The sequence below is a fragment of the Pygocentrus nattereri genome, chromosome 8 (genome assembly GCF_015220715.1).
Source record: "Pygocentrus nattereri isolate fPygNat1 chromosome 8, fPygNat1.pri, whole genome shotgun sequence".
NCBI classification, from domain to species: Eukaryota; Metazoa; Chordata; class Actinopteri; order Characiformes; family Serrasalmidae; genus Pygocentrus; species Pygocentrus nattereri.
This window is the reverse complement of record NC_051218.1, coordinates 2,408,598-2,480,686: the sequence shown is the minus strand read 5'-3', so window position 1 is coordinate 2,480,686 and position 72,089 is coordinate 2,408,598. Positions and strand designations below refer to the sequence as shown.

Sequence of the window (72,089 nt, the reverse complement as noted above, 5' to 3'; positions counted from 1 at the left end):
GGTTAGGGTTAAGACCAGGGTGAGGGTGATGTTTTGGGTTGAGGTTAAGGTCAGGATTAGGACCAGGGTAAGGGTGAGGTTTTGGGTTGAGATTAAGGTTAGGGTTAGGGTTAAGACCAGGGTGAGGGTGATGTTTTGGGTTGAGGTTAAGGTTAGGATTAGGACCAGGGTGAGGATGAGGTTTTGGGTTGAGGTTAAGGTTAGGATTAAGACCAGGGTGAGAGTGAGGTTTTGGGTTGAGATTACGGTTAGGGTTAGGGTTAAGACCAGGGTGAGGGTGAGGTTTTGGGTTGAGGTTAAGGTCAGGATTAGGACCAGGGTGAGGGTGAGGTTTTGGGTTGAGATTAAGGTTAGGGTTAGGGTTAAGACCAGGGTGAGGGTGAGGTTTTGGGTTGAGGTTAAGGTCAGGATTAGGACCAGGGTGAGGGTGAGGTTTTGGGTTGAGATTAAGGTTAGGGTTAGGGTTAAGACCAGGGTGAGGGTGATGTTTTGGGTTGAGGTTAAAGTTAGGATTAGGACCAGGGTGAGGGTGAGGTTTTAGGTTGAGATTAAGGTTAGGGTTAGGGTTAAGACCAGGGTGAGGGTGAGGTTTTGGGCAAGGTTATATATATATATATATATATATATATATATATATATATATATATATATATATATATAAAACATACAGATGTATATATTGTCAGAGCACAGGAGCATCTGCATGGTTAACACACACATGCACACACACACACACACACACACACACACGTGTGTGTGTGTGTTAAACATACGGATGTTCCTGTGCCCTGACAACTGTGTGTGTGTGTGTGTGTGTGTGTTGGGTGGGGTGTGTTGGGGGGAGCAGAAGCTGTAGCAGTTTGCCCTGTCTGATAGAGGCCATAAATCAGCGCTCCTGAAGGGAGCAGATGTGCAGGGTTAGGGACTAATCCCACAATTTAGCTGTAATTAAAACTCACCTTAGCTCATCACTGCAACTAATCAAACCATTATTTCCCTCTGACTCACTACTGGCTCTTCTCCTCTCTTCACGACTGACGCCTCGTCTTCATGTTTATGAAGACATCAAATCAGTACTGGAGTAAAGCAAGTTCTGCAGATGGTGCAAGATCTGGAGATGATACATCTCTATATAACACTCCTGTCTGAGTCATGTCCTTTCATTCTGCTTCCTGTTAAGTGAAGATGTCTGAACACTTCCACACTGGACATAGGAATATTTTTGCTTTATAAAGCCTTTGTAAAGCAGTGTTTATAATGATGTAATGCATGTACAACATAGTGGAATTATTCCATTGTCTGCTTGCTGGTTTAGGCCTAATCCGTCACTCTTTTTCAAGAAAATAGAAAATATGCGTAATTGAGTATTTACTCAATTACTTACTCAGACTTAAATCTAACATCTCCCTGGCAGAGTGTGTAGTACACTCTCTGTGAGAGCTTATGACAGCTTATGATATTGTGGGTATTAAGATCATTTTACATGAGCCAGAGGGAAAAAAAAATTATATTGAATAAACTCAAACTTTTCAAACTTTTGTTATCAGAGTAATCAAAAGCGATAACAACGTACTTTTTAAAAATTGATATGACATTTCTCACTCATCGTGAAGAAAGTGGAGAAATGGCACACAAATGCAATATCACTCCATTATAAACAGACGAGATTGTTTTATGATTTAAATTTTATGAAAACGTACGTTTGTGTGTCTTATTTTGCAGAGCAAGAACATCCTTTACATTGTTACCATGTTATTGTCGTCTCATTTACATTTACAGCATTTGGCTGACGCTCTTATCCAGAGCAACTTACAATTTGATCATTTTTACACAGGGAGGCCAAGGTGGTGTTGGGAGTCTTGCCCAAGGACTCTTATTGGTATAGTGTAGGGTGTTTGCCCAGGTGGGGACCGAACCCCAGTCTACAGTGTAGAAGGCAGAGGTGTTACCCACTACACTAACCAACCACCTCTTGCTGGTAAAACAAATGGAAAAGCCTTCAACCTGTCGACCGACACAGAAAGTAAATCAAATATAAGTGTAACCGATGCTGTAAATACGCCCGTAAAAGGTGGTTCTTTAAGGATCCGTGAGTAAAAGCAATGGTAATGTATAAAACAAAGGTTATATATAGACCCTAATCCAGCTGTTGTGTATATTAATGCTTGGATTGTTCTTTGCATGCTTAAATGGTTCCTCTCCATGAAGGAAAACCTGTTGTGTATGGGCCTTTAAATCTTTGAAATGGATCTCTCTGGAACCAAAAAAGGGCTCCACTGTTGTTAAAATCATACACTCTGCAAAAAAGGTTCTAGATAGTACTGAAAAGATTCTTTCTTTCTGATAATGATGGAACCCTTTCAGTGCTATATCTTTAAAAAGGCTCTTTAAAGAGCTTAAATCATAGAAAAGAACCGTTTAAATGTTCAAATGAGTTGCCATGGATCTACATATGACAACTGGCTTTAGAAAAAAAGCTTAATATATTACTTTTTAATGGGTACTGTATTACAGAACCTTTTTTCCTAGGAATGTGTGTAATTGATTATGCAGTGGAGTAGGTGTAAATAGAATAGCAAAGCCAGTAACAACTCAATGTTTATATGGATTAATACCAAATTACTATTATTATTATTATTATTATACATACTACTACTAATACTAGTACTGCTACTTCTACTACTAATACTTTCGATTTATATGGTGGTTTTCCAAGGATACATTAAGTTGGGCATCAGAATAAAAACACCTGGACTGGAAAAGCAGAATAACATGCTGCATAGATGAAGGCTGAAGGTCTGAACTAGCAGAAGGGAGGAGTGGAGTAACTTGGCATGGACGTCATGTGACAGACAGTGCCCTCAGACCCACATTATGAGAGGCCCATTAACCGTGCCAGTCAGACTGTCATACACACGCACACGCACGCGTGCGCGCCCACACACACGCACACACAAGCACACACACTCACACACATTTTTCCCTGGTGATTTGGAGCTGCTCTATGTGAGACAGGTGTGAGTTCTAGACCTGCTCTATCTCTCTCTCTCTCTCTGTCTCACGCACTCACACACACACACACACACACACACACACACACACATACACACCTGTCACTGCATACACAAAGATCACGCACACAGCAGTTCACACTTCTAAATGAACTGCAGTTCAACATTATAATGGGCCGTGTACATTATACACACAGCACGACAGACATCACTGCTGCCGGGGCAAAACCTCGTATCTCTGTTTATGTTGTTTTTAGTTTTTCATGTGATCTGAAAACGCCTGTTGCCCTTTATATTGTGTGTACATTTCAAAAGAAATGGCCCAAAATTTAATGGCCCAAAATCGAAACATTTAAATGTATAAATATATACATTTTTGAATACGCCTGTTGGAGTTTACATTGTGTGTAAATTCCATGATGAATGGACCGAAAGAAATGGCCCAAAATGTTTTATATATCGCCGCTCTAGTATCTCCAAAACGGTAAGATGGGAAGAAACCTACTTCATTTTTAATGTAAGTCAGTGGAACCTGAATTTTTCCCACGTCATTTTTGGTCGTTTCTTTTGGCCCGTTCATCATGAAATTTACACGCAATGTAAAGGGTAACAGGATATTTTCAGATTATGTCAAAAACTAAAAATGTGAGGATTTCTTCTGACAACAGCTTGTCCACAAATGCCAGTTCAGCCCCCTAACAAACGTCTTCAAGAGTGGCAGCATCAGCAAAGACTCCTGAAGAACCTCTCAGAGGAACCAAGAATTAATAGGGCAACCCGTGCTCCTCCTGGGGACCGTGCAGTTAGGACACAATAGTGCTGTTGGTTCCTGAGGTGAGGGTTGGGTTAGGTGGTGCATACAGAGTCCTACAGAGGGCCATGGAAACACCACACAGACAGGAATGTGCAGTAGCTTTTGTTTAGGTGACTAGGTGAGGTTCACCTGCTTTACTACGCCTACACGTCACATACAGGAGCAATACATTTTTTTGCCCTGCCCCTTTTCCTCCTTGCTTCATTTAACCAAGCCTGGACTTTTCCAGAAGTTTACCCAGTGTGACAGAGCAATTAAGACTTTTTTGGTTTTTTTTACTTATTTCTTTTTTTGTAGCTCTCACACCTCCTCCGTGTCAATCACAGCCCGTCAGCACGCATCAGCCTCGCGAGGCAAACGGTGGAAAACACGGACAGACAGCTCGCACTTTCTCACACACACACACACACACACACACACACACACACACACACACACACACACACACCTCACACCTGTGGCAGCATTCATATTGTTTTTTCCTTTTTTTTTTACCTGAGCACGATCGTGTGAGAAAGTATAAGCACGCGCTTCTCTTTCTCCTCGCAATGAACTCTGACAGCAGTGAGCTTCCTGATTGGCATGCATTGTTCAGAAAAATGTGTAATCATAACAGGCTAATGATTTTCACACAATGTGAACTGACTGGCTTTGAGTGGCTGGAATGAAGGGCTGAATCCCAAACGTCTTCCATTTAATTAGGAGTAATCATTATTTTATGACCTTAATACTGTCTTAAAATCTCATTGGCCAATTAGAAACACCTCCACTCACTGGCCACTTTATTAGAAACACCTCCACTCACTGGCCACTTTATTAGAAACACCTCCACTCACTGGCCACTTTATTAGAAATAGCTACCTTTTTCTTCCACTCACTGGCCACTTTATTAGAAACACCTCCACTCACTGGCCACTTTATTAGAAATAGCTACCTTTTTCTTCCACTCACTGGCCACTTTATTAGAAACACCTCCACTCACTGGCCACTTTATTAGAAATAGCTACCTTTTTCTTCCACTCACTGGCCACTTTATAAAAAACACCTACCATCTACTTCCACTCACTGGCCACTTTATTAGAAACACCTAGCTTCTACTTCCACTCACTGGCCACTTTATTAGAAACACCTAGCTTCTACTTCCACTCACTGGCCACTTTATTAGAAACACCTAGCTTCTACTTCCACTCACTGGCCACCTTATAGCTACTACTCTACTATGTGAGTGTACAACTACAGACTGCAGTCTATCTTCTGCTACATAGTTTATCCGCCCCCTTCTACCCCATTCATCATTGGTCAGTTTCTGATTACAGGACGGCTGTTGTCCAGGCATTATTTATGTGGTGGTTCATTCTCAGCACAGCAGTGACACTGACACTGTAGTGTGTGTGGTGTTAATATGAGTGTATCAGAAGCAGCAATGTTGATGGAGATTTTACACAAGTCAGTGTCACTGGTAGTTTGAAAGTGGATCACCATGCCAAACTATAGTCCTTATGCATTCTTCCAGTGATAGTCTCTCTTACATTTGGTCAGCAACAATGGACATGTTTCTTCCAAAAGTTTTGAGTGTCCATCAGACTTGGACTCAAACAAAGTCATTTAAAGTGCTTTGGTGTGAAATTGTTCATTGTAGCGAAACTTATAATCATACTTATAATAACTCATATATACAGTAGTGGTGATAAGAACCAGAGATTGTGATGATGCATTAAAATCTTCAGACATCTGGTTAATTTCACCATGTCAAGTTTCTCTAGAATGGAGCAACTTTGCTTAAATTTTAATACTTTAATTATAGAGGAAAAAGTGGAGAAGCAATGTACTGGTCCCCATTTTTAAGAACAAGGGTGATGTGCAGAGCTGCAGTAACTACAGAGGTATAAAGTTGATGAGCCACACCATGAAGGTATGGGAGAGTTGTTGAAGCAAGGCTAAGGCGAGAGGACCAGATCAGTGAGCAGCAGTTTGGTTTCATGCCCAGAAAGAGCACCACAGATGCAATGTTTGCTTTGAGAGTGTTGGTAGAGAAGTACAGAGAAGGTCAGAAGGAGCTGCATTGTGTCTTTGTGGATCTAGAGAAGGCAGATGATAGGGTGCCAAGAGAGGAACTGTGGTACTGTATGAGGAAGTCAGGTGTAGCTGAAAAGTATGATAGGGTGGTGCAGGACATGTATGAGGATAGTGAGACAGTGGTGAGGTGTGCAGTTGGAGTGACAAATGGTTTCAAGGTGAAGGTGGGGTTACATCAGGGATCAGCTTTGAGCCCCTTCTTGTTTGCAATGGTGATGGAAAGGTTGACAGATGAGGTCAGGCAGGAGGCTCCATGGACCATGATGTTTGCAGATGACATTGTAATCTGTGGTGAGAGTAGAGAGCAGGTGGAAGAGAATCTGGAGAGGTGGAGGTTTGCACTGGAGAGGAGAGGAATGAAGGTCAGTAGAGACAAGATGGAATACATGTGTGTGAATGAGAGGGAGGCAGGTGGAAAGGTGAAGATGCAAGGAGTAGAGGTCGTAAAGGTGGATGACTTCAAATATCTTGGGTCAACCATCCAGAGCAATGGACAGTGTAGAAAAGAGGTGAAGAAGAGGGTGCAGGCAGGATGGAGTGGGTGGAGACGGGTGTCAGGGCTGATGTGTGACAGAAGGATAGCAGCAAGAGTGAAAGGGAAGGTCTACAAGACAGCAGTGCGTCCTGCTATGATGTTTGGTTTGGAGACTGTGGCTCTGTCTAAAAGACAGGAGGCTGAGCTGGAGTTGGCGGAGATGAAGATGCTGAGATCTTCGTTGGGAGTGACGAGGCTGGACAAGATTAGAAATGAGCAGATCAGAGGGACGGTGAAGGTGGAGCAGTTTGGAGATAAAGCCAGAGAGGCCAGGTTGAGATGGTTTGGACATGTGTTGAGGAGGAATAGTGGATATATTGGGCAAAAAATGTTGGAGATGGAGCTGCCGGGCAGAAGGAGAAGAGGTAGACCTCAGAGAAGGTTTATGGATGTAGTGAAGGTGGACATGGAGATGGTTGGTGTAAAAGTAGAGGAGGCAAGATGGAGGCAGATGATCCGCTGTGGCGACCCCTAAAGGGAGCAGCCGAAAGAAGAAGAAGAAGAATTATAGAGGAAAAAGAAACAAAACAAAAGAACAGAAAATCGTACAATACATCCATTTCTACTGGAACGGTCAGGTCCGATTGAGGCCATTCAGAATACAGTTTCTATCCAACTGAGTGAGGTAATCCTGTAAATAATCCATCAAATAGAAGAATAACATCCATGTAAACGCCTGTATCTGATTACATTCCCAGTTGGAAAGTTTACATACATTCTGATCATATGCGCCACATCACGGTGAAAGTTTATACCATTCAACACGGCGATTAAGTTTATGCTCTGATCTTTGAAAGACGGCGGTGGGACGGCGGCCTCTCGGTCTTCTTTAATAAGGACACGTGAAGGACGTTTTCCTGAGTCTGACATCATTTCAAAGCAATTAAAAACACAATCACTGCTCACTGCTGCTCATCTCACTCTGACTGGACTCACGTGATGCTGGTTGTCATGGTAACCTCTACACTCAGTGGTTCTCTATGCATGTCTGTCATTTTGGCTCAGATTACTTGTAGTGAGCATGTAAATGGAGATTTTCCATCACATTGTTGAGTGGAGCGAGAATATAAACACCTCAGTCTGAATCTACAGTTGGAATGTATTAAATCGGATTGGCAACAATCTTTGCATGTAAGCACAGCCAGTGTCTCAGACAGAGGAGCAGAGCCCTGACAAAGAACTGAGCTGTGACTAAATTTGACTTCTTCTTGTGTTACGGGCCGACGTGGTTAGGTCACCCTCACTGGAGGCAGAATGACACATCAACAGGAACAGAGGACTCACTCACCTGCACATATATTACTATTTAAAAGTCAGAGTTTGCCTAATTTCCCAGAAAAACATTCATTAAGTACAAGTTATTCATTTTTTTATCATCGGGTTAAATACAGAAAAAAACATATTTAACAGACAAGTGCACAAAAGCCCCAACAGCTAAATATTACATTTTCAGCATGTTGCATGTCCACATTTTGCCTTTATTACAGCTTCCATTCCTTTTTGGAAGACTTGCTTGCAGCTTTTTCAGAGACGTCTGCAGGGAAATGTATCCAAAGCTCAGTCTTAGAAGCTGGTTGATGATTTTCTGAAGTACTCAAACACATTCAGTGGTGCTGAGGTCTGGACTCTGGGGTGGTCAGTCCACCGTTCAGCTTCTTTGTTCGATGTATCCGTCTCCTTTTCTCAGTGAGGTTCTTCTTGATCAGCCACACGTCCTTTCAGACCCACAGCGCTGGTCTTCTCACAGTGGAAGGATGGACAGAAACACCTGTGGACGTTTTCAGATCTGAAGCAGCTCGATCTTCTCCTTTCTCTCAGAGTTGAAAGCTTTATCTGATGGGGCAGGTTTGGGTGTCTATCAGGTCTTCCAGGTGGTTGTTAGGAGCCAAATTTTCTCCTGTTTTTTACTATGACTTTAATTATGCAAGTGTGTTAACTTGAATTGAACCTCCTCCTGTAAGACGAGTTGCTCATCCTGAACGGCTGTTTTGACCAATAATGCAATAAATGAGGGGTGGTCTCTGACTTTTGCACTGCACTGGAGGTTTGGAAACACCTTGAGGAAGAAACACACGTGGGCTCCTGTGCGTGGGGCAGGTCTGGGCTCTGTGTCTCACTGTCTCTCAGCAGACAGGCCCCATCTGCCACCTGCTCCACCCTCTCTTCCTCCTGTGTGCGCGTGCGTCCCAGTCCCAGTGACAACTGTCGAGCAGCCTCGCGCAAGATTGATTATCAGTCAAAGCCCATGGCACTCGTGGCAGATTTCACTGGGTTAAGCTTGCTGATCCAGCAAAGCAGGCGAGCGCACAGCTCGATGAGCCCGTGCCAACCGCGCGCGCCGCCGTGGCGCGCACAGAACAGCCGTGCGTGTCGCCGTGAAACACAGCCAAGGAAACACAGCTGCGGCACAGAAGTTCCGGCCTGCGAAACTTGGCGCCCAGCGCAGGGCTCATAAATAAACATGGCTGTTGGATGGCACCGTTTTCCAGCCTCTCCCGGGCCAGCATAAGTAGCACATGAACTCGTGAGCTGCCCTTTTTTCCGAGCTTCCCTTTTTTTCTCAGTACACACCACACGTGGAAACACGCGTGAAAGCATGCGCACTTACTATCTCCCAATCAAGCCTTTACAAACGACCGACTGATTATAACACCTCTTTTTAAAGGTGCAGTGTGTAAGATTTAGTGGCATCTAGTGGTGAGGTTGCACATTGCAACTAGCTGAATAACCCCCCCTCACCCAAGTGTGTACATTACATTACATTACATTACATTTAGCAGACGCTTTTATCCAAAGCGACTTACAAATAATGTGGTACATAGAACAAACATGGTCAGGTGTAGTAGAACCTGCAGTGGCTGTCAGGTTTTGTGCTTTAGCCTGTCCTGATTTCATGTTGCTTTTTCATGTTTCCGCTTTTTTGAACAAGGAGGATTCTCAAAATTAGGGTTCTAATTTTCGCACCTACAACAACCACTGATTCTTCCTCCCTCTACATCTTCCAGTTGGTGCTATAATGCCACCAAATTCAAGCTGCCAATTCAACATAAAATCACGGAAGGTGCCCTCTAGAACCAGCGTTTGGCTTGTCCATTTTGGGATACTGTAGAAACGTGGTGGCACAACATAGCGACCTCTGTTGTAGGAGGATCGGCTCCCTATGTGGACGGGATCATTCTAAGGCAACAGAAACACAATGATTCACAGTAACAGGTGATTATAAACTAATGAAGAGTAATATAAACTGGTTTTGTATACTACATAACATTTCTGCTAATACAGAAATCTTACATCCTGCACGTTTAAAGCAGTTTTACCTTTCAGCTTTTTGTAGACAGTAATGGTTTCTTATACACTCACCAGCCACTTTATTAGAAACACCTCCATTCACTGGCCAATTTATAAAAAACACCTACCTTCTACTTCCACTCACTGCTAGTGAAAGGTTGGACCCCCTTTTGCCTTCAGAACTGTCTTAATTCTTCGTGGCAGACTTTCAACAAGGTGTTGGAAACGTTCCTCAGAGGTTTTGGTTGGTTATTTGAGTTCCTGTTGTCTTTCTATCATCTGGAACCAGTCTGCCCATTCTTCTCTGACCTCTCACATCAACAAGGCATTTTCGTCCACACAACTGACCGCTCACTGGATATTTCCTCTTTTTCGGACCGTTCTCTGTAAACCCTAGAGATGGTTGAGCGTGAAAATCCCAGCAGATCAGCAGTTTCTGAAATACTCAGACCAGCCCGTCTGGCACCAACAACCACGCCACGTTCAAAGCCCCTTAAATCCCCTTTCTTCCCCGTTCTGATGCTTGGCCTGCACTTCAGCAAGTTGTCTTGACCACCTCTACATGCCTAAATGCAGTGAGCTGCGGCCGTGTGATTGGCTGATTAGCTATTTGTGTTAACAAGCAACTGAGCAGGTACCTAATAAAGTGGCCGGTGGGTGTATGAGGCTATGCTACATAGAACAAATACAGAGGAGAGCGGAGACGGTTAGCAGTTTCCACTCTATTGTATATCCCAGAGCTACCATACATTAGCATAACCCAACCAGCAGCAAATGAACAATTTAGTGTCAGAAAATATTTCCTGGATTTCACTCAATCAGGACTAAATTCATGTTGTGCACTTGGGCCAGACAGCCTAAACATGGGGTTGGTTGGCACATGTATTGGGGATGATTGACAGCCTGTAGTTTTAAAGAATGAAGCAACAAATGGAACTAATCAAAACATTGAATTAAATCAAACCATAAATCCAAACATTAAATGACAAACACATGGGGTGAATCAATTGAATGTTAGTACTCTTTAATGGATTTATTACTGGTATGTATTAAAGAAAAATAAGAGGAAGAATGAAAGCCACTTCTCCAATTTAGAGCTCTTTTTTTCATGAGCCTATATTGAAATATCACAGTTAGCATGTATGCAGTGAATAATGTATGTTAATGACAACAACGCTACACTTGGGTAGGCAGACACATGTGCCAACCAAGCCCAAAATCAATGTACCAACTAGCTCCACCCACTTTAGCATGCAAGTAGATACACTATATTGCCAAAAGTATTCGCTCGTCTGTCTTCACATGCATATGAAATTGAGAGACATCCTACTCTTAATCCACTGGGTTTAATATGATGTCGGCCCACCCTCTACAGCTATAACAGCTTCAAGTCTTCTGGGAAGGCTTTCCGCAAGGGTTAGGAGTGTTTATGGGAATTTTTGACTATTCTTCCAGAAGCACATTTGTGAGGTCAGACACTGATGTTGGACGAGAAGGCCTGGCTCACAGTCTCCGCTCTAATTCATCCCAAAGGTGTTCCTTTCACTGGAACTAAGGGGCGGAGCCCAACTCCTGAAAAACAGCCCCACACCATGATCCCCCCTCCACCAAACTTTACACTTGGCACAATGCAGTCAGACAAGTACCGTCTCCTGGCAACCGCCAAACCCAGACTCGTCTATCGGATTTCCAGATGGAGAAGCGTGATTGGTCACTCCAGAGAACACGTCTCCACTGCTCTAGAGTCCAGTGGCGGCGCTTTACACCACTGCATTCCACGCTTTGCATTGCGCTTGGTGATGTAAGGCTTGGATGCAGCTGCTCGGCCATGGAAACCCATTCCATGAAGCTCTCTACGCTGTTCTTGAGCTGATCTGAAGGCCACATGAAGTTTGGAGGTCTGTAGTGATTGACTCTGCAGAAAGTCGGTGACCTCTGTGCACTATGCCCCTCAGCATCCGCTGACCGCTCTGTCATTTTACGTGGCCGACCACTTCATGGCTGAGTTGCTGTCGTTCCCAATCGCTTCCACTTTGTTATAATCCCACTGACAGTGGACTGTGGAATATTTAGTTGTGAGGAAATTTCACGACTGGACTTGCTGCACAGGTGGCGTCCGATCACGGTACCACGCTGGAATTCACTGAGCTCCTGAGAGTGACCCATTCTTTCACTAATGTCTGTAGAAGCAGTCTGCAGGCCGAGGGGCTCGGCTTTAGACACCTGTGGCCACTGACGTGATTGGAGCACCTGAACTCAATGATTTGGATGGGTGAGTGAAAACTTTTGGTAATATAGTGTAATTAGCATTAAAAGGGTATCCCCACTTCACCAGACTGTAATGTTTAGAGCTTGATAAAATAGATGAGTGTTGGAATCTGCTATTTAGCTGCTGTCGCTGTGCTAACTAACCCCTCTGCCAACAAACCCCGACCTCCCCTACCTCAGATTTGAAGAAACACAAAGTAGTTTTTTTCATGAGTGGAGATTTTCATATAGACATTCACTCACAGACACTCAGTGAGGAGAGAGGTCACGCCAATATGTAGCACTCAATCGATATGTTTCATCTATAGGTTGTGTGGTCTGGGGAGTTGTACTTTCCTGTTTTTCTCCATGCCCTTCTATTTCTACCAATGAATCAATACTTTATGTTTCAGTGCATCTCTCCTCATTGACATCTGCCCCTTTGGGAGGACTGAGAGGTATATTTAAAAGGCAAGTTGTTTCTTTTCAGTCAAAGACAATCAACACAGTGTGACCCAAAATACACAGAAGCGCCGTAATCCAACCTTTTCCCACCATGTGAAATCCATTCAGTCCCAGTATAACCTTAGATGAAAGAGTTGTAAAAAACTGGACATGAATCAATGCCTCTATATATTGTCATAAATGCTCAGAATATTACAGGAAATGGTTTCAGAAAGGCCATGCTCCATGGATGTGGTGGCAATGTGTAGTTTTAAACTCAGAAACTAAGGCTCAATCCTATCTCACCCCTACCTTTTAGCCCCTAGACCTTCATTTTGCACATTCTGTCACGATTGGCCACTCCCAGTCATCCAGTGCTTTTGTTTTGGCTTTGATCTTTAATGTGCTTTTGTTTTGGCTTCTGTCTTCCATGTGCTTTTGTTTTGGCTTCAGTCATCCATGTGCTTTTGTTTTGGCTTCAGTCTTCCATGTGCTTTTGTTTACATGTGCTTTCTTTGTTTTGATGCTTCCCTGTCCTGCCCCCTTGTTTCTAGACCCTGATTGTAACCACCTGTTTTCCACCTGTGTCATGTTAACCGTTGTTATACCTGTTGAATTTGAGCCCGGTGTTTCCCTAGTCCCTTGCTGATCTTTGTTTGATGTGTAGATCTGTGTTTCTGTTTATAATGTCTATATCCCAATCTCTCTGTGTTGGTTCCTTGACCCTGGACTATTCTGACCCCGAATCTGGATTTGCCCCAAATAAATTTCGCTTATCTCCGCATTTGCATCCGCCTCCTCACTGCTCCAAAGCATTACACATTCAATCCGAGGAGTAGGGTGCCCCGATTTTTGTTGAGATAGAAGGGTGGGGTGAAGTGTAAGGGCTACATGGCCCATCAAATAGATTTTTAAGAGAGAAAAGAAAAACCTGCAAGATGGCTGTGCAGCGACCAAAGACACCCACATGTGTAAATAATACCTCTATTAAAAATGACAATAATCACTTTAATATTTTAGTTTAATGTTGTTTCAATGTTGTATTATGATCCTTTTCTCTATAACACGCAAAAAAATCACTAGTGCTTTGTTGATGTCTCAGTGGCTAGCTACCTAACTTTCCACTTCCACCTTAAATGGTGAAGCTCTTCTGATGAAGTGCCAGGATGCAACTCCTACTGCATTTAAGGTGGAACAAGAAAATTTAAACAAGAAGCTTGGCGAATATCTGATTTCATATCACTGAAGAATTAGGGGTGGGCGATAAATAATTGCCCCCCTCCTATGAAGGCATATGATGCCTCCTCTGCTGGCACTGCAGATTGGCATGGGCACCTACAGAGAAGCGCTAGTAGCCTGATAATGAAATAAATGAAGTAAAGATCTTTTTTATTATATTTCAACCACTATAACTTGTAACTCAGTTCCTGGGGGCAAAGTGACACTCAAAAACAAGGTTTAGGGGTCAAAATAAGAAATGGGATTGGGCCTAACAGTGGACAGTGACGAAGTACTGTCATTTGAGTTTCCCCCAGCCAGCTGGACTCTTAGAAGGACAGTGGGCTTCTGGCTAAGTTCACAGCTTTGGCTTTGAGGTCGAACTATAGAACCTAAAACCATCATCAAACTGTTCTAACAATTCTCAGCCTGGAGAAGAGGAGGCTTGGGTGCCTTGACCAAAGGTGCAATCGCGAGTACTCAATCAGTCCAGGGAGTTGAGCCCATGACCTTCTGGTTTCTGGCTCACTCTTCTACCACTAGGCTACCAGCCACTCCCAAGCACAGGCTGGGCATGACAAACAAAACAAGAAGGCATCAGTTAGAGCTTTGAGATCCACCCGATTCCTTCCTTTTCGTCCACACCTCATGTGGGTGTGATTAGAGAGAAAAAAATGACTAGCATTCCTCAAGAAGGAGGGCCGATTCCACAGCAGTGCTTCTGTGGATTCAGGCAATATTGTGTCACTTGGAATTTGAGGTTAGCCTCACGGGCACCTGTTAAACCTGAGTAAGGTGTCAGACTGAGTTCAGCTTGAGTTCATCTCCGAGTCACGCAGGCAGATTGGATGGACAGGTCCCAAGAACAGCGCTGCCAAAGAAGAGGCCATGACTACATACAGATGGAGTTAGCAAAAGTTTGTGCACCCCTGACTGAATAACATGTTTTGTTGATTTTCCAAGTGAAAATGAGGAAACACATCCTCTACACACTGCTGCGCACTTTACTGCACAGTTACAGTTCGTTTGCTTAATTTAATATAGTAAAAAAAAAATAACCATAAACTGTGCAAAGTTAGGGCACATTTATGTTTTGTTTTGTCTTGAAAAAACAAAAGAAAATTGTGAGAAATTTTGCACTAAAATTAACAAAAAAAGATCATATTTATGTTTAAGCTGCAATCCCACTGTGAAAATAAAGAGTTTTATTTTATTATGTCTGTTTAAATGAGGTATTGATAAAGAGAGTAATAAGCTAAATATATACAAAATCATTATTTATAGGGTACTTCCTAATGGGACGTGTCTGTTCCAACCCTAACCCCTATTTTTACATTTGTTAAAATAAAACATACACTTTTTTGTTTTTGTTTTTAATTCAGTTTTGTTTTTTAAAAGATCTTTTCGATTTCTTTTAAAGTGAAGGCAAAAGAATTTATCTTCAGTTTAATTTTTTAATTAAAGAAACTTGAAAAACACACACTGTCCCAAGCTTAAGCAGTAGAACCCGAGATGGAGTGTGTTATCGCAAAATACCATCCCGGTTGTGATGTGGTGTCTGTAGATCATCACAGCCGTGATGTTATTGGTGATAACTCCCTCCTCGAGTGCTCTACTGCTTTAATACAGCAGTTAAATAAATACAGTAAGAAATGAATAAACTGGCCGTGAACGCGGCGTTTAATATGTTTTAATGTTCAGTTCCTTCCTCCTCATTATAGCTGCTTAACGAGCAGCTTGTTGCTACGTCAGAGTAACAAGCTCCGCCCACTCGCTGCTCAGCCGGCAGTTCGTTTTCCAGCTCCACACAGACCGACTGACAGTTTGGGAATTTGGTGCAGTCTCATCTTCAGAGTTGGACCAAATCAGACTGAGCCATAAAACTGACCCAATATCAGGTTCAGCTCAGTTTGGTCAGTTTCTCCAGATCAGTATTAATGTTGTTTTGTTCCAGCCGGTCTGTAAAGCTTCTTACAGCCCGTTTAGTTTGGCGAATGGTGTTGGGTTCATTTCTGGCTGATTCCAGGTTGTTCAGCTGTTCTTCTGTCACAGCTGCCGACTGAAAAGCTGCTCAGTGGAGACGACAGTTTGGGAATTTAGCGTCATCTCATCTTCAGAGTCGGACCAAATCGGCTGTCGGTCAATCGTGGTCTTAACAGTGTCCGTTTTCTGTTTGTGGCAAAGTGAGAAGTAAAAAAATTCAAATGGCTCGAGCGTCTCCTACAGCTGTCAAAGTCGTTGCTTAGCAACAGCGTCTCAGCAGCGTGATACAGTGTTTGTGAAAAACCTGTGATGTTATGGTGAAATATCAGCAATCAGCTTGCTTGACCAGAACTAACTGTTGAACAATTTCATGTAACTAGTGAAACAGTTTTAGTCTGTGGGTGGGGCCTTATTTTAGCCACGCCCCTGCCTTTTTGTGCAAGAAGTGAGACAGTATCCCTGTCCCTCAGGGTCACATGTTGAGCAGTTAGATCCCACTATTTTGAAGTAAATGTGTCCCAAAGTAAGAAAATAAATGTGGAGCAATAAGAATGGTATATTTTTTCGTTTTTTGTGTTTTAATGAAAAGTATTATTTAATTTTATGTGCATACAACCATTCAAAGCTGCATTCGCTGGTCATGTACTGGCCTGCATTTTTGAGTTCTGCTCAAATGATCTAAAATCGTCACTACTGAAACATTCACATTTGGTAAAGTTCAGTTCAGTGGTGTTATGGTTGCCTTGGCTGTGACAAAATGGAATGTTCAATAATTTGTTTAATTAACATTAACATATTTAAGGCATAGGGTCACTCAAGGCAAAAAGCAATGGTGGACAGTAACTAAGTAAATAGTATTTAAGTATTTTTGGTGTATCTGTACTGAAGTTTCTCCATTCTGGACTTTTTCCTTTCACTCCACTACATTTCAGAGTCTAATATCTGACTTTCTCCTCCTACATTTTGAGAAATCTGTCGTTCCTTTTGGTTTCTGTGTGTATAAAAACGTAACATGTCAAAACGAAAGAAGCGCAAAGCCAGAGCACCAATCAGGGCCCAGCGGTCACTTTGTTTAGAGCTGGTTTTGACCTGTTGGTCATACCGACCCAGTGCAGCACGCGGTTCAACGTCAGCGCAGCAGCGTAAAACTTTGGGAGAGTCTGTTCAACATAAATGATGAACTAACCTAACTTTGTGTAAATAGAGCTCAATATAGAAATATGTCCACATATGCAGTCGAGACTGACGCGGCTTTTTTCTGAATTTCTACAAACAACATTTCATTTTATAGTAAATGAGTTTGGGCTGGTTTATGTTTATGAACAGACGCCTACAGATCAACATAGTAAAGGAGCTCATCTGTGATTCTGAGTTTAAAGCCAGTTTTTATTCAACTTAAACTTGGAACTAAGTTGTAAATAAATCTGAAACTGAAACTTTGCTTGTGTGTAAAAAGTGATTTCAGAGCCACTCGGTTCTCCCTGATGGAAACTGTTTACCTTCAGTGTTTTGTGCTTCTGATCATTTTAATAGACGTCAGCGTCGCTAATTAATGACGTTCTATTAAAAGACTGGTTTACCAAGAGAGACGCTGGAGGACTTTCACCTGAAATGAGTTCATGAAGCCAGTCTGGTTATAAAAATGATAACAGGACATCAGAGCCAGAATTACTCTTTTAGTACTTTTACTTTATACATAAGTACATTTGAAGGGAAATACTTTAGTACTTTTACTCAAGTGGAGGTCTAAAGGGAGGAACTTCTACTTTTACTGGAGGAATATTTTACAAAGTGGAATGTTCGTTCATGTATTTTAATAAAATGAACACAATTAAGGGTAAGAGTCATTCAAAGCAAATGACCCTGACCCTAGTCTAGAGTCCAAATCAGTGAAAAGTCAGAAATGTGTACAATTCTGTATAACGATCCATATGTTTACGTCAAAATAAAGGTGCTGTGCAGCTACATTTTTCATTCATTAAGGTACAATCAATGTAAATGTTCCCTCAAAGCTCCAGCAGTGGTTTTAGTGTCCAACTGTGTAGCTTAAATCAATTCCTCCAGGTGAAAAGTTGGTATTTGTACCTTTTCATAACCAAATGTTTTAAAACAGAGCAGTAGAATAAAAGCCTGGAGGCGAGGCGGGGCGGGGTGTGTGGAGTCAGTCCAGCTTAGAACAGATCATTTCAGTGGATTATGGTTCAGTTATGTTCCCTGACTAAAGGTACTGAGATGTACTCCTCAGAGTCCCACCCCAGTGACAAGAGGGGAACTGCCCCAGAGACAGTTTAGTGCCTTTATTTCTGAAAGTGTAGGTCTCTTTTCTCTTTTATCAGGAGTTTGACAAAACATGTATCTCTGTGAATGTTAAGGGGTTAATACGTCTTAAATGCATCATTCTTTTAAAATCTAATTGTTGACATCTTGACAGTGTGGAGTCATGAACTCAAAGCGCGTGAGAATCCCTGTGCTACAGAAGTTGTAGAGCTTTAAGTAGCCTCAGGACTGAGTGCCTAATGAAGGGTGAATGTATGTGCAGCTGATCCAATGATTAAGTCTTGTCACTCTTAGAAAAATATTTCTCTATATTATCCAGTTTTATGCCAATACGCATTGTTGGAGAGAGATTTCTTCCACTTGCTTGATTCGGCTCAATTAAGACGGCCCGAGTCCGAGAGAAAAAAGGGGGCTGTTTGGTGCTCCTCGCACTTAATTGAATGGAAAACACCCTTTCTTTGGCGGAGTTTCTAAACACATGGAATACTCTGAAATGTCTGGACCCTCTGAAGCTCTTTGACTACGGCCCCCATGTGGTTGGCATTCGCGGTGGAAAACAAACGCAAGCAGTGAGTGCTGGATGGTGGCAGAGAGCAGGGCGCTGAGGCCTGTGGATAATGCTGGTTAGTGGGGGATCCGGCCTGGTCTGTGGCTCTCTGCCAAACTGCTGTCCATCAAAAGCCTTCTCCAGCCTTCTTTCACGGAGGAGACCATTGTGAGAGATTTGCATTGGCTGGTGAGGCAGGCTGAGTACAGTGCATTTGTATGTGTGTGTCGTGCTGAGATATAACTCTTTAAGCCGAGATTAAACGTGCTGTCTTTTCTTTCGGGCCTTGCTCAAGCTCTTGTCCCAGGTGTGACCGGTCGTGCGATCATCTCGCATTATCCTCCCTGCGTACCCTCAATAGAAACCGCATGGTAGCCAGCAAGACCTGCTTAAATGGCTACTAGTTATTTAGTGCAGGGTAATCACAATGTACACTGTTATTAATGCACTAACCACAAAATGTGACTGGACATTATGAATATAACCATGTCAGACACCATGGGGTCCAGTCATATAGGTCATTTGATGTGAAATGGCTTTACAGTGGTGGTGATAGGAACCAGGGGTCACACATGTATCACAAATATAGCCATTTTATTTACTATACAAAACCACCAGTGACCCTACATGTGCCTTCTGAGTTTTTATATTTAGTGTTCATGATGATAAAATAGAGATAATTCTGGAAAAAATATGTTTTGCCTTGTAACACTGTGCATGTGCCGTTTCACCACACTGCAAATTGAGAAACGGGGCAGAAGCCGATTTGAAGTGTTTTTGGGGTTTGAATTGGTGTAAAAACTGCTTTTGTTCAAGCAGAAAATCTAAAATGCACATTTTGCTTTGCATTGTCTCATTTAAAGTAGTGCAAATATTTGACTTGAATAAAACTAGTCAACCTGCTTGTAACCACATGAAATAAATCGCACATTTTAGGTGAAAACCTTCCTCATATCTGCCGTAAAACAATGTCTCAGGCATCAAGCAATATTTTCATAGCCATGTCATGTCATAACTTTTTAGTGAGGGCGCTTTTAGAGGCATTGAACTCTTCGGACGTCTGGTTCCTATCACTACCACTGTAAACAATTCTGACTTGGTAAGTTTCTCTATGATGGAGTATTTTACACCAAACACATTGTTTCAGCTTCACTATGTAATTATATAAAAATGTGAGAATCTGTCAGACTGCGCTGGAAAATGTGTGGAAAAGAAAAATCCAGCCAGTATGACCGATGTGGGCAGTAGTGAAGAAGCTGGTGGGGGGTTCCTTTTGATCATTTAAAGAAATTAAAAGTATGACAAAGCAGTGTGAGGTGGTCTTCTAGAGGAAGTGGCTTAAAACACCCATAGAGTCTAAATGTCTTCCTATATTTGCATTCATTTTTCTGCGTGCCAGTGATTTTTATACTACAACAGATGACACACTTAAACAGACAAGTGTGTGAGAGTATTAACAAATACTCAGGAAAAAAAACATCACTGCGATGACCTCATATCTCCGAAATGGTAACGTTTTAAATAGAGGAAGAGCCTTCTTAGCATTGAATGGAAGTCAATGGAACCAGATTTCCCCAGGCTGTTTGGAGCAATTCTATTGCTCTATTCATCATGAAATTTGAAAAATACACTGTAGAAAGTGCTGATATGATCAGAAATATATGTGCATGTACATATGTTTTCCTATATTAAATTTATTTGGAAAACTTATATGTGCCAATATGTGCACACTTATATCAATATATTGGATTTTTTTTTGCACATATGTAGATGAAATGTAAGTAATAGTGTGTATATATATATATATATATATATATATATATATATATATATATATGCCTATATGTGTGTCTGTGTGTCTTTGTGTGTCAAAAATGCTTGGAGATATTAGCAAATTACAAATCTAACACATTAAAAATATGAACAAATATATAAAGGCAAAAAATATGTTAAATTTATATTTCTATATATGATATATATATTAAATGTATATGTTAAATATATCATATATGTTACATATTAAAAAGGCACAAAAGGAAGAAAAAATTTGAAGGTTTTACTCCAATAATGATGATTTTAATACATTCCCTTTAATATTTAAGTAAATATCGAAGCCAAAAAAGAGGCCAAGAGCCGACAAAGGAGTACAGAATATGACCCACCGTCATTTAAAATATATTCCAGAGTGATAAGAACGTCACCGCAATATTGGCAAAAGTAAGTCCGCTGAAATTGACTGCATTGATGTAATACATTTTATTCAAATTGAAGTCGTACACACATTTAAATCAAGTCAATTCAATGCATCACTTTTGTCACTGAACCAAAAAAGCCCAGCATTCTTTAAGGCTGCCAGTGTGTATGTAGAGCGCAGCAGCAGCGGTGGACACCGTGCCCCCCCTGGTTGTAGGCCGGGACAGCAGTGGGCTGGAGCTTGGCAGGGTTCCAGGGCCTTGAATTCCTCTCTGCTCCTGCGGCGGGGCCGAGACACACAGGCTGTTTCCTCCATTCTTCTCGCGGATCTTCTTTCTCCTCCTTTTCTTCCTGCCCCTGCTTTCTTTCTCTCATCTCTGCGGCGGTGTCAGTGGGGTGGCGCTCCGTGCGGGCCGGCCGTGGGGAAATGCATGGCGACGAGGAACAATGGGGCAGGCCGTGGACAAAGCTGCCCACTCTACTTGAATTACAAGTGGTTGGTACTCGTGGAGAATAAAGGGGGCTTCAATGGACCATTGAGGGGGCACCGTCGATCCTCACCCATGGTAAAGGCAACCGGGCAAGCACACACACGCACACACAGCCTGAGCGCCAGTGAAGTGCACCGCAAACAAACACTGCGCTGAGTGAATTTCATACTAATTACTGTTCACTGAGCCGAGCTTCTCTACACTTCAAATGTTTGCCAGCTTTTTGTTTGCTGGCAGTATTTACTGAAAATTTAAGTGTCCTTGATGTTGGGAAACACTTAAGCATTCATACAGGCCGGTGATGTCACGTATCTCGCCTCGTTTCTCTATTGGGATCAATTCAATAAGTGCAAATACAGCTTTTCAATTCGTTGAAAAACATGAACACAAAAAAATTTACGATGACTAGAGGGTCTTTGCTACAGCAAATTACAGATTACCCCTTCTTATATTGTTACAAGCCAAGTGCTTGTCCATGTAACCCGGCAACATGTAAAGAGAATGCCAAAAATGCTAAACAGGAGCAAGAAAGAAAAGAAAGACAGAAAGAAAGAAAGGAAGAAATGAGGGAATACATAGTGTAGCTTTAAAATGAGCCTGATGTGGCCTGGGTTACTGTTTAAATGGATATTCCTGCCTGTTTCTATACAAAATGAAATGCACAATCCCAGTTACTTATTCCTGTTGCACTACACTCTTAGGAAAATGGGTGACTTATTTGAAAAAGTTCACTTGTAAAAGTACCGGAACCTTTTTAGTGCTACAGAGAGCCACTTTTGAAAGGTTCTTTAACCCCTCAAATAGGCATCCCCCAGCGGCGGGCCCAACGTTTTATTACCAGCTCGGCTGGTTTGCACTAAAGTCCTTGTAGTTACTGAATAAAAAGCCTTAGTATTTAGTAAGAGATTTTAAGGGGTTAACAGGTCCATTTCCATCGTGAAGAAGAACCATTTAACCATGCAAAGGACTCTTCAAGCATTCAAGTTGAGCATGGCTCTCTAAATAACTTGCCTTCAGAACCCTTGAGAACCCTTTTTAACTGTGTACCATTTAAACATTTGCAATCACTTGTTTGTGTATGATGTAATATAATTAATATAAAACGCATAAATATACATCTTGGACAACTTACAAACTAGACACCAAAAGGTGTGTTTAAACGTTTGATTCAAAATTTCACAGGTGTTATTAGATCAAAGAGTCATTACATAATGAAAATTACAGCACTGTGCATAAATCAGAGACCACCCTCCACTTATTTAGACTACAGTCAAAGCAAAGTATTCATTCTTATGGAGATAACTCTGAGTAAATAGATAGTAGTAGAAGATACAGCGAACATGGGCCTACTTATCTGTATCAGATAAACAGCACTGAAAGCTTTGATCTCTGAGAGAGAGGAGAAGATCGAGCTGCTTCAGATCTGAAAACATCCACAGGTGTTTCTGTCCATCCTTCCACTTTGACAAGACCACTCAGCGCTGTGGGTCTGAAAGGACGTGTAGCTGATCAAGAAGAACCTCGCTGAGAAAAGGAGACGGACACACCAAACAGAGAAGCCGGGCGATGGACTGACCACCCCAGAGTCCAGCTTCTCATGCAGCTTCTGAGACTGAACTTTGGAGGTGCATCTGCAGATTCTTTAAGAAACTGGAAGTGTCTCCTGAAAAGAATGGAAGCTGGAATCAACTGTAAAATTGTACAGGTCCAGCATAATTCAGTCATTTTATACATTCATCTGAAGCTCAGTTGACTTAATACTGACGAGAACGTTGACTCCAGTCTTTTGAACAGTGGTGTAAATTATGGCAAGTCATTGAAAAACTGCATTGCCACTTTATATTCTCACAGCATTTACACTGATGTAGCTATTTCCCCACAGCACAGCCAGAAGAAGACTCTTCATTTCTTAATTACTTTTAAGGATCACTCTCTTCAGCAGTCTCCTCCTTGAGTCTGCTCCTAACAAAGACTGGCTCAGAGTGGATTTAATTAGAGGCTTGGCATCGCTGGCCTCCAGCTACCCACGCACACGCTGGCGGAGATGGAGAAGTTTGGAGAGAGCAGTGGAGACTCTCACTCTGGGGAGAGGGTCACATTGAGCTGCACCTGACGGCTCTCTGTATCCCTCACACACACACACACACACACACACACACACACACACACATCCGCAAACATTCCTCCCATCAGACAGCTCCCGAAAACATTCATCTGACACTTTTAGCAATGTATACAGTGAGAATCTGTGCTCTGGTGTCAAAATGACACTATTCTGAGCTTTTCTCTTTGTTTGTTTCAGCAAGAAAACATCTGTGTTGACTCTAGCACATCTGCCTTCTGTTTTTTCACACATACACACACACACACACAAAAACGCATGCTTACAAAGACATCTCTGTGAGTTTTTAACAGGTAAATATATCACTTTTGGTGTGAATTTTAGCATTTTCCCATTGAAAAGGCACTTGAATACAAACTACAGTGCTGTTGTAGCGCATGCAGAATGTGGCTTGGTGTTGTCATACTGAAATAAGCATGGGCGTCTCTGAAAAAGACGTCATCTAGAAGGCAGCATATGTCGCTCGAAAATGTGTTCACATCTTTCAACATCAATGGTGCCTTCACAGATGTACAAGTCACGCACTAACACACCCTCATACCATAACAAATGCAGGATTTTAAACTTTAAATATTCGCTATGGTGTAAATGCTTGTTTTCTTCTATGGCCTGGAGAACACAACGTCCGTTCTTTTCTCAAACAATCTGAAAGGTTGAACAGTCAGACCACAATACATGTTTCCATTGTGCATCAGTCTATTTTTAGATGAGCTCAAGCCCAGAGAAGTAAACAGTGTTTCTGGGTGTAGTTCACATACGGATTCCGCTGTGCACAATACAGTCTTAACTTTTGTCAGAGTATTCCTGAGGTCATGTGGTAATATCCATCACATGTATCCATCAGAAGCGTATCAGTTTTTAATGCAGTGCTGTCTGAGGTTTCGAAGGTCAAAGGCATTCAGTTGTGGTTTTCCGTCTTGCCCTTCACACGCACAGAGTTCTCCAGATTCCTGGAATCTGTTGATGACATTGTGGTGTTATGCCACTGGCTGTGCTGCCATAAAAGCACTGGAGACATGGCCATGCAAAGTGACCATGCGGAGAGGCTCTCAAGAAGGGCAGCAATACCGATAAGGAGAGACATTTCTTGCTGAAGTTGTTGTTGGCTTTGGGGTAGGTCAGTGGGTTAAAGTGTCAACCATGAAGCGAACGTACATGACTAGAAGTGACCTGCCTGCTATCCTGTCACTTGGTTAGCACTGGGCATTCTCCTTTGCTGCCTGTTCAATAAAAGAGCATTTGCCCACATGCACCATGTTTCCCTCTGGTTATTTTTTGCCTAGACGATACAATATTATAAACTGCGGGTGTAATGCCTAAATCCCTTGACTGTGTGTTTAAAACCTTGTATCTTAATTTTTGTCTTTTTTTTCCGTTTTTGACATAATTTGAATACACCTGTTGGCCTTTGCATTGTGTTTCATCAAAATTTGATGATGAATGGACCAAAGGGAATAGTCCACAATGGCTTGGAAAAAAAAGTCTGGTTTCTTTGACTTACATTAAAGACTTTTGGGACAATATTCTGGAGACTGTTGAGTCAAAGGTGGGACTTTTTGGAAGACATGGGTCCCATGACATCTGGCATAAAGCTAACATTGCCACAATAACACCATACCAATAGTCAAACATGGTGGTGGTAGTGTGATGGTCTGGGGCTGCTTTGCTTCCAAAACCTTCGAATGTAGCCAAATGAAATTATTCCGAGTAAGAAGAGTGGACCAAATCTCCCCTAATTTTGTAAAAGACTTTATCATTGATTAATGGAATGATCATTTAAAAGCTGCATTTTGTGTTTACTCGTGTTGGCTTTATTTCATATTTAAATTAGTTGAATGATCGGAAACATTTAAGGTGACAAATTAGCAGAAATAGAAGAAATCAGATTTGGTGCAAACACTTTTTCATGACACTGTATCTATGCAAACTTACATGCTCTTTTTGGCAAAGTGAGCCTCAACCCATCCTCCCTAATCAGACTAGACTTTTTCTAGATGCTCCTTTCATGCCCGTGCATGATCACATCATCTGTTTAGGATATTTTTTGAACATTTCACAACGTTCCTGGTCTTAAATCGACCCACCCCAGCTTTATGGAACGTGTTATAAGTATTGGTTTCGAAATGTATATTTACAAAAAACAATGAAGCTGATAAGGTAAAACTTTACATATCTTGTCTTGTACTCTTTTCTTTTAAATAGAGGTCAAAGTGCCTTTACAGAGGCCCGATTTTAGCTGCATTCATGCAGAGGCTTCATCACAGGGGCCAAGCCTGCACCCCTACGCTTCCTCTGACCCCCGACTTTAACTAATGACACTACAGAGGCATGGACGCCACAGGTAACCCAGGTAGAGTTCTCAAGAGCCAGCTTTCTGGGTGAAATTCATCTGTGGGTCAGTGAGTTCCTCGATCACTCATATTATCTGGCTTACACAGCACCTGCTACAAAGCATGAACATCAGCCAAGCGCATGCTGGAACCTGAGAGTCGAGCTCGACCCCAAACACCCACGACAGGAGAAATGAACCTCAGCAGGACCATAAACCCATAACTGATCTGTCATATTAGCTGTATATGTACATGCTAATGCATGCATTCATGTAACAAGAAAACATGTTAAAAATGATAAACTGGCTAAAAATCAAGTGTATCTCCAACACAGTTCCTCAGCTGTGATATGTTTGGCTCTATTGTTTCTCACTGGGGCTATGAGGCTAATGTAACTAACAAGGAAAGAAAGCTTATCCCTGTTGGCGGAAGAAAACCTTGCCGCTCCATTTTTGACGTTTTTCAGTTTTTGACATAATTTGAAAACACCTGTTACCTTTTACACTGTGTATAAATTTCATGATGAATGGACCAAAGGAGATGGCCAAAAATGACTTGGAAAGACGTCTGGTTCCACTGACTAACATTAAAAGTAAAGAAGGTTTTTTCCTTCTCCTGTAAACTTGCAGGTTTCTTCCGACAACAGCGATATGATCATTAGTTTTGCTATGCCCACATCAGCAAACACTTGCCCTGAACTATGTTAAAATAAGGGAAATTTCACTAGTTTTTTCAAATAATTCATTCATTATAATTTAGTTAAGAATTAAAATTGTATCAATGGCAAATATATTTTTATTACTGATTTTAAATAGTTGCATAAGGTCACCAGGAATGAATCAATGAGCCAGTTTACAGAATCCTCGGTTTTAAACTGAATGTCACTGGAGTCACCATCACTGGAGTCACCGTCACTGGAGTCACCGTCACTGGAGTCACCGTTACTGGAGTCACCATCACTGGAGTCACCATAACTGGAGTCACTGTCACTGGAGTCACCGTCACTGGAGTCACTGTCACTGGAGTCACTGTCACAGGAGTCACCATCACTGGAGTCACTGTCACTGGAGTCACCATAACTGGAGTCACTGTCACTGGAGTCACTGTCACTGGAGTCACCATAACTGGAGTCACTGTCACTGGAGTCACTGTCACTGGAGTCACCATAACTGGAGTCACTGTCACTGGAGTCACTGTCACAGGAGTCACCATCACTGGAGTCACCATAACTGGAGTCACTGTCACTGGAGTCACCATAACTGGAGTCACTGTCACTGGAGTCACCGTCACTGGTGTTACACCATATTCATACAACGCCAGTGACTGTAAAATACTTTTGGAGCTCTCCTTTATGCATAGATGATAATAAGAGATGTTAATGGACACATTAAGATAATTTAGTTTTGGGATAAAAGAAGGTGATTTTTTTTAAAAAATGTATCCACCTGAATTCCCACTCCAAAATTCAGAATTACCCAAACATGTCTCGGCTGATTGACAGTAGTGAAAATGAGGTAAATTAGGCATTGACCTGTCGCCCAACCTCTGCTTTAAGAAAATATGAGCGAAATGAATAATAACAGTAATGAACTGTTTATCTGTGTTGAATTTTTTGGGTTAGAAATGTAAGAAGTTACAGGAACCTCGCGTACGCACACACAGACACACATACCGAGTAAAACATGCTGCTTTTAATCACTTTAGGATTTGTTAATTAGTTTGCCATATTTAATGCTGGCTCCTCGTCAGTAATTAACACGTGGATAATTATAGACTGGCACTAGCCCCTTGTTTGGTTTGAGTCCTGTGTTAGAGCAAGAGGTGGGCCATGAGTGTCAGTTGAAGCAGTTCACCTGGGTGTGCTTATGAGAGTGAGGCCTGATTAACACCTCCAGTGTTTCCACAAACATCTCGAGAAGCTTCTGCGTGGAGTGATGGAGTGAAAATGAAATGAAACCTCCATGTATGTCATTTCAATGTTGCCACGTACGAGATAAAATCAGACATACCATAAAAGCCAGTGGCACAGTGTAATGTACTTTTATTCCAAATGGCAGTGGTGGACAGTAACTGAGTATCTGAGTATCTGAGTAAATGTAATTGGTTTCTGTACTTTAGTATTTTTGGTGTATCTGTACTGAAGTTTCTCCGTTCTGGGCGACTTTTTCCTTTCACTCCACTACATTTCAGAGTCTAATATCCGACTTTTTCCTCCTACATTTTGAGAAATCTGTTGTTCCTTTTGGTTTCTGTGTGTATAAAAACGTAACATGTCAAAACGAAAGAAGCGCAAAGCCAGAGCACCAATCAGGGCCCAGCGGTCACTTTGTTTAGAGCTGGTTTTGACCTGTTGGTCATACCGACCCAGTGCAGCACGCGGTTCAACGTCAGCGCAGCAGCGTAAAACTTTGGGAGAGTCTGTTCAACATAAATGATGAACTAACCTAACTTTGTGTAAATAGAGCTCAATATAGAAATATGTCCACATATGCAGTCGAGACTGACGCGGCTTTTTTCTGAATTTCTACAAACACCATTTCATTTTATAGTAAATGAGTTTGGGCTGGTTTATGTTTATGAACAGACGCCTACAGATCAACATAGTAAAGGAGCTCATCTGTGATCCTGAGTTTAAAGCCAGTTTTTATTCAACTTAAACTTGGAACTAAGTTGTAAATAAATCTGAAACTGAAACTTTGCTTGTGTGTAAAAAGTGATTTCAGAGCCACTCGGTTCTCCCTGATGGAAACTGTTTACCTTCAGTGTTTTGTGCTTCTGATCATTTTAATAGACGTCAGCGTCACTAATTAATGACGTTCTATTAAAAGACTGGTTTACCAAGAGAGACGCTGGAGGACTTTCACCTGAAATGAGTTCATGAAGCCAGTCTGGTTATAAAAATGATAACAGGACATCAGAGCCAGAATTCCTCTTTTAGTACTTTTACTTTATACTTAAGTACATTTGAAGGGAAATACTTTAGTACTTTTACTCAAGTGGAGGTCTAAAGGGAGGAACTTCTACTTTTACTGGAGGAATATTTTACCTTGGGTGTCTCTACTTTAACTCAAGTACATGGTTTGTGTACTTCATCCACCTCTATAAATGGTAATTGGCAGCTTAATGTGAATCTTACACGAGGAAGGCTTTTCACAGTGAAAGGTTTGCTCCTCTGTGGTTTGACCTGATAATGCGCACTGACACACTGTTACGACATCCATCTCTGTGTGATGCCTCAGATGTGCCAATGAGTCAAGACTGAATTCTTAAGTAGGGTTTGGACTTCAAGAGAACAATCTGCACATGCAAGACATTGACCTGTAAATCGATGACTGACCTGTAATCAAAGTGTTATCATTCAAAGAAGGTGACAAATAGGCTGTATTACAGACATTTGACACTTTATTTCAAAATAATTAATTGCACACTAACTAGGAATTGAAAGGTAGCTGCTTGAGAAACTGCATTTCTTTATAAACCCCAAATCTGCCCGATGCACAACAGATAAACAATATGTTTCTTGTCTGTCACATGTGGCATCTATCAAAACGCTCATTAAGCAGTTTAGTAATTAGCAGCGAGAGGCAGAGCGGCTGAGGTGTGTTTAGTGTGATTTGTTCTTATTTGAGACCCACTATTATTAATTAATTAATTCATTCATTCATGTTTCAATAATTCTCAGCACAATTAACAAACACCCGGCAGTGTTTCACACCCCTCCTGTAATCACGCAGACACTTTTGTAACTGTTCTGTAGAAACAGACGACTTTACGCATTTCTGCCCTGAACTGCTGACTGAATTCATCAGCCTGACAACCAGGCTGGCTTTCATCTATCTATCTATCTATCTATCTATCTATCTATCTATCTATCTATCTATCTATCTATCTATCTATCTATCTGTCTGTCTGTCTGTCTGTCTGTCTGTCCATCTGTCTATCTTTGTCTGTCTATCTATCTATCTATCTATCTATCTATCTATCTATCTATCTATCTATCTATCTATCTATCTATCTATCTATCTATCTATCTATCTGTGTATCTATCTATCTATCTATCTATCTATCTATCTATCTATCTATCTATCTATCTATCTGTCTCTCTGTCTGTCTGTCTATCTATGTGTGTGTCTGTCTATGTCTGTCTTTCTGTCTGTCTACCTATGTCTGTGTCTATCTATCTATCTATCTATCTATCTATCTATCTATCTATCTATCTATCTATCTATCTATCTGTCTGTCTGTCTGTCTGTCTGTCTGTCCATCTGTCTATCTTTGTCTGTCTATCTATGTGTGTGTCTGTCTATGTCAACCAGGCTGGCTTTCATCTATCTATCTATCTATCTATCTATCTATCTATCTATCTATCTATCTATCTATCTATCTATCTATCTATCTGTCTGTCCATCTGTCTGTCTGTCTGTCTGTCTGTCTGTCTGTCTATGTGTGTGTCTATCTATCTATCTATCTATCTATCTATCTATCTATCTATCTATCTATCTATCTGTCTGTCTGTCTGTCTGTCTGTCTGTCTGTCTGTCCATCTGTCTATCTTTGTCTGTCTATCTATCTATCTATCTATCTATCTATCTATCTATCTATCTATCTATCTATCTATCTGTCTGTCTGTCTGTCTGTCTATCTATGTGTGTGTCTGTCTATGTCTATCTATCTATCTATCTATCTATCTATCTATCTATCTATCTATCTATCTATCCATCTATCTATCTATCTATCTATCTATCTATCTATCCATCTGTCTATGTCTGTCTGTCTATCTATCTATCTATGTCTGTCTGTCTGTCTGTCTATCTATGTGTGTGTCTGTCTATGTCTGTCTTTCTGTCTGTCTACCTATGTCTGTGCCTATCTATCTATCTATCTATCTATCTATCTATCTATCTATCTATCTATCTATCTATCTATCTATCTACCTGTCTGTCCATCCATCCGTCCAACTGTCTATCTGTGTCTGTCTGTCTGTCTGTCTATGTCTGTCTATCCATCTATATTTGTCTCTCTATTTATGTCTGTGTCTGTCCGTCTATGTATCTATATCTGTCTGTCTATCTGTCTGTCTGTCTAAGGTTAACATGCCAGGACTTGATGAAATCGTTTGACGGAGTAGCCGCACATTCACCTTGTCCGATTCCCGGTGTAATTTCAGCTGCTGTTTTTAGGAGTATGAATTCTACCTGCAGCTAATTCAGAATCGAACTATATCACCCTTCCGGTCTAGAGTGGACTCATCTGTTAACCACAGACGCCTTGATGCCCCGGATCCTTTTGGAATAATGCTCAGTGGTCGAAGGACACAGCGTTTGGGGACCTTGTGTCTAAAGCAAGTTGACATATCTGCTAAATAAACAACAGCACGGAGCACCATGCATGCCTGCATTCTAGGCTGGTCTTGTTTGGGTCCTGCTGGTCTGGCTCTGGTTCTGGTTTAGTGTTGATTCGTTTGTTTATCACGGCTGCAGGGCCAGCAGGTTTGGATGGGCCAGTGTGAGACACAGCGAAGCCTCTTCTCATGTTACTAATTAAATAACCCATTTCTACAGAGACAGTGCTGTTATTTTAGCGCATCAGACGCAAATTAATGATTAATTAATGATTTTTTTCAGGCCGTTTGGTTTCCATGGACACGGCGTGTTCTCTCCTACTGATGTGTCACTGTCTAAACAGGCCGGGCAGGAACGAAACCCAACTGTTCCATGTCCTCTTAGAAAAAGAAAAGAAAATTCTAATTTCAGAGTTTATATCATTAATAATAATATCAGTAATGATGACTAGACTACTTAGTGTGCTCATGCTTGATTGTCTCCCAAGACATTCATGTACTTTAAGGGGGTTATGTGCCGTGTTGTTTGGTGGGCGGAAACAGCGAGAGAGCAGCATGGCTAAGAGAGAGAGGGAGCGGCAGCCAGTCTGAGCAGAAAGTGGGAATTATTCTGACATGAGGTTCGTCTTTTGGCTATTTGTGTTGCGAATCCGAGTTTCACAGTGTTTTACCACTAGCCAGCTCGTTTCTTTAGCGCCGTATGGCTTCTAAGATAGCGCGGTTAGCGTTAGCAGCCGGAGCTAGCCGCCGTTTCTCTCCCCTCACTGTTTTTATTCTCCTGCTGATGTTCAGTTTTCTGGCTCTGTCCGATTTAAAGTGCAGTTTAAACCACGTCGTCTGCGATTTAAACAAGCGACAATAAACCTTCGCAGCTATTTCAGCTCTTAAAGGGCAGCTCCACCGGTTTTTTTGACCGTCTGCACGACGTTAATGCCCAGTACTGAGATGTAAACAAACCGGCCGAGTGGTTTGATGTGAGATGGCTCGTCGTAGGGAAGTTGGTTTTAAATCTAGAAGTAGCAGAAGTTTTCTTGCTCTACAACACCTTCACGGAACTCATCTCCCCGCCGTTAATGGATTTCTGAAGCCGTACAGTTTATCCCGGTAGTTATCACAGAGCAACGCCTTCGCCCTCAGCATCCATAACCGTTATAACCTGTGTAATAACTCTCTGTGTGGGCGCTTTCAGAGGCGTTAAGCTCTCTGGGTCCTGTCACCACCTCTGTGAACAGTTCTAACTCATTTAGCATTTCACACCAACCCCCTCTGAGTGACTGTGTTTAGATCTCAGCAGTTGACTTGAATTTTGAGAAATCGGTGGAGTTCCCCTTTAAAGGACACTAGAGTACTGGATTTCTAAGTACTAGAATTCGTAGAAGAGTAGAATAGATAAAGTCATTGTCTTCAAAATCACAGGGAAAATATATCTCATTATTATATCTCAATGCACTCAATTTAATATCACATTTGTTAGTTATTATTATAGTATAATAGATCTGAGCAGCTAACTTGTGAAGAAATTTTGAGAAATCGGTGGAGTTCCCCTTTAAAGGACACGAATACTGGATTTCTAAATACTAGAATTCATAGAAGAGTAGAAAAGATAAAGTCATTGGTTGGGTAGTGTAGTGGTTAACACCTCTGCCTTCTGCGCTGTAGACTGGGGTTCACTCCCTCAACTGGGTCAGCACCCTACACTATACCAGTGAGAGTCCTTGGGCAAGACTCCTAACACCACCTTCGCCTGCCTGTGTAAAATGATCAAATTGTAAGTTGCTCTGGTTAAGAGCGTCAGCCAAATGCAGTAAATGTAAATAAAGGTAAATGTAATTGTCTTCAAAATCGCTGGGAAGATAAGTTATATCTCAGTTTAATATAACATTCATTACTGATTGTAATAGTAATGTAGTCATATCATTTGATATGAACAGTATTTATAACTGTATTAAAAAATGATCTTAAGAGTCGGTTCAGAGAAGTAACAGCACCTTTTAGTGAACTTGCAAAGCTCTTCTGCTGCAATTTTGCATGGAAACTGCTCCAGTCAGTTTTGTATTTTGTGTAGTTGCATCATAAACTGTTGTTTTATCAATGTAAAGTAAACACTGAGCGAAATCTGAAAGTTTGCGATGTACTTTTACACCGATGCATCAATCAGAGACAAAATTAGAATTAGAATTAAATGCAGCCGTTCAGTGAAACACCCACATACATACACACTAGTGAATGCACACACTAGGGGGCAGTGAGCACACTTGCCCGGAGCGGTGGGCAGCCCTATCCACGGTGCCCGGGGAGCAGTTGGGGGTTCGGTGTCTGGCTCAAGGGCACTTCAGTCATGGACCGTCAGCCGAGGGGATTGAACCGGCGACCTTCCGGTCACAGGGCTGGTTCCCTAAACTCCAGCCCACGACTGCCCCCAGAAACACTGTTTCAACCAAACCCTCGCACGAGTGTGAATAATCAAGTTTCTTATTCTTTGCAGGAATATGGCAAATGATCTGCAGAAAAACTGGTACTCCATACTTGATGCTGCCCCTACTGATGGTTTACAAGAGCTGAAACAGAAGTACCAGAGACTGGTCCTTATGGTATGTCTACTGGTTTTGTTTAGTGATTGAACTTGTTTCACATACTGCATTTAATATTGTTCCCCGGAACAAGAAATTTCTGTCCATGTGGTTTGAATACAGCCCCTCTGAATCCTGGCTCAGTGACCGAAAGTTCGCTCCAGTTTGCTCCAGATTCGCTCCAAAGTTGTGCCCTCATTAGACAAGATTAGTGTTATTGTGGAAGAACGCTATTGGATATAAATGCTAGAATTCTTAGAAGAGTGGAATAGATAAAGTAATTGTCTTTAAAATCACTGGGAAGATAAGTTATGTCTTAATGCACTCAGTTTAATATAACATTCATTGGTGATTGTAATAGTAATGTAGTCATATCATTTGATATGAACAGTATTTATAATTGTATTGAAAAATGATCTTGAGAAATAACAGCACGTTTTAGTGAATTGACCTGACTTGCGAAGCTCAGTTTAGTATTTTGTGTAGTTGTGTTATATTCCATGCTGAATTATATTTTTATAATTATTTTAATGCACATTTAATGATTAATAAATCACTGGTATTTATACATTTCACTTATTAAAAATAAGAGCAAAAAATTGAATATGCAGTTTTGGTGATTCACTGGCTGGAATACTTTTAGGGTCCCTTGAGTGTGAAGTTCGTTACTGGCTTTCAACAGCAAAGAAGAACAAAACAGCAAAACGGCCACTTTATTAGGTACACAGTTAGGTGCTCAGTTGCTTGTTAACACAAATAGCTAATCAGCCAATCACACGGCCGCAGCTCACTGCATTCAGGCATGTAGAGGTGGTCAAGACAACTTGCTGAAGTGCAGACCGAGCATCAGAACGGGGAAGAAAGGGGATTTAAGGGGCTTTGAAAGAATTAAGGCAGTTCTGAAGGCAAAAGGGGGTCCAACCTTTTACTAGCAAGATGTACCTAATAAAGTGGCCGGTGAGTGTATACAACACTGTTTTTTTCTAACAGCGCTTAAAAGCCCCAGATGCTGTAGACACGATCTCCACCATCCCCTCTTATTATCTTTGTGTATTAATGTTGATGAAAACATTACAGTGATGGTGGTGAATACTGAGGAGACGGAGCTGAAGGTGTGTCTGTTTATTAGGAGGAATAATGTTCGGCTAAAGAGTTTGGGAAATGAAACTGAAACTGAGAGCTGCGACTCTGATAAACAGCACGAACCACTGACACAACATTATTAACTCTGAGTTTATCGGGCTTTAGTTTTATTTGACCTTTTTTACCTCAGTAACAGTAGCTAACCATAGATGCCTGGCGAACTAACTTGATTACTTTGATTGTGTTTACGTTTCAGCTGTGCATGTATGGTCGGTTGCTTTGACTTCGATCAAGTAGGTTAAGCTTACCTAACTTGAGATAAGATGTGGTAAGACAAGATAAGATTCCTAAGTTAAGATAAGATTTTCTTCTGTAGCACAATAGCTTGATAGCAGAAGGAATAAAAGACTTGGAATAACAATATTTGTTCTACTGAAGGGCGTAATATAACGCCGACCTGACGGCATTACCGTAAATTCACTGGACAAAATATGATCAGATTGATTGATAATTCCTTTCGCTTTCTGAGCCACTTGTTTCTCCCACAGGGAGCCCAGGTCTCTCTGTTGGACTCCAATTATCTTTGGAGATAATTAAATAAACGAGAAAGTTAACAGACTTTCAATAAAAGTCTGGTAGAAACTACACAACACTATGACAAACATGAAAAGAATTCAGCTTAGGCAATAAATGAGCTCTCTGTTGACCCTTCTTAACAACCAGCTCTGTATCCGCATCAAATTTAAATTGGGAATCGAATACTGTCCCTAAATACTTGTGTCCACAATTTGTAAGCCTGTAAACGGTGGAAAAGCAGCTCGTCTCACCTTTTCCTCCTCCGTCTGGCTCTAATAATGAAGCTGAGAGCTGATCAGAGTTAATGATCTTCTCAGCGAAGCTCGTTCTGCTCGTTAGTCTGTGCCGATGATGCAGTGATTCAGTCACGTGAGGTTACTGAGCAGGATGAACTCATGCGAGTCATTTCAGGACGCAGGTTCGTCACATTAATGACAGATTTGAATCTCTTACCTAAACGAGTCTGAACCACCGCGTCAGAGAGATCGGATTTGAGCAACGAGGCTTGTAACGTGAACGTAACCAAAAAGATATTCCCGACTGGAGATCTATCACTTCTCATGCAGGTGTTTGTTTTTGTCAGTTTTATCTCTACTTCAGCATATCCAAGTTTAGGAATAGGCAGTAAGGCAACCTGGCTTTAGCACAGGGGGTCTACACCTTCACGCCCCCGATACAAGAGACTTACTTTGCATTTGAGCAAGTCATGTCTCACTAGGACGGTCTGATATCAGCTCTGTAACACAGCAGGCTTAGGTGATACTGAACCAAGGCCGGTCTTTAGCATGATTCAATTGCACAGGACACCTGCACCCAATGGAAAATAAGTATAGCCTATAAACCTCACAGCGGATAAAGGGATAGCCCAGGGGTGCCCAGAGTCCAGCACAGCTTGGTGATTTCCCTGATCTAACATCTGGTCATTAACTGCTGAGTTGAATCAGGTGTTTGAACGGGGAAATCTCCAAACAATGCTGGACCCCAGCCCTCCATGATTAGCTCCCTGGAACAGCCTTTCAGCGACTATGTGCACTGATACATTTAAAGGGCAAGTCAACAGATTTTTCAAAATTTCTATATAATTAAATTGTTGAGAGTTAAGTGAGTGTAAGTAGTTTGATGTGAATTGGTGCACTGGAGTGAAACTTACTGAATTTTTTATTTATTTATTTTTTTATAGCTGTGATGACAGGAATAACGTCTACAGCGCAAATAGAGTCAATAATAACAATGTATGTTATTATCCAAAACAACCAGTGAACCAACAAGTGTCTTCTGAGCTTTTTTATGTAATGATGATGAGACAAAAAAGATCATGACTTCTATGGGTAGAATTCTGCCTTACAATATCCTGAATGCACCTCTCCGTCATGAATGTATATGAACAAAAATGTGTTTTGGGCTCAGAACTATTACACAGCTTTGTCTCAGACATCAGGCAGTGTGTTCATGTTCACATTACGTTTCATGTAATAACTGTGTGATGGAGCTTTCAGAGGCATTGAACTCCTCAGCCTGGTTCTGGGAGTCTTTCTTACATGAGAAGCTTCTTTGGAAAGGAGCATTTCTCATCAATCCACTCTGAATGAATCTGATAACAACTGATCTGAATTAAGTTACGCAGAATTAAAAAAAAAATCCCTGTTTAAATCCCCGACTGTTCATTTCATATTTAGCACAAACAGCTTCTATTCCACATAGTGGCTACATACTGTTCTGTTCCTTAACAAAATTTGATCTCATGGCATCAGGCTTCGCAGAGCTCAGGCATAATCCACACTTCTATAATCCCTGTAATCTTCCTTTGAGTTGGGCACTGGTTTCATATGTGAAAAATATGCAAATTACACTCACCAGCCACTTTATTAGGTTCTAGTGAAAGGTTGGACCCCCTTTTACCTTCAGAACCACCTTAATTCTTCATGACAGACTTTCAACAAGGTGTTGGAAACGTTCCTCAGAGATTCTGGTTGGTTATTTGAGTTCCTGTTGTCTTTCTATCATCTGGAACCAGTCTGCCCATTCTCCTCTGACCTCTCACATCAACAAGGCATTTTCGTCCACACAACTGACCGCTCACTGGATATTTCCTCTTTTTCGGACCGTTCTCTGTGAACCCTAGAGATGGTTGAGCGTGAAAATCCCAGCAGTTTCTGAAATACTCAGACCAGCCCGTCTGGCACCAACAACCACGCCACGTTCAAAGCCCCTTAAATCCCCTTTCTTCCCCGTTCTGATGCTCGGTCTGCACTTCAGCAAGTCGTCTTGACCACCTCTACAGGCCTAAATGCAGTGAGTTGCGGCCGTGTGATTGGCTGATCAGCTATTTGTGTTAACAAGCAACTGAACAAATATAATAAATAATAAAGCGGCCAGTGAGTGAATATATTGTACAATATGGGACTTCAACTGAAAGATCAGAGCATAACTTCTAGCTACTGTTTTGCTGTTTTGTTCTTCTTTGATGTTCAAAGCCAGTAACGAACTTCACACTCAAGGGACCCTAAGAGTATTCCAGCCAGTGAATCACCAAAACTGCATATTTAACTTTTTGCTCTTATTTTTAATAAGTAAAATGTATAAATACCAGTGATTTATTAATCATTAATTGTGCATTAAAATAATTATAAAAATATGATTCAGCGTGGAATATAACGCAACTACACAAAATACTAAACTGACTGGAGCAGTTTCCATGAAAAGATTGCAGCAGAAAAGCCTCGCAAGTCAGGCAAAACACCTAATAAAGTGGCCAGTAAGTGTATATTATAGACTATTAAAATACAATTATGATTTGAAAATTGCTTTCTGTCCAATTTCGATTTCAGCCTTTGCCTCTACACTTTGCACAAAACAGTCTGTGGCTTTGTTGTCAGTAAGACAACTGTCTTGCTGTCAAAGTAGGCGGTCCTTTGCTATGTTAAGCACCAGCATGCACTCTCTGATGATGGGCAGCAGCTCGACTTGCAAGAATAATATCTGAAGGTGTTGCATCTGGCCAGGCAAAACACAGTGAGGACAGTCAGATGGTTTGGGAAGTTAGTGCATGGCTGTTCATCAGATTCCTTTAAATTTTAAGGAAACCTCTCGTTTTTCCGGAAGATCTTTTGAGCCTAGGCTTGGCCCAGCATGTACACCAGAGCGATTGCCATGCTTCCATTTCCTCTCGTATCTCCTTAGAAGCTGCCCGACTCTTTCCTTTTTCTGCTGCCTCAGATGAGGCCAGCAGGTACTGAAGCATGACTGACAGCACGGCTGTTTCTGAGTAATTAAACGCGTTTTCATCATTTAACCTTCAGTGCTGTCTAAAGAGTAAGCCCTACAGCCCTGGATCAGGTTTGGCTGAACTTTTTGTTTTGTATTTTTGTTTTAATTTTTTTTATTCATCCTTCCCGGCGATTAACCGGGTGCGCATTCATTAACTACAGTGTATTCCCAAATTAGTCCGAATACACTTTACTGTCCTTTAGTAAACCAAGGGAAACTCGAAGTGCAGATAAATAAACAGCGCTATATTTGTATATAAGTATTAATATTTACATGTAACTGACGTACCTACCTGAACGTACACCAGAGTATACAGTCGTGTGCAAAAGTCTGGGCACCCCAGTCAGATTACATGTTGAATATCTAAGTGAAAATAAGTTAACACATCTACCATATAACACACTTCTGCACATTTTAATACACACTGTTTATTTGCTGAATGTAACATATTTTTTTCCAAATAAATAGATAAAAACAAATAAATAAAAGTGGTTTTAGTGGACTAAAATTAGCAGAAAAATACCATGTTTATGTTCGTTCCCTTTAAAGGATGTGCTAACTTCAGCACCAGCTGGTACATGTATGGGGCACTTGTATGAGACAGTTCCAGCAAAGCTGAAATTACAGGTCCCTGAATAGTACTGCTGCTTCTTTTAAGGCGGAACAGAGAATTCAAATAAAAAGCTTCTGAGTAAGCAGCCTACTTCAGCTTCGAAGAAAATCAGCTGTAATTCAACTCGTAGCACCGTTATTGTTCAGTTTTATGTTTAATAACAACAGTATATATAACAATATATAACAGTATTTCAGATCTTTTAAAAAGTGAATGGACTTCCTAGAACAATAAGCTGCTGTTAACCTGCAACGAGAAGTTTGCCTGAGCGTCTAAAATGGTTTTATTTGAAAATGTATGTCTTCCGTGATATGGTGTACGTCTTTGGCCCACTACTAATCCACACCCACCACTAATCTCAGGACTGGCTTGTAGATACATGTCCTTTTCACTGTTGTAGTGAGCCAGATTTTTTGTTTTGAGTCAACCCAGGGGGTTCACCCTTGCCCTGTATGAGGCCACAGTGTTAGAACAAGTTTTAAGTATAGTGCTGTCATTAGGAGGAATCCGTGCACTGTCAATGGATTTATCAGAGGAGTTATGGAATTGATGTTTTTGCTTATTGTATATAAGGTTATAATAACACCTGTAAAATATGGAAATCTGGTGGAAGCATTCATTTGCATCATTAAACGTCCTTGCATACATTTTTATATAAGCCGTTCAAAGAGATCTGGCCTGCTGCTCATGGCAATCTTGTGAAAACCTGATGGGATCATTAAACGGCGATCATGCAGGATTGAAGAGCAGTGATGGAAAGAAAGTTTACTACTTGCTGAGTCTTCTACATAACTCCATAAGTAATCTCAATACTGATATTCTCTTTAAAATATCAGGTAAAGGGGGTTTCCTCTAATAATTGAATACCCTTGCCCCTCCCAGTGAGGTTTAATCTGCTCAGTTTAATCTCAAACCCATTTCAATTACAGCAATCTCCAGCAAATCCATCAGGACGCCTGTGGAGCAATTAGAGGAGCGATTCTGAGGCGTTCGCTTCCGGTCCTCTGACTCGCACAACGAAGCAAAAGACTTACCAAAGTCTGCCTCAGCCCAAGGCATTGATGCTTTCCTTCGAGTCTGTGCAGGAGTCTTTATGCACAGGAAGATTCCTCAGCCAAGGGAGACTAGCTGAAGGCAGCCAGCTGTTTTGAACAGAACGGAGCAGAACATTTCTTGGAAGTTTGCTCCTGAGGTGCATTTTTAAGTTGTTAGTGGTGGATTTCGTTTAGCTTGATCTTCTACTATGATAACAGTGTTTCAATTTGGTGCTGCGCTCATCATCCAAGCATTTTTACATTTTTAAAAAAATGTTTAGTGTTTAAAAAAAAACAACACACTTTAACTCCAGTTTGACTGTTACGGGAATGGAGCTGAAGTCACGGAACAGCAAAAAAGGGTGAAGAAGTCAGCAGGAGAATGAGGGATAAAATATATATATATATGTATATAGCTGTTGTTGGAACAAAACCTTGTATCTCCAAAATGGTAACTTTACAGGAGAAAGAAAAAACCTACTGTAGTTTTAATGTAAGTCAATGGAACCAGACGTCTTTCCAAGTCATTTTGGGTTGTTTCTTTTGGTCCATTCATCATGAAATTTACACACAATGTAAAGGAGAGCAGGTCCTTTGAAATTATGTCAAAAACTGAGAAATGGAGGTTTTGTTCCGACAGCAGCGAGATATATAAAATATCGCTGCTAAATATATATATATATATATATATATATATATATATATATATATATATTTATATTTGCTACTATGAAACAGAAGTGCCTGAACATGAAAGCAGAGCTGGGTGATATGGCAGTAATGTAATATTATGATGCGTCTATATGTAGTACAGTATGGCACGTTTTTGACATCTCATAAATTGACCAGGCAAAGTACCGCATTTCAAAATACTACCACAAACTACAAATCCAATAATTGGTATTCATTTCACACACTATACTGCACTAAATCCAACTAAATCGGACTTATGCACTTCATAATCAAGCATGCAGTTGTGATGTATTTTTAAAGCCCTGTTAATATCCACAGTATGCTCAGAAAAGCATTTCGTGTCCTCTATCACGATAAATACCGTTATATTGCCCGGCCCTATTGCCAAGAATGCGTTGTTACGATGTAAAGGTTTAGAAGACTACAGGTCCTCATTAGTGCGTCCTCACCAATACTGTACCAGTTATGAGCTCCTCTGAAGAAGCAGCTTCTGTTACTTGGCCATCATGGCTTGTTTTCATCATCTAACCTTTAGTGCTATCTAAAAAGTAAGCCCTGCAGCCCTAGACCCGTTTTGCCCAAAGTATTTTATTTATTTGTTGTTTATTTATTTATTTATGCGTTTATTACCCATTATAGATGCTCAAATTAGTTATAACACACATTAATATTTGCGTGTAACTGACTTACCTACATGGATGTAAATGAGCTGCCCCACGTTGGCATCAGCCCCAGAGTCCACAGTGCTATGCAAAAGTTTGGGCACCCCTGGTCAAATGACATGTTGATTATCCAAGTGGAAATAAGGTAACACACCTCCTACCATAAACACACTTCTGCACATTTTAGGACATAGTTGCTGTTTATTTGGTCAATTTAACATATCGGGGGAAAAAATGAACCTAAAATGTGAGCAAAACATTTTTGTTTTCCAGTATGTTAAACTCAGCGAATAAAAACTGTGGACTACAGTTTGTTCCGTGTAGAGGACGTATTAATTTATATTAATCGGGCTGATCATGTTGGAACTTTGGCATATTGATGTATATTCATAATCGGTGGAAAGCACTGAATAAGTTTATATTCCACTGGAGTTCTTTAGGCCTGATCTGTGTATTTGTGTGCAGTGTGGGAGGGGCTGACATTAGGTGGCAGTAGTGTGATGCTGCTGGCCGTAGCAGTGGCCCCTGCTCCCTCGCTGTTGGGCCGGGGTACAGACGCTGCAGGCCCGCAGAGCTTGTGTGGGTGTGTCCCCCAGGCGGGCGCAGCCACCGCGAAAAACCCAGCGCTGCCTGATGTATGGCCAGAGCCAGTCGGCGCTCCAAATTGGCCAGCCCTTTATATTGTGTTTCTGCTCTCCAAGCTCCATTAGCCCCGGTAAATGAATATTTTACAACGCGTGCAAAGAGACAGCAATTAAAGCGTGTAACTCCAGAGAGGAAGCAGGGAGGGAGGGGTAGAAAGAGAGGGAGAGAGAGAGAGAGAGAGGGGGGCTTCAGCACAAACAGTGCCTCTCGCCCAAATTTTTGTATTTATCGAGAGCATCTTGACTGTGTCAAGGTGAGGAGCGACACTGAGGGGAAACGTGGGAAAACCACCACAGCGAGGCCATCGATGTGCTGCTGATCTGATATAAGCCAGTGTCTAACTGATTTAAGCTCTTAAATTCTGAGGGTCCACACACGGGGGACAACGCTTCCTCACTCTCATAACTCTGGAAGTTATACATTAGTTTCATAGCATTTACTGAATAATTTACGGCAGCTGCTAAATAATAAGTGTTAAGATTAATAACAGAATAATAAGCCTGCACTTTAAACTACATGAGTGAAATCTGTTTCTTTAAATTCATCATTCATAATGTATTCCAGCATTATTAGTACTTGAACTGACTTCTAATACGGCATATTTATTACTGCACTGATATTTTTTACAGTTTACTATTTAAAAGCTTTGAATCGGTGTTTTTATTAGTAATTTTGTTATATATGCAGAAACATATATGAAAATTCTTGGTGCTAGTATATTTTATAGCTTTCAAACAATTCATATATATATATATATATATATATATATATATATATATATATATACACACACACTATGTAATATATGTAAATTATACTATGTATAATTTATTTATTATATAATTTCCTTATATTTCATGACTGAATTTACTATAAGTTGATAATTACAGTTTATTATTAAAAAAATTTTACTGTCGTTCCCAAAATACCTCGAATATGAAATAAATCATTGGTTTGTGTTTTGATGTCTAGTTTAATTTAAGTCTACTCTGTATAAAATATTATTAAATAACAATTCTAAAATAATGTCAAACAAAAAAAAGATAAAAACAAAAACTGAAAAAAAAAGAATTAAAATTTACTCTCAGTTGGTAAGTATTGACATTAATACTTAGGTGAAAAACACAATACATAAAAAAAAGGAATGTGACCTCACAGTGATCAAATTCGCTCCCAGCGATTTGAAACGTTTCAGTACATCATGAAAGTTTAGATTTCACGACAGTTTGATGACAGTGCAGAATTCTTAAAAATATGCTGTATATAAATGTAACTGGAGGAAATATTTAAAAAATACTAAAAATGAAAGCTTTAGTGTTGCATTATATTTTGCTGATATGCAAATAAATGTAAAAAACAAAAAGTCAATTATTATTATTATTATCATTGGTCTGATATTGAAATTTTGACTTGCCATTGTGTGAGCCTCTGAAGGCCTATGATATAGAAGTATATAAAAGTAGTTGTTAGTGTAAATGCAATTTATCTTAAAATTAATTCATCAAAACAAAGCCGATTTTGAATGACGGTCAGTCGTGAGCTGTGTTAGGTTATTTACCTTGAATTGAGTATTGCTACAGTGGACGAGAGTGAGTTAGTTTTGCGTCGGTAAGGCACTTCCATACATCCATCCATCCATCCATCCAGCCGCTTCTCCGTCAGGGTCGCGGGGCACTTCCATGCAGCTGTAAATAAAGTACATTTCATAGTTTTGATCCTTGGTCCATGCTATGTGAAATGCGGTCTCAGCAGCCAAAGACAGCTCTGTCTATGAAACTCTTTGATTCAAAATAACATGCTGAGTGCCGCGCAAACACATTGAGAAGCTACAGGAGCTACACCACTGGACGCTAAACCAGGTGGTGATGTTCATGGTAGGACAATATTTCCTCTCAAACAACCTATTTTACAAGAACAATGGAAAAAATGTAAAACATCACCGTATTGATGTTTGTTCCTCGCAGTTCTTTTCAATCAAACAATGTAAAGTTGGCATATACAGGCTTTAGTTGCGCAGATGGTTGGAGTTTCCAAAGGTGGGTTGTTTCAAGTGACCAGTGACTTTGTGTCCAACCTCCACGGTGTCAGTTACATTGCGTGAGCAGACCCTTGATCTCTTCCAGGTTGAGTTCTTCGTTCATTAGTGTGGCAGTGTGCACTAAGCTTACATCACATGGTATCAGATAGTACTAGATGTTAGTATCGGTGACTTTTTATGAGGTTGATTACGAGTAAATGAGCATGGTGTTGGGCCGGTGTTGGTATTGATGCATGCCTAGCTCCAAAAAGGCAGACACACTCAAGGCTGGTCAGATCTAGCAGTTAAATTAACCTGTGTCAGATGCCTAGACAGATGAGTGACAGCATTTCTGTTGATGTATTTAAATACAGTATATAAACATTTTAAAATCTCTTGTTTAGTTGTGTTTGTGTTTTCGTAGTTAATTTAGCTATTTTACTACAGATTTATATGACTTGGCTAAACCTATTGGCCTTATATCTGTTCTTTATATCTTTCATATTTATTTACATACTGTTGTGAAAGGCTTTTAGAGTCTCCTAAATAATAAGAAATATATATATATATTAGCTGGTGTGTATAACCTACTGTGCTTTTAATGTAAGTCAGTGGATCCAGACGTCTTTCCAAGTAATTTTGGCCCATTTCTGTTAGTCCATTCTTCATGAAATTAACAGACAATGTAAAGAGCAACAGGCATTTTCAAATCATGTCAAAAACTGAAAAACAGCAATATATATATATATATATATATATACATACAGTGTTCCCTCGTTTATCGCAGGTGTTACGTTCCAGGACCATCCGCGATAAACGGAAATCCGCGAAGTAGGGACGCTATATTTATTTAAGTATTAATACACTATTTTAAAGCTTTATGAACCCTCCTCCACATTTTTACGCTACATAAACCTTTCCCATCCCTTAATAACCATTCCCACACTGTTCTGTGCATGTGTTGTTCCTTTACACTTACTGTGTGTTGTTTACAATCTCATGTAGCCTCTCAGGCGGGCGATGCTGCTCCTCGTTTTCGGGGGGTATTCATCCACTGAGTAAATATGCACTATTTACTGTAAATCGTAATATTTTATGATTTATAACATTCCTTTATTGTTAGAATTAATATTTGTAATATATTTTTATACATTTTGGGATTTTTTAATGTAAAAATGAATCAAATATATATATTTTCCACAGATCCAGAGAACTTCCGCAGAAAACCCACGAATTAACGAAAATCCGCAATATATTTTTTCCATTAATATTTTGGTGAACCGCGAAGTGGCGAGGGAACTGTGTGTGTGTGTATATACAAACAATGTAAAATATGAAAATAATGGGATTGTTATTTTATGAATTTAAATGAGTATGACATCAGTATCAGCCCTAATAAGGTGCTAGTTATCCATTATATCAAGCCCAGAAATCCTATATTGGTGCGTCTCTAAAACAACATAGTTTATTAATCACCTCCTTCATGTTGATGCATTTTTGGAAATGAACTAACAAAAAAAAAATCAAATAATCATCATCCAACTGCTGCAGCTGCATGAGATCAGTGGCAGTTGACCTGTCCACTGACATACTGGACATTAGGCGCCCAGGGAGATGTTTGTGATACAACAACAGAGGGTGTTTGTGAGGGCTGCGCCTCAGTTCACACCTGTGGGCCCGTGGCTTCGTGCTTCAGGCCGAAGGGACCAGAGTCACTTCTTTACACTGCAGGGGATGCTCATGCTGCGGGGAGAGTCGGGCACTTTCAGCCTGTGTCCAGTTCCTCCAGGAGCTATAAGAAGGATATGCTGCTAGGCTTGTTTTGATGGTTCCCACTGTTCACGCTCTTTGACACGGATGGCTTTTTGTTTCAGTATCTTGCCCGCTTAGTGGGTATGACAAGCACTTTGTTTTGGCTGGAAAGATGTCTTTATGTAATAGCAGCTATATTCTGAAGTGTCTTGTGTTATTCAAAATAGGCTACTCATTAGTGTAGATTTTTTTTTTTATGATTATGTAACCGTGTTATGTAAAGATGGTCAGAGTCTGTGCTTTATGCAAAAGAGCAGGAGATTCCTCCCAGCCTGTGGAAAGTGCGCAGTTGTTTGTTTTACAGTGACAAAGTGGGAAAGGAGCTCCTGATGCTGCTAAAACTGAAATGTATCATCACTTACCATCAGTTTTATCTGACATCACCAGTGGTGAACTGTGACTGTTAGAGCTAGGCCTTCAGTTTGGGCCATAAATATCAAAATTCAGTCAAAAAAAAGGTAAAAACACTACTGTGGTCATGCAAATCTTTAAAAAAAATTAAAAAGATTTTTAATTGTAAGGTAGTGCTGAGTTAACACTGGTGCACTTTCATGTTTCTTGTCCATTGTTCTACGTTACACATGGACATTTAAAGCTTATAAAATTCTTTCCATATGTTTTAAGTGAACAGACATTTTTTTAGGTGGATCAAATGTGAAGTAATGGTGCTTTAACATCTGCATAAAAGTATTATTTTTAAAAGAACAGAGGTTGTGTTTACGTCTTTTCACAAAGCAACCGTATATGTAGTGTGGTGCCCAAACTTTTAAATTCAATTGTATGTTTTACCCCACATGACTCGTTCAGCAGAGGTTCCTGGCGTAGAGCTGCCGCCACTGTTTTTCACTCCTAACAACTGACTGAAACCTACAGTAGGGTACTCACACTACAACTTGTACTCACAGTCGGTCAAGAGGGCCAGAGTGACCCTTTTTCCTCACAAAATTGGTGCAATCAATGTATTTGGTCTTACTTCCTGGCTATGGTGGTAATTAATCTAATGTTTAAGGCCTTCTCTCCAGGTCCTGAAGGCCTCACCCACAGGTTCTCAGCCCGGGTCCTGGAATACCCCCTGTCCCACATGTTTTAGCGCTCTAATACACCCACTTTAGCTCAGGAAGGGCTTTTTAATGAGATGGTTAGTTGGATTTGGGGTGTCAGGAGAAGAGAAAAGGGTTGGGAACCACTGGAACAATGGGAGAGCTTACTTGGCTGCATTTAACTAGATAGATACTAACTACATAGCAAATCCTGATTTTCTGTTAAGGTTCCCCTCTGCATATTTCCCAACTTCGGATATTGCCATGGGGCCCTTTTTTCTCTGTGTTGCTTTGAATTATATAAGGAATATTACAGTTTTCCAACCAAATTTCTACGTCTGTGTCACATTGTCAATGGACAGTAATTTTGATACATCAGTATAGTTAGACGTCAATTTATAGCATTTAATAGATGCTATTGGCTAATTACCAAATTAATCCAATTACTGAATGAATTATTCTTCAACGAATCAAACTACTGCTGAACACTCTGCTGCAAATATAATTATAAAGAACTCTGTGTATGTAAGTAAGTACCGCAAGAAGCTCAGCGCAGTGATGTAGGAAGCCATGTGATACTATGCGGATCTATCACAGTCGGGTCAGTCGGGTGGAGATCTCACAATCTGGGTCTTAGACACTGAGCTCTGTTTTATACTGCATGAGAAATGTCACTAAAGTTCAGGCTTTTCTATCTCGACGCAGAGAAACGTGTTCATGCATTTGTTACAGGCAGAGTTGATCACTGTAATGACCTTCTTACTGGACCTCCTCAGAAAACAGTTCATCCCTAACAACTCGTACAAAACGCAGCAGCGTGAATCCGAACAAAGACAGAAACACAGAGATCACAACACTGCCGCTTTAAAAGAGCTGCGCTGGCCGAACGTGTCGGTCAGGGTAGATTTTAAGGTTACGCTGCTAGTTTTTAATGATCTTAAAGCACCGTTCACATCACAGAGTGTCTGTCTGTTCATGTTCCAGCACGAGACCTTAGACCAGCAGATACTGACCTTCTGAACACCTTCTGTAAAATACAGAAACCACGGAGAGCCTCGTTCAGTTCCTCTGCTTCTAAACTGTGGAGCTCAGTTCACCTTTATCACTTTTAAGAAGCCTCTAAAAACCTGGCTCTTCAACTTAGTGCTTAATTAAAACTTTTACATGTCGTGGTGTTTATCTTTGAATTTGATCTGTCTCATTTTCTAAGCTGATGATTATTTTGTATTACTGTTCAACTTTATCACCTGTCTGTAAAACACTTTGAGCTGCCACTGGCATGAAAAGTGGTACACAAATGAAATTTGTTGTTATTATTATTTATTTTTATTATTATTGTTATTATTATTATTCTAAATGATGCAGTTCAACCATGCCATGTCACACCAAGTGAACTAAAACTACCACACCAAAAAGGCATCACTGCTTTGAAATGTCACTTTTGTTTGGAGTGTGTTGAAGGCTTAACAGTATGGGTGTGGTTCCAGTTTCCCTGTGACACTTCGAACATATCCACGTGATGTATTACCAACATTCTTCCGTCTGGGAGACTAATCCTGTCTCTGGAAGAAAAAAAATAATTCTATAGATTTAAAAAAATTGTAAATTTACAAATACCGTAATGTTTTGGATGCTTACTAATGAAATCGAACCGCCCCCTCTTTTCAAAGCATGGTAATTGAGACGATGGCAGATACAAGTTGGGTTGAAAAATGCTGAAATATGCTTTATTGCTTGGATATAACACAAGGTAATGTCAGAATCAGGGCTTTCGTTTAAACTCTTCCTCCCGCTCCTGCCGTCGACTGGTCAGTGGCTCTCTGTCTGCTCCTGCTCGGGATCTGTGATGTGTAAGCAGGTTCCCACACACAAGTCAGTGTAATCCTCTCTGCAGGGACTCTGTGTATCAGCAGAATCAAAGGTGTTTGAGGTTCGACTGTTCCTGTAGCTTTAATTAAGAAGAGCTTTGAAAAAAGCCAAAGACGGAAACTTTTAACTCGGGATGTGAATTCTTCTTCGTTCAATGCACTTCTACTTCAAAAGATCACTGCCTGTTGAAGCATATATCAAAGACGGAGAGTGTCCCTTTAAGCAGCTGACCAATAACTGTCCAAATAGGTGGATGCTGTTAATTAGGGCAGCACTGGTATTGCGTCTGATCGTGTGGCCAGATAATTGCTTAGTCATAGTATTGATATCGGTTAAGTATGACTTTTATTTAGGGCTCGATTGGTGATTAATGAGCTCTGGACCACAACAGCAGTGACCCTGCAAGGTTTTATTTAATTTATTTATTTATTTTTAGTTTTTTAAATCGCTGATAAACGTGGAGCCGCTTTGCAGCCGTGACAAACCACATATAATTTGATGAACATTTTATGGTTTGAGTTATAATAATCTAGATCAGAGGTGTCAAACCCGACCATTAAAAGGGCCGTATTAAAAAATCTGAACAGGTCCATGGGCCAGAGAACACTTTTGTTTTTTAGTTGTTGTTTTTTTGTTTGTTTGTTTGTTTTGCTATAAACCGAGCTGACCGTTGTTTAGTCAAAAATGCGCAAAAACATCAAAGTTAAAACCTAGACACTTGTAATGTTTGAAGCTCTACTACATGAATACTTGAAATATTAAAAATAGAAATATAAAACTAGAAATGGAGCTTGGGCTTTTAAACCTACCTATTGGCTTGAACTAATGACCTGGCATACTTTCTTTGCTGCATGTGCTTTAAAACTTGGGCTCAGTTTCTGAGCTGCTGAATAAACTTGTGTATATTGTATATATTGTATCGCTGTTGTCAGAAGAAAACCTCGTATCTCCAAAGTGGTAACTTTACAGGAGAAGGGAAAAACATACTGTACTTTTAATGTAAGTCAATGGAACCAGAATTTTTTCCAAGTCATTTTGGGTCGTTTCTTTTGGACCGTTCATCATGAAATTTACATGCGATGTTAAGGACCACAGGCTTATTCAAATTATGACAAAAACTGAAAAATGGTTGAAGGGGGGGGGGGGGGGGATGGGTGCTTGGGTATGGGCCTTTTAACCTCTTATTCTCCAGGGAATATTTTGGTTTTTCCATCTGAATTTACGTGACCAAATCGCAAGGCAAATTATTCCGTAACTGCATGAATAAATGTACATTTTTATTTTGTTTATTTACTTTTTATAAAAGCTGCCCTCAAATGAACAGAACATGTGTTTTATGATCTACACATATCGCTATATGATTAAAATTTACTGCTGAAAGCCAAAAAACATTACTTTTAGAAAATAATACAGATTTTTAATTAATGTTTCCAGAGCAGATCACTGAAGAGACGCCGTCTGTTTATTTACATTTACGGCATTTGGCTGACGCTCTTATTCAGAGCGACTTACAGTTTGATCAGTTTACACAGGGAGGCGAAGGCGGTGTTGGGAGTCCTGCCCATGGACTCTTATTGGTATAGTGTAGGGTGCTCACCCAGGTGGGGATTGAACCCCAGTGTTACCCACTACACTAACCAAACCACAGTTTATAGCCCGGATTTGGGGAAAAACGGGTCGACTTTCAGTAGAAAAACAAAGTTCAGCTTCTTTTATTATAAGGGTTTAAAATGACGTCACCGTCTATTAGACTGGAGAGAAGAGCTACAGCCTCACACGACGCCCAGCTTCTGAATGGAGCTTATGGAGTATGAACGTTATGAAGAACATGACCAAGTGCGGTTTGGAACAATCGGTGGTCACAAGAAGTTTTAGAAGCTACAATTGGTGTCAGCATTGGCCACAAAATGGTCATATTGGGTGAACCCTTATACCAACATGTAAGCATTGATTATGGGTGTGGCTTTAGAACTGTCCTATCAGTGCAGCCCTAAAGCCAGTGTCATGTTTTCCCATTCGTGAAGACTGCCTCCCACAGCAAGGGCAGTGCGAAACATACAGGATTCAGAAACCACAGAGCCGTGGGGTCAGTCATGGATAAATGCTTTGACCTCCCTACCATCCGTCAGCCCGCTCTCTGTGCTGGGACGCCGGAGCTTCTCTCCTTTCCACTGTGCTCCCATAGCCTGTCCGTGGCTTGCGTGACCACTGCAAACGTTTTAGGGATTTTTTTTCCGACCTTTTCTTCTCCGGCCCTTTTTTGTAACATCTTTGCCCTTTTAAACTGTAACAGCGCCTTCGCTGAGAAATAGTTTGAAATAGGCGGGACAGTACTTGGCAGAGGCAGCCAAACCCTCCACCTTGTACCCTCCCCCCTTTTAGCCACAATGCAAAATGCTGCTTCAGATTTGGCGCCGCACAAAGCCTGTTAATGATTCTCTCAATCAGGAAGTTAATTTTTGGCTTGTTGCTAAAGTCGATGTCTTTTTCCCTCCCCCTCGTCCCATTCAAACGGACAGCTTGTCCATTTAAGAGCATGAAAACAACAACAAAAATACAAGAGGCATAGAGGGAAAGGGAGGGCTGGGTAGATGGGGCAGAAGGGAAAAACAAAATCATTAGAACACACTGCCGCCCTTAAATTTTAATTAGTTTTAAAAGTAATTGCTTGAAATGATTAGTTGAATTCGGTCAGTCTTCCTGTTACTTAAAATTAAAAATATAATTGCCACGGACAGTAATTGGCTAGTCCGGGACTGTTGGTTATTGTAGTCCAGTATCGCCCCATGCATCATTATCTGACTTTGGCAGCGCTTCAGCTCCTGAACTGCAGCGAGCATACAAAAACACAAACACACACACACGCAATGCCCTGTTCGCCAGTGCCAGAGCGCAATCAGCGGCCCACTTGAATGCCTGGTAGAAAGGATCTAAGCTGTTTTCCATTTGCCCTCTTCAACCTCTTTGATTCTCCCATGGGCCAGCACGGAACTGCACGGCCCCGCAGAAGCACGACCCGCGCTAACGGAAGGCCATTGCGCAGCCCTCAGGAGCTGAATCACTCTCCGCTGTAAGAGCATATCCAAACCAACAGGAGCGTCAAAACACCCTACGCTGGTCAGAGAACATTCCTCTGAGCTAGCTGCTGCTGCATAATCTTTTTAGTCAAAGCCATGACATAATGCATAGGCTCAATTTGTCATATTTTGGGTTGCAGAGCGGAGATGATGTCTGCAGTGTTTTTGGCTGGAGGTGAGGGCTGGCCTCTGGCCTTTTGACCAGGCTGCACTCGTCTCTGGGCACATACTGTCCTGTGATTTTTATTTATTTATCACTTATTTATTTATTTCCCTCTGCCTTTTTTTTATCTGTCTGCTCTCCTCTGCCTCCTGCGGTCAGTTGTCCAGAATAAATGCACATTACGAGGTGATTTACAGCAGTGGTGCCCGGCCCTCGTTCTGGCGCACCTCTGCTGCACGTTTTAGGCCCAATCCCATTTCTTCTTTATACCCCTACCCCTTGTTTTTCGAGTGTCACCCTGGGGTTGAAATCTTGCCCTATGAAATGAGGCCCTCAAATAAAAAATAAATCAATAAATTAAATAAAATCATTAACAGCTACTAGCGCCGCTCTGTAGGCGACCCTGCCCGTCTGCAGGGACAGCAGAGGAGGGGAAAGTTCAGCTCCTCACTGCTGGGCTTTAGTTACATTTAGGGATCAGACGCCTTTAAAGAGGGGGGCAGTTATTTATTATCACCCCCCCTAATTCTTCAGTGATATGAAGCTGAAGTCAGAGATTCTCCAGATTCTTGTTTGAATTTTCCCGTTCCACCTTAAATGCTACAGGAGCTACATACTGGTTCTTCAGGCATCAGTACTGCTGGACTGTTGGTGGTGGAACGGGAAAGTTGGCTAGATAGCTACTGAGACGTTTGCATGCTATTAGCGATTTTTATAATTGGTATGAAGAAAATGACCATAATGCACTGAAAAAGAGAATACAATGGTTATCGTCATTTTTTACAGAGAAAACTCAAATTTGTGGGTTTTTTTGGTCGCTCACACAGCCAGCTTGCGTTTTTTTGGGGTTTTGTTTTGTTTTCCTTCTTCTTCATGAAAATAAAGTTTGGAGTCTCCCTCTGAAAAACCTCCGTTTGGAGGGCCATGTAGCCCAACGCTTCGCCCCACCCTTCTATCTCAACAAGAATTGGGACACCCCACCCCCTAGACGTGAGCGCACAAATCATAGGGCTAAGGGCTGAGTGGGAAGGGCAAGGGGTGAAATGGGCTTAGGCCTTAGTGTTTTCTACCCACTTTGACTCAGAAAGTGCTTCTTAATTAGCCGATTAGTTGAATCAGGTGTGTTAAAGCAGGAAAACGGCAAAATATGCAGAGCAGGGACAGTAATAGTTACGAACCACTGCTCTTTAAATAACTCTGAGTGCCAGATGTGATGACGGTGGGTGGTACAGTGGTAATAAGGTATACTGCTGTATTCAAAAGTGATGACATTATTTAAAAAATCTGACGTCCAAAATTTCTCCTCCACTTCTGAACAGTTTATATAAACACATTTATATTTTAGAGGGGTCTTTGAGGGGTGCTGTGTCAAAGGTTTGCCAAAAAGTTCCAGTTGCTGGGATACAGCTGATCCATCATTTTGGTCCCAAACGCCACAGATCAGGTTCAGTTTTGGCTTTCTGTTTGCCCTGACCATTCGGCGAACATGCATCCTCTGTGATCAGTGAGGACGCTCACAGTACGCAGTGACTTGTTAGAGTTCATTTGCTTGTTGTACCTTTCTGCAGTATTAATATTGCGATGATACTGTCCTGTCCTACTGTGAATGGCTCTTATTTTTGTCGCTCACCTGACACTTTATGATTGCTAGTTTCACCCAGACAAACAGAAGCCTGGCTTGTCAGAGGAGGAGGCAGATCTGCACCTGCAGAGGTTCATAGATGTGGACCAGGCATGGAAGGTGTTAAGCAATGAGGAGAGCAGGAGGAAGTTTGACCTGCAGCTGCGTGGTAGGTACCTTCTCCTAAAAATGACGCTTCAGTTTCTTCTTGCTTGTTTTTGCACAGATGTCAGTCCCAATTTAATCCCCGTTTAATTACCGTTTAAAAGTATCATGTAAAACCAATGTGGCTGCAGAGAAAAATGCATAAAACTATGAAATCTTGATGAACTCTATGATTCTGATGTTTGGTTCCTATTACCACCTCTGTAAACAGGTCTGACTCGGGATGTTTCTCTAGAACCGGGGTGCCCGATACGTTGATCGCGGTTGACCAGTCGATCGCACCTCATTCAAACAGGCTATCAGGTTTCAACACTATGTTGAGTGAAAGCGTGATTGACTGATGTGAAATGTGGCCTCTGTCTCTTTAATTTACTGCCTGTTACCGTAGCTACGCCACAGCCCATCTAAAGCACTGCTCTGCCTCTCTAGCAATCTAAAAAGTTGTTGCTTATCAGTTGTCAGTTCATGTAGCCCCATTTTTGCGTTTTCCTTTTGCAACCTACATTGTTTCTTTCAGAAAATGAGTGCCAAGCAGGAAGAAACTCAAAACTATTTTTTTACAATGTCAAACTCCAAATGCAGCTGCTTGATTTGCCAATTGCACTTCCAAAGAGGGGGAATGTGGAGAGGCATTTACGAGCTACACACAGAAACTACAACGATGCTACTGAAGTGCAAAATTTCAAAGCTTTTAGGAAGAATAAGGTCAGCTTTTTTTATTTTTATTTTTAAAAAAAGGTACATCACAATGACCTATCCACTGGAAAAAGTAGATTTTAAGCCACAAATGTATGGGCACCCTTGCCAACCCATAGCATTTCATATCAAAACACTGTCAGTGACGTTGTTTACATCTTAATAATTTAAATATAGAAAGTTTGAGTGAGCACCTGCATTGGGCAAGATTTATTACATCTCTCTTTTTTTTATTCATCACTTAATTGGATCTGGACTAGTCCTTGCAGCATCTCTTGTTTGGTGGTGATACACAGTGCTGCTTGGTGTTATTAGTCACCGAGGCCTCATCTGACTGGTGGGCTTGTGGAAAGGCAAAGTGACTTTGACGTTGAAGCAGCATCAATAGAAATTACATGTTAGGTTTTTAACGCTATATCAATGCACCGTACCAGTGTTTGGTTTACTTGCGTTCACAGTTACAGCGTAAATCTGCAGATTAAAGACGGGAAAATACAGGAAAGAGGTCTTGGGGAAGGGTGGGGGAGTTATGTGGAACGTGGCACCATTAAAGATGTGCATCATAACAGGCTCGTTCTGTAGACTTGTATTCTTCCATAGTTGAGTCTGAAGAAGTGCTTCTTTAGAGCTTACATCAGCGGCCAGCCAACGGGAGAGTGTTTGTAAAGAGCGAGGGAGGGGGAGAGAGAGAGGGAGAGAGAGAGAGAGAGAGAGAGAGAAATGTAGGTCAGGTCTATCACACATGGACTATTCTTACATGAAGTGATAGGCTGTGTCTCTCCCCTTTTGCCTGAGGAAAGCGCTCCCCCCCTAGCCCTCCATTAGGACCTTCAATAAATGTACATCCTGGCCTGGCGCACCATTAAGGGGGGAGCACTGGGCGGCCTTTAGTGAGGGGGCCCGCTCCGCCTGTCCTCTCTCTGGCGAACACACCCCATGCGTCTGTGTGTGTATGTGTGCAGGAAGAGCCCAGCCCTGCCTCGGCCCTGTGTGCTGCCCATTATGGGCCGAATTGACCTCGGTCGTAAGTGAGGGTGTTCAAAGCGCCTGTAAGCGAATAACGTGTGCCACCGCAGAAATATCCATCACTTTCCGAGACCCCGGAGTCCAGTCCAGTTTAGTCTTTAATTGTCAGCTTGGGTTATTGTTTTAAATATTGAACGTCATGATACTTTCAGACTGTGTTGCAAGAAATAAGCAGCTGTTTGGAGAATAGGTTAGTATTGAAGGACCTGCATCATGGAAATGGTCAACTTTTTTAAATCAGCCGTTATTTAAACCTTTATAGAAGGTATCTGTGGTAGTAAACATATAGTGTAGCGAATAAAATATGACTTTTTATTAAATAAAGTGTTTAAAGTAAAGATTTTGATGCAGTATGACACAAAAAGCAACACATCTACACACATCCACCTACAGTACTTTACCCCACCAATAGCAAGTGTTTTAGCCTAGGATGAGGGAATGAATACTCGATACAGGGCAGCCAATCAGAGCAGATGTCATTTACAACCGTCTTAAAGGTACAGTAACAAACTGAGGCGGAAAAATTGGCATGTAAATATGAACTGTTTTGGTACAGAAAAAGGATAATATCCAATAAAATGTATGATATGGACCCTTTAATAGAAGGTTTCCCATTATGGGCCTTATACAGTGGAGAGATATAGGAGCACATTTAGTGCAAGACTCATTCTACCGCAGTCCACCACAGAGCGCCACAGGAAGTCATTAAACTCTATAACTCCTCCCTCAATATTCAATAACTCAGAGGTGCAATCATTTAAATTTATTCAATAATTTAAAATTATTAATTTATTTATTAAATTTCATATTTATTATCACTGCCACTTTACTGTATTCATAAGAATTTAAACATGTACATATTGCAGATTTCTCTTTTTTGTTTGTTTTAAATGATTAAAGTGTTGATTCTTTTACATAAATGGTTGCAGCTGTAATGACGCGATTTCCCTCTGGGATCAATAAAGGATTCGGATTCTGATTCTGATTCGGATTTGGATTCAGATTCGGATTCGGATTCTGATTCTGATTCTGATTCTGATTCTGATTGACCTTCATTGTAAGTGAGTATATTCAAACACATTCTGACACTCCTAACTTCAGTTGTATCTTTTGGATTATCTTTTATCTTTTAATTGTATCAAATATCACAAAACATTTGAACTTCATTGCAAGAAATAAGCAGCCTTGTGAAGATGGGGTTAGTCTTAATGGTCCAGTATCATGGAGATGTTTCCGACATTTCTTTAAAGGCTGATGTCTTGTAAATATTGTAAAAGTTTCAAAACATATTCACTCCCCAGTCCATACAGTTCATATATGGAAAGTCCGTTGCAAAAACAGTCTATTTTAATTATTTGTTTTTGTGATGTCATCGCTTTTACACCCGTCCTCTTATCCAGCAGTTTAGCCCTACCTTCTTCTCATTGAAGTTTTAAGGAGCTTGGGCTGCTCTTTGAATGAGTGTCTTAAAGGTGCAGTAATAAAAACAACCTGTTTAATTATGAGGGATAAAAGAAGCAGTAAAAGTGTCGTATAAAGATGTTTTTGGTTAAAAAAAATCTGTTAACCAGAAAAAAAATTACAAAAATGTACAATCTGGGCCCTTTAAAAGAAGGAGTTAAATAATAATAATAATAATAATAATAATTTTTATTTATATAGCACATTTCATGCCAGTGGCAGCTCAAAATGCTTTACAGACAGGTGATAAAGCTCATCAGTCATGCAAGAAATTATAGGTATTAATTTAGAGTTATATAAGAAAATGACGCAGATCAAATTAAAAGATAAACACCAGGAGACGTAGAGTTTTAATTAAACACAAGTTAAAGAGAGACAATTTTAGACACTTCTTAAAAGCGAGCACTGAGCTTGACCGCCTAATAAAAGGTGAACTGAGCTCCACAGTTTAGAAGCAGAGGAACTGAACGAGGCTCTCCGTGGTTTCTGTATTTTACAGAAGGTGTTCAGAAGGTCAGTATCTGCTGGTCTAAGGTCTCGTGCTGGAACATGAACAGACAGACACTCTGTGATGTGAACGGTGCTTTAAGATCATTAAAAACTAGCAGCGTAACCTTAAAATCTACCCTGACCGACACGTTCGGCCAGCGCAGCTCTTTTAAAGCGGCAGTGTTGTGATCTCTGTGTTTCTGTCTTTGTTCGGATTCACGCTGCTGCGTTTTGTACGAGTTGTTAGGGATGAACTGTTTTCTGAGGAGGTCCAGTAAGAAGGTCATTACAGTGATCAACTCTGCTTGTAACAAATGCATGAACACGTTTCTCTGCGTCGAGACAGAAAAGCCTGAACTTTAGTGACATTTCTCAAATGATTAAAAGCTATTTTAGTGACTGAGTTTACATGCGGGATAAAACAGAGTCTAAGATCTCACCCAGGTTTCCTACTTCAGGTTTGTATATGAAGCTAAAAAAAGTTTCTCATAAAGCAGCTTTCTCTGAGTTTTTGTACCAACGATCAGTATTTCTGTTTTTTTGTGATTTAATTGTAGAAAAAAATACTGTAAGTTTAGTATTTGACTGGTACTGGATGAAGAATCTGTATAATTTCCCCAAATTCCCACAGTTGCCGGGCGCGGTGGCGTGTGCCTGTAATCCAAGCTACTGGGAGGCTGAGGCTGGCAGACCTTTTGAGCTCAGGGGTTCTGGGCTGTATGGACTATGCTGATCGGGTGTCCGCACTAAGTTCGGTAGGGGCAGTCGTGGGCTGGAGGTTAGGGAACTGGCCCTGTTACCGGAAGGTTGCCCGTTTGATCCCCAGCACCGACAGTCCATGACTGAGGTGTCCTTGAGCAAGACACCTAACCCCCAACTGCTCCCCGGGCGCTGTGGATAGGGCTGCCCACCGCTCCGGGCAAGTGTGCTCACTGCCCCCTAGTGTGTGTATGTAGTGTTTCACTTCACGGATGGGTTAAATGCAGAGGTGGAATTTTCCCGGTTGTGGAATTAAAAAAGTGTCTCTTAACTTAAGATGGCCCAGAATAAAAGCTCATAGCCCAGATGTTTGTTTATAGTGTAATGCTACAAGACACGCTCACTGACAATGACAGCACACCACACCACACGGCTATTAATGTAAAATTAATGACCACTGCTACTCAGAGAGCTCCAGGTTCATCTAATCACAGTAGAAAAACCCACTTTATGTCATTACTTTCAGTTTTTAAAAACTACATAAACCGCAGTTCCATACTGGAGTAAAATCATGGGTCTCGTCTGTATTAACTCTAATTACTGAACATCTTCCAATCAAACTAATCCGGTCTCAGTAGGGCTTTAGACTTCTATCTTGACTTTGGTGTTGAAGTGGAGATTACAGGTAGCTACTCAGATTGTGGCTGTGTGGTGAGGTCAGCTGTAATTAAGGCTGGAGATTGATTCAGCCTAGCTCAAAGGATGCCCTAATCCCGGCCTAAGTGAAGCACTGAGCCCTGCAGTCTTTTTCTCCAGAGCCAAACATGAGGAGTTATTGACTGGCCATTGTTTGATATATACTGCAGTGGTGTTTCAGAGCCTAAGTGGCTTAACCCTGGTGCTGTTTGCACTGCAGAGGCATATTCAAATGTTTCAGCATATTCATGCACCCCTACTCATTTATGAAAGTAGGATGCGGTCATGAATATTTAAATTTGCTGTTCTTTATGCAATATGAAGAAAGGGAACTTTGGTTGTGTTGAACGTCACCCTTAAAGACTTCATGGCTGCTGAAGAACTTTCCCTGACTTCTCAGACAGAGATTTTTACCCTGGTTTTTGGATGTATTGATGCACATCTGTGGACTGTGTATATGTTTCGGTCCTCTTATTGCGTGCATGCGCATTGTAAGGCGTTTGTTGTGCGTTTGGTGCAGAGGTATGTTTGCAGGCTCGACCAAGCCTCGGTTCTTTCCAGATCTGTTCCATCTCAGCCCGTTGCCCACTCATGCTTGGTAATTACTCATCATTTTAGCTGTCAGCAGCATCTCATAGCCAAATAAACACTGTCTGGCTGTGACGGCAGCTGTGCTTTGGGCCCATCTCTTATGATAGCTTTCATCCAGAACCAGAACCCGCTGACCCGTGTGGACCCGCAGTGAGACCATTGTAGGATCAAACCTCTTATTGGAGTTTAATGGTATCCCTTGGTTCCACATATAGTTGACTTTTACCACCTGTTATCTGTCAAAGCTCCTGCTCACATTTTAGCTTACAATCCACCCTTATTACAGCAGAACACAGGGTAGGGGGGCATGAATATTTGTAGCCCTTTTTTTTTTCTTTTTTTTTTATTATTTCTTCATTTTTCCAGATTTTTGTTAGCCCTTGTTTTAAAGCAACGGGCAACTAAGATAATGTTGTTGTTTATTTGCTCATTACTTGAAGCTCAGATTTTGGGGATTAATTGAATGCCTGGATATAAAATACAAATGCTAGTGCTTAGACTAAGGCTACGTTCACTAGGACATTACGGTGTCTTTCAAAAATCCATCTCTTTCCATTATTTTCAGTGAAAGTGATGTATTGACAGACAATACACACCAACACATGACCATGTGTGAAAATACTCTGACAGAAGGCATCAGCCAATCAGGACCTATTGTAGGGTGGAGTGTCAGACAGTGATGTTGATTTTGAACCAAATGCAGGAGATACTGATCACCACTTGCCACTAGTGTCTTGCCGTGGCTTATATGGAAATAAATAAATTCATAGGTTTTTTGTTCAGGAGTTTTTTGTTTGAATGGGTTTCCCGCTCACATTAGTCTCTGCCTACAAACTCACAGCAAGCTAGAATGCTTTTTTTGTTGTTGTTTGTTTTTTTGGGGGGGGGGTTGGGTTGTTGAAATATCTTGTGAAGTGTGGGAACAACTTTATCACCAGTTTTGTTTTTAATTTTTTTACGTAAAGCTGCCCTTTACATTACGTATGGTGACATGCACTCAATAATCTGATCATAATCCAATTTCTGCAGTAATTTGATTATTCAAGTGGTCATATAAACAGCACACTCCAATTTATTAGATCAGAGTAAGGTCCCCATTATCTGATTACTGTCTGACTCCTGTAGACCTGGAGTTTCCCCATTATCTGATTACTGTCTGACTCATGTAGACCTGGAGTTTCCCCGTTATCTGATTACTGTCTGACTCGTGTAGACCTGGAGTTTCCCCCTTATCTGATTACTGTCTGACTCATGTAGACCTGGAGTTTCCCCATTATCTGATTACTGTCTGACTCATGTAGACCTGGAGTTTCCCCATTATCTGATTACTGTCTGACTCATGTAGACCTGGAGTTTCCCCATTATCTGATTACAGTCTGACTCATGTAGACCTGGAGTTTCCCCATTATCTGATTACTGTCTGACTCCTGTAGACCTGGAGTTTCCCCGTTATCTGATTACTGTCTGACTCATGTAGACCTGGAGGTTCCCCATTATCTGATTACTGTCTGACTCATGTAGACCTGGAGTTTCCCCGTTATCTGACTACTGTCTGACTCATGTAGACCTGGAGTTTCCCCATTATCTGATTACTGTCTGACTCGTGTAGACCTGGAGTTTCCCCATTATCTGATTACTGTCTGACTCATGTAGACCTGGAGTTTCCCCATTATCTGATTACTGTCTGACTCATGTAGACCTGGAGTTTCCCCATTATCTGATTACTGTCTGACTCATGTAGACCTGGAGTTTCCCCATTATCTGATTACAGTCTGACTCATGTAGACCTGGAGTTTCCCCATTATCTGATTACTGTCTGACTCCTGTAGACCTGGAGTTTCCCCGTTATCTGATTACTGTCTGACTCATGTAGACCTGGAGTTTCCCCATTATCTGATTACTGTCTGACTCATGTAGACCTGGAGTTTCCCCGTTATCTGATTACTGTCTGACTCATGTAGACCTGGAGTTTCCCCATTATCTGATTACTGTCTGACTCATGTAGACCTGGAGTTTCCCCGTTATCTGACTACTGTCTGACTCATGTAGACCTGGAGTTTCCCCATTATCTGATTACTGTCTGACCCATGTAGACCTGGAGTTTCCCCGTTATCTGACTACTGTCTGACTCATGTAGACCTGGAGTTTCCCCCTTATCTGATTACTCATGTACATGTAAACCGGTTAGTAAGTGCATGTAAACACACTCATTGTGTTTTTACAACTTCTCGTTGAACAAATCTATAGAAATGATTCCAATTACTTGGAATAAAGTCTTGTTACATTAAGTCACATTGAAAGCTAAGGATCCTTTTTTCCTTCCGTCAGCTGCAATACTTTGTGTACTCAGCTGGCTCATGTTATTTACGTCGTAGATTTGCCAGAATAAAAAAACAAACTGATAACACTGATTCCCGGTCACGTGTTGGTAGTATTATCGGCAGATTCCAGAGTCTTTGCCTATTCCGTCGAGGCACCCTTCCTACCAGGATCAGAGATTCGGCAAGACACTGTGGGGTCGCGATACTGGACAGTAGTAATGATATTCGGGGCTCGTGTTTTAGAAGTAACTTATGACGATCAGGTACTGTAGCCTACGTTAATCATTATGTTCCTCATACATTCCTGGTGATAAATATGCATACTGGCTTGACGGGTTAATGAGAACGTTTCACTAATTTGAACGGCGTCTCGGTATGTGCGAAGCGCGTTTCAGACGAGTCTTTTGTTTAACATATCGACACGTTTTTCTTCATCTCCACCTCGACCACTTTTTTACAGCATGGGAATTAGTGGTGCAAATTTCTTTGCCAGACTTTAGAAATGATATGCAGCCAAAACTGTAGTGGCACGCGCTCAGGGCAGTCTCTGGGCTAATTAGAGGCAAACATGTTGAAAAGTGGCACGGGGACGTGCTAATTACCGTTCTCTCGCAACGGCTGCAGGTTTTTTTTTTCCTTTTTTGTTTTTTTTTCCCCCCTCTTTCTCCGGATGTGTTACATCTTGGTCTTTCATTCCTCTTTCCTCCTCATTTTGCTCCCGTGACAATTAATTGTCATGTTTCATATTTTCGTCTTCAAGAAACTGTCATTCACACTCTTAATGTATATTCAAATTTAGTGACAGCACTTTCTTGAGCAGCCTTTTGGGAGTCAGCTCTCAGGGTTGTAAGAATCCTGCTCTTTTATTCTGTAGCTCCTTTTTCTCCGTGCATGATGCTCTTTGTTTGGGTGCGTTCACAGGCAGGGCCTTTTAAGACCATGCCATGTTTCACCTGGAACGACTTTACAGTTTTCTGTCTGTTAAGTGGCCTGGCGCGTCTTGTCCTGGCCTTGATGATCGTGTGGTTAATATTTAAGGAGGCCAACGTTTGCGCATCACGCTTTCAGAGGTGCTGGGGGTCCGACAGCACTGCTCTCGGCCCAGGGTGTCCTCCACTATGACGCCGAAGTGAGGGAGTCGGCACAGTGTACGTTTACAAGGTTATTGAGACGTGGATCAGATTATTCATACATGTCTCGCTGTCATTCCTACGAGAGCCTGACAAATAAAATACCGTCATCAATACCGGGGAATTTTTATTGTAATTATATTGTAATAACTGACAGCATCGTGACTCAGAATGAAATGACAGTTTTGCCTTTTTATTTTATTTATTTTTCCTGTTGAAAGTCTTTTAATCCTGACTCTTCCTCCTCTGTCTGTGTGTGTGTCCAGCACATGAACTGAAGCAGAGATGGCCAGTTGATGCTTGTGTTACAGTGGAGGACATGAACTGGGACAGTGGTGAGTAAAGCTCACAGATCCAACTGCATCCAAAGATACCAGACTTAACCTTGATCTGACCATAACTAGTACAGTCGATAACCAAATCAGCCCTTTCACACACCTCCTATAAACAGCCTACCTGAGCAGCTTCGATCTGTGCCTGTCTCTGGAATTTTACTGTTTGTGGGCGTGAGTGGTCACTGTCCTGTCCTGCTGCTGTTAAGCAAAGCTTTCCAACCCACCACAAACCCCTTTCTCTTACTTGTCTCTTACTTGGACCCTCACAGAGCAGGTCCTATTTGGGTGGTGGATCATTCTCAGCAGTAACACTCACATGGTGGTGGTTTGTTAGTGTGTGTTGTGCTGGTCTGAGTGGATCAGACACAGCAGTGCTGCTGGAGTTTTTGAACATCTCAGTGTCGCTCCAGGACTGGGAAAAGTCCACCAACCAAAAATATCCAGCCAACAGCGTCCTGTGACCACTGATGAAGGACGAGAGGATGACCGACACAAACTGCAGCAGCAGATGAGCTGTCGTCTCTGACTTTACATCTAAAAGGTGGACCGACAAGGTAGGATTGTCTAATAGAGTGGACAAACTTTAGCAGCACTGCTGTGTCTGATCCACTCAGACCAGCGCAACACACCATCACATGAGTGTTACTTGCAGTGCTGAGAATGACCCACCACCCAAATAGGACCTGCTCTGTGAGGGTCCATGGGGGTCCTGACCACTGAAGAACAGGGTAACAGAGTATCAGAGAAACAGATGGACTACAGTCTGTAACTGTAGAACTACAGAGTGCAGCTATACAGTAAGTGGAGCTGATAAAGTGGACAGTGAGAGTAGAAATGAGGAGGTGGTCAGAATGATACGCCTGACCGGTGTACCTTTGCTAGAACTGAGAAAAAGGAAAAGATGAAAAGTTGAAAAATAGACCAATTAAAATCGGCAGAAAATGATAAGCGAAGTAATATAAAAGTTTCATTATTTCAATTCAACTGTTTAACTTCAAAATCTTTTTAACTCTACAATGTATAAATAGCAGCTGTGCTCCAATCAATATTTCACCTCCTTTTCAGGGAATGAATGTTACTCCTACAGCTGTCGCTGTGGTGGGGAGTTTCACCTCGAGAAGGAGGAAGCCGAGGAGGAAGACTCTGTGGTGTGCTGCGACACGTGTTCGCTCAGTATTGAAGTGAAGAGATCTACATGACGCCCTGGGTTTATGTGAGCATTTGTAAAGTTGCCTTGTGTTTTCTTGTATTTGTTCATGGGAAAGAGCATAAAAGCTTAATTTACTGACGTGTTTATGGAACTGGAACATCTGGTCAATGGAGACCGTTAACTTTTTGTGCTCGTAGGTTTTTCCATCTGAATCTCAATAGGCAATTTATCCAGGAAATCCAGTAAATGCATGATTTTTTTTTTTTTTTTGGTAAAAGTTCCCCTCAGATTTCCTGCCTAAAGCCAAAAATGTTGGAAGCTCTTCGTATTTTTTTATAAAATCATTTTTACAGTCATCACTGAAGAGACACCGTCTGTGTTTATTAGCTTTGTAGAAAAGCGTCGACTTTCAGTAGAAAAAAAAAAAATCAGTTCAGCTTCTTTATTATGAAGTTTTCAAATTACATTACACTTCTGTTTGACTGGAAAGGAAAGAGTTACAGCTCTCATATGACAGCCGCTTATGAAATATGATGGTTATGAAGTAAAGAATATGACAAAGTGCAAGGAGTTAAAAAGGTTAAAGAACTTTAAAGCTTCTGCTTGAGCTTTGTAATAATATTGTATTAATAATTGTATTAATGTATTATTAATAAAAAAAGAAATAAAATTTGTATTTGTTTGTTTTTTTTTTATCAACTGATTCTCATGAACCCTTTATCTTTGCTGGAAATGGTAGATTTTCATATTCCTGTTGAAATCCTGGACATTCGGCGTGATCTTTCTGTTGGTCGTGGACCAAATATAACGTTAATTCTGATATAGGCCTGCTTTGCAGTAAGTACGGAATCAGATATACTCTTTTAGGAAGTGGGTCGTGTCTTTCTCTTTCCTAAAAGCCCGTAGGTCATTCCCTCAGCTACTTGTGCTCTTTTTCACAGACCAGACCAGACGCTAACCAGAGCAACGTGGCATTTTTCCCCAGCACCCCCACACGTACCCCCCCCCCCTCCCCCCCGGCTTTGTAGGGACAGTATGGCTCAGTAACCTCCTAGCTCTTATTAACTTTGTTTGCATGTAAATAAATGCGTTTTTTCCCTTCCTCACAATGAAGTCACAAACTGCCTCCACACTCCACTAACCGAGACCAATCTATTTTCTTTTTTTTCCCTCTTATTGTCCCTCTTTTTCCCAATAATCAGGGGATCTGTGGGGTTACATCATTGGAAGAAGGTCACGGGTTGATTAAGACTTCAAACGGAGTCATTAGGCTGTTTGCTAAAATCCGTCCTCTCACAGAAGAAGCAGCTTGAGTGGAGCAAAAACCACGCTTTTCATCGACGTCCCCTCCTCGCAGCCCGGGCCGAAGCTGGACCTGCCAGTGGGCCTGCAGCGAACCGAATCTTAATCCATACTGACATCAATTAGGGATAATCTCATCACTTTTAGAGAGTGGGCTTGTCAAAGCTCTAATTACGTCTGCTGTCCCCCCTATATGTGCAGACAGGATCAACAACACATTGTAGTCCAGTGATGGGCATCATTGTGCTATTTTTGTGAGGGCCTAACTTTTCACCTGGTCTGCACTTTGGATTTCACACTGGATGGTGGACATGTCCTCCAGTTGTTTTAGGGAAGCGTTTGTTGGATTTAAAAAAAAATGATTTTAATAATGAAATTTTGAGCGTTTCGTTTTGCTCAGTAAGTCAGTTCAGTTCTTAGAGTTCAGTTTTAAGCCCTGTTTAGGCTGCATGAGATTATCAGGGGGACGTGTGCAGAAACGTTTTCACACGTCTCGATGCTGAAGAACCACAAGATAAACAAGTTTCCAGTGGGCTCCACCTGCATCATGCACACTTAAATAAGATTCTTCTTCAAGGGTTCTTTTAATAAAGAAAATGGTTCTGAACACTCGAAGAACCCCTTGAGGAATTACAGGGTTCTTTGCATTGTGAAAGCGTTCTTCAGATTGATGAAGAATGTGCTGTAGATGGTTCTATCTTTTTGAAAGTGACTCTATATATATACAAAAACCCTTTTCAAGAACCATATATAACACATGCTCCATCAATCTGCAGAGCCCTGTATCTATGAAAAGAACCCTTTGTTCATGTGAGAGTTATTTGAATGTTCATGGTGCCGAATAGAACCGTTTTCTTTACTAGAGAACCCCTGAAGAACCATCTTTTTTTAAGAATTTGGTGTACAAACTGTCAAAGAAAAGGCACTGGACAAGAAAGAGATATAAATAAATCAGTGGATATTTCTTGAGATGTTAATGTGTGTTTGAGCATCATGAGACGATTTGTATCTGCCTAGAAAATCATGTAGGTGTGTCTCCAGGCAGGACTACAATGATCAGACCACTGCTGAGTCTGGTGAAAGCCAGTAGGTAATTTGGTGGGGAATTTTCTTTGGGAATTGAGGAGGTAGACAGACACTGACATGGACAATGTGGACAGAAAGTAAATCTGTACAGGACACCATGTGCATTTAATCCTGTTGAAATTGAGCTTTATTTGCTTTTCACAATTAAGAACAGCGCAGCTATTGGCCTAGATGCCTAACAAGCAAGTGGAGAGTGACGGTGGTTAGGAATCCACCTTGAGATGACCTAGAGAAAAATCCATAAGAGCACAAAAGACCTAAATCTGGCATCAGAGCACAAGGCCAGAGCTCAATGGGTAATGCAGAGGAAGAATTCCTAATAAGCAATATTAAATATCCAGGAACACTATTGGGAAGACCTTTGGAAATGCAAATGCCCTGTGTCCAGTATTAATAGTTTTTTTGAGCCATCTATTGGCTTGTTGCAGTACAGGAATTGATATTTGAGTGGTAAAGAGGCATAAGACAAAGCGGCCTAATCTCGATTAGAAGTCCTATTTTTTCCACTCCTGCTCTGGTTAACTACTAATTTGGGATACAGCTGGTTCCCCAGGGTCCTGTACTACCACTGAAAGAACAGTTTCACTGGCTATAACTGCAGAGCTAGCGGCTGACTCAGTCAACACCTGTCTGACGATGCATTTGTCTTAAAATGAAGCAGGGGCACCTTGCTACCTTAGACCTATGCTTGTATATTCTTTCTGACAGACCATGGTTCAAAAAGTGCTTAGCACCCAGCACTGCACAAAAGCACCGTTTCCACCAAAGTTCAGTGACTCTCTGTTCCAAACTGACTTGTCGCTGTTCCCTAGGGTGTTCACCAGCTGTTTGCAGACTGCATTGTGCCCAGTAAGAGCCAAAGGCATGAAATACTCTCTCATACATATGGCTCATATGTGCCCCCACAAGGACGTAAGGCCTCATGGACATGCCGACTCTTCTGGAGCATGAGGTAAATTTGGAGTTATTGAGTTCTGCACTGCACACCTGGCATTGAGACACTTCTACTATACTATACCATACTATATACTACTATACATGTACCAACAGATTTCTCTGTTAAAGCTTTCCAGGTCTTGGGCCAAGATGACAAAAACCATGATAAAAGCTGACGAAACCAGCTGAATATCCATCCATCCATCCATTTTCTATGGGCATGAGTCCAAGTCCATTCTCGACTCTCGGGGGGCGTGAGTCCAAGTCCATTCTCGACTCTCGGGGGGCGTGAGTCCAAGTCCATTCTCGACTCTCGGGGGGCGTGAGTCCAAGTCCATTCTCCACTCTCGGGGGGCGTGAGTCCAAGTCCATTCTCCACTCTTGGGGGGCATGAGTCCAAGCCTATTCTCGACTCTCAGGGGCGTGAGTCCATCCATTCTCGACTCTCAGGGGCGTGAGTCCAAGCCTATTCTCGACTCTCAGGGGCGTGAGTCCATCCATTCTCGACTCTCAGGGGCGTGAGTCCAAGTCCATTCTCCACTCTGGGGGGGCTTGAGTCCAAGCCTATTCTCGACTCTCAGGGGCGTGAGTCCGTCCATTCTCGACTCTCAGGGGCGTGAGTCCAAGTCCATTCTCCACTCTGGGGGGGCTTGAGTCCAAGCCTATTCTCGACTCTTGGGGGCATGAGTCCAAGTCCATTCTCGAATCTCGGGGGTCATGAGTCCAAGTCCATTCTCGACTCTCAGGGGCGTGAGTCCAAGTCTATTCTCGACTCTCAGGGGCGTGAGTCCAAGTCCATTCTCCACTCTGGGGGGGCTTGAGTCCAAGCCTATTCTCGACTCTTGGGGGCATGAGTCCAAGTCCATTCTCGAATCTCGGGGGTCATGAGTCCAAGTCCATTCTCGACTCTCAGGGGCGTGAGTCCAAGTCCATTCTTGACTCGCGGGGGTCATGAGTCCAAGTCTACTCTCAACTCTCAGGGGCGTGAGTCCAAGTTGATTTTTGACTCTCTGGGGTGTGAGACCAAGTCGTTTTGCCTTCCAGAAACTACATGCCAGCCAACCGTTTTAAGTTGTTTTGCTCCTTCCTTTGAACAACCATAGTTACTGAATGTAAGCTCCTCAGCTCTGTCTGTCAGTTTGAAGGTTTATGATGAGAGGCTCATTTTATGAAGGTCTATTGAACCTGATAGTGCTGTGAGCTGTGGGGAAACAACACTGCAGAAAACTGATGGGCAAAGTCAAGCGTCCCACTATTGTCTCACTATTATTATCATTGGAAATGAAATGTGTTGAGCTGTCTCTACAGTGAAATAATATTGCCCACGTTGAGCATTATGATATCATCTGTGCCTGCTTTGATTTAGCCACCCTTATTTTTTTTGTGTGAAGTTGGTAGTAAGTAGTTTAGCACATCAGCAGGTGAACCAAGCCCAGTATGACCTCAGATACTTAATGTATTTTCTCACATTATTGGAAATGTGGAAGTCCTGTTGTGCCATGGAATGTGCGTGAGAATGGCAGCGGTAACCTTAAACCCCCGTCAAGTGAGAAAAGGCGGGTTTCACTGATCTCCCACTCACTTCGCAGGTATCCCTGAAAAGCGTTTTTCCTCAAAGAAGGCCTGACGCTCAGAGGTGGAGGGGCAGAAAGCCACTCTTTTTCCTTTAATTAGCTTTCTTCACTTTCTCTCTCCTCCTGTTCTCTACTTGAACTCAGCCATAATCTCAGGCAGACAAAAGAGGACCCTCCCTTCCCCCACTTCGACTTCATATCCCAGCTCAAATCTTTAAAATGGCTTCCCGGTTTTGGCCAAGACCGCAAATGCAATTGTGTCCCTGGGCTCATGGGTGTTAGCCACACAAAAGTTGGCATTCACAGGCACCAGCAGGTGTTACCTCCTGATTGGCTAATCATCTCCTAGAAAGAGGAGAGCTCACACTGTTGCGTCTTCTCATCTCATGTCCAATATTTACAAGCATGCTTGCTTTTTTTTTTTTTACTCTTCTTTCAGAAACACTAATGATAGTTTGATGAATATGTGGATTTATATACACTCACTGGCCACTTTATTAGGTACACCTTGCTAGTAAAAGGTTGGACCCCCTTTTACCTTCAGAACTGCCTTAATTCTTCATGGCAGACTTTCAACAAGGTGCTGGAAACGTTCCTCAGAGATTCTGGTTGGTTATTTGAGTTCCTGTTGTCTTTCTATCATCTGGATCCCGTCTGCCCATTCTCCTCTGACCTCTCACATCAACAAGACGTTTTCGTCCACACAACTGACCGCTCGCTGGATATTTCCTCTTTTTCGGACCGTTCTCTGTAAACCCTAGAGATGGTTGTGTGTGAAAATCCCAGTAGATCAGCAGTTTCTGAAATACTCAGACCAGCCCGTCTGGCACCAACAACCACGCCACGTTCAAAGTCCCTTAAATCCCCTTTCTTCCCCGTTCTGATGCTCGGTCTGCACTTCAGCAAGTCGTCTTGACCACCTCTACATGCCTGAATGCAGTGAGTTGCGGCCGTGTGATTGGCTGATTAGCTATTTGTGTTAAAAAGCAATTGAACCTAATAAAGTGGCTGGTGAGTGTAGATTTGCTTATCAGGCAAGATCGCTGACAGTATTAGGCCCTGAAATCCTCACCTCCGCTACAGATGTCAAGCCCTTTGTCTCCTAACCTATTCAAACCAAATTCATCTTTAAGATCTAAGAGGAAATCAGAAATTTGGACTTTCCTCTTTGCATCAGTGTCTCAAAAGCCATAGCAAACAAAAAGACTGCATGTCCTCTGTTCACCCAAGCATTAATGTTTACCATTAAGATCAGGAAGACATATCAATCCAAGCTTCTCCGCTGCATCCTGAGAGCAAACAGACTCAGATTGCTGCTTGACTGCTGCATTCAGGGCTTGTAGTGGTGTGGAAATGGCTAATAGCTTTGTTGCCAGTGTTTTATTATTAATGCTAATGTTCATTATCAGTTAGAATACTTAACATCAAATTGGGTTGCTGTGTGAATTATTAACATATCATGAGTATCTGAAAATATTTACTGAGCATTTTGGCATCTTGATGTTCTTCGCAATGTTCTGCTTATGCTAGTTCACTGTGTTCCCCCTGCTAAGACGGAGGAAGGTGGAGTTCACGTATAGAAATACACCACTATACCCCTGAAACAAGTGGAAAGTAGAAAAGTATTCAAATTTGATGGAGTTATAAGATTGCATGCATTATGTTCTTTATTGAAGGGGAATTCCTCCCTTTATTTTTTCAAAATTGCTGCATAATTCAGTTATTGAGATGTAAACAGTCATTCAGAGTGATGCCAAGTGTTTCACTGCAGGGAAACTTACTGACTCAGGTTTGTTTACAGTGGTAGTAGGAACCAGGGGTCGTGGTGTGTACAGTACAAATAGCTACGTATCGCTGTTGCCAGAGGAAAACCTTTAATGTCCAAAATGTTAACTTACAGGAGAAGGAAAGAACATACTTTACTTTTAATGCAAGTCAGTGGAACCAGACTTTCTTCCAAGTCATTTTAGGTCATTTATTTTAGACCATTCATCATGAAATGTATAAACAATAAAAAGGGCAACAGGCCCCTTTCAAATTATGTCAAAAACACATAATACAAGGTTTTCTTCTGACAACAGCAGTATGTTTTTTTATAGTTTTTATATGCAATGTTGATAATGGTAAAATAGTTATATTAGTAAATCCAAAAAAAAGTTTTTGGGGACCACAACTTGCATGTACCCCTCCGCCATGAATGGATTTCATGTATTAATGTCCTGTGATGGAGCTTCTCGTCTGGTTCCTATCACTACTGCTGTGGACAGTTCTGACTCTGTTTCTCTAGAATGGAGCATTTCACACGAATTACTTTTTAAAAAGTACAATTTTTATGCAAACTGCAGAATTCCTCTTTATGTCTTAAGTGCCACAAGTTTGAAACAATAGCAAAACTGCTGGAGAATAGCAGTATATTAAAGGGCCCAATTCCTACATTTTTCAAGGGGCCGTCGTAGGCTGGAGGTTAGGGAACCAGCCTCGTGACCGGAAGGTCGCCGGTTCGATCCCCAGGGCCGACAGTCCATGACTGAGGTGCCCTTGAGCAAGACACCTAACCCCCAACTGCTCCCCAGGTGCTGCGGATTGGGCTGCCCACCGCTCCGGGCAAGTGTGCGCACTGCCCCCTAGAGTGTGTGTGCTCACTAGTGTGTATGTGGTGTTTCACTTCACGGATGGGTTAAATGCAGAGGTGGAATTTCCCCGTTGTGGGACTAATAAGGGTCACTTATTTTATTTCTTCCCTTGAGGTCCAATTCTAACATTTGTGTGGTGT

General features: G+C 41.4%; 1 protein-coding gene across 1 annotated transcript; it reads left to right on the top strand.

The window, feature by feature from the left end:
- Window positions 1-31,429: 31,429 nt before the first annotated feature.
- Window positions 31,430-64,936, top strand: dnajc24 (DnaJ (Hsp40) homolog, subfamily C, member 24). Its single transcript, XM_017724002.2, has 5 exons — window positions 31,430-31,537; window positions 33,403-33,508; window positions 53,690-53,828; window positions 63,200-63,268; window positions 64,334-64,936. Exons 1-5 carry the CDS (start codon window positions 31,533-31,535, stop codon window positions 64,465-64,467), a joined length of 453 nt encoding a protein of 150 aa, XP_017579491.1. The 5' UTR covers window positions 31,430-31,532; the 3' UTR covers window positions 64,468-64,936.
- The last annotated feature ends 7,153 nt before the right edge of the window (window positions 64,937-72,089 follow it).

Bases quoted from the DNA above. Each gene is read 5' to 3' on its own strand.
- dnajc24 (XM_017724002.2), top strand. The intron at 33,509-53,689 runs GTATGTCTACTG...TATGATTGCTAG, and splicing joins ACCAGAGACTGGTCCTTATG to TTTCACCCAGACAAACAGAA. The intron at 53,829-63,199 runs GTAGGTACCTTC...GTGTGTGTCCAG, and splicing joins GTTTGACCTGCAGCTGCGTG to CACATGAACTGAAGCAGAGA.